Raw genomic sequence first — 72,089 nt, forward strand, 5'->3', positions numbered from 1 at the left:
AAGGTTCACGGCAAGCAATAAAGTATGCGCTAAATGAAACAGAATACGGGACATCAAACCTGATATTCGATCATGGTGGGTTGGGATAGAACCATTTCATCTTTATCATTCACCCAATGGTTGGTTCTCACCATGTTCTCTTCATTGTTCTTGCTATCATGTGGCGCCTTGCTATGCATAAGCCGGGTGTAAAATCTTGTTGCTTTTATTGCCTTGAGACGAACGTTTAAGTTAAATAGTACCCTTTTCTGAAAACTTAAGTCCACTATCTATCGAAAAGTTAATCGTTGTAAAGGTAGAGGTAGAGAGATGTTATTTGGTCACTCAACCCAAATACAAAATAAACTGGATCTCTTAAGTATTAAATCCATTTGGTTTGAGCACCTCAATTCCACTCAAAGTTTGAGTGTGGTAACGGTATCCTGCACTTAAAAAATAGTTAGCCAGCATATCTTTTATGGTAAAAAAATATCTACACAAAAAAGGAGGTTTTGAATAGAAACAAGGAAGGGTTGACATACTCTTGGAAAAACGAAGGCCCGGGGACTAAAAGAAAAATAGATAAATTCATAAACTTGGAGGAATCAAGAAAACTGGAAATTTGAAAAAAAAAAGGGGGGGGGGGGTAAGATAACTTCTTAACACTGTAAACTATCCATAACACATACGTATGGGCGCACCGCTCACGAGGAAGAGAGAGACAGAAAGGTGGAGCAGGACTGTAGGACATTATGTTGTCATTAACAACAACAGGAATTTGTACATGATTTCCCATAATAAACAGTGATCGATTGATCGCGGTGAGGAACCTTTTGCTGCGACACCCAAACTACTAGTCGTATACCGTCCAATCGTACCATCACATACGTGATTATGAGACGGAATCTGGGAGGCATGATGCGGTGGTTCCTAGATTAGACCTTACGATAACCAAACGTCCCAAGCGCAAATAGACTAGAATCAATTAGATGTGATAATGGGCATCCCCGTGTGCAATAGTCATTGGGTCAGGCAGCATATACTGGAGAAATACCCCCAACACAAAAGGTAGCACGATCGAGTGACCAGTGTCCAGTGTCATGTTGTGTGCTGACATATATTGCACATGTGCGCGCCACAGGTACATCGCCGTACTATACTAATCAGCTGAAGAACAATCATCTCCCTATTCAGTCAGGAGTGAGCAACAAGCTGTACTCTGTAGGAGAAACGGAAAGATGATGATAATTTCGGGTATGAGTTCCCAATGTTGTAGGTATGGTATCGGCATATTTTAGTACAATGGATAGCACCCATACACTCCATGTCACGTGTATGGCATATATATGATCATGTACGTGTGGGTATACCTAAAACCTGCCCATTTTGATTGGACATGTGCCCCTCGAGTTTTTGATTCACTGGCCCTCCCCATTACACTCCCACAACATGGAGTCGGTGACAGCGCCACATACTTCCATCTTTCCCTTTAGATTCAGTCTTTTCTCAATTTCTTCATCCGCAGCACATCAACGTTGTTATAAGCGCGACAAGCAAAACGAAGAACGAACAAAGCAAATCACACACGATATACAAGATTTTAACGTGAAAAAACACTCTCCAACAAAAAGGGAGAAAAACCACTGATGCCAGCTAGCAAAACTTCACTATATAGAAAGTGTTTATAGACGTCGTCTGCTAGAAGATTTTGCACATCTACCCGCAGTAGGTGTGACGATTAGTCAATTGAAGAACTATTAATCATCTCCCGCGTGTGATGCTGCCTTTCTAGCTGCCACAAGTACTCCCTACTCTGCCTTGTTCAGTCAGGAGTCGGAAACAAGTTGTACTCGTGGGAGAAACACAAATAAGGATGGCAATTTCAGTATGAGTACACGGGGTACCGTAGGTATGGTATTGCCATATTTTTGTATCCATGGATAGTAATGAATATGGCATGTGTACCGTCATGTTCATCGGGTATATCCAAACCCTACCTATTTTAACCTAACATATGGTACCTCAAGTTTTTTATCAACTAGCCCATCTCACTTTCCCACCGCAACATGTAGTGTTTAGCGTTGGGGTTTAGGGTGACCAGCCTCCATCTTTTCCCTCAGCATCAAGTATTTTCTCACTTCCTTCAGACGCAGCAGGTCAGTGCAAGTAGGTGTGTGCCAGGCAGCGGAGAGTAGAACGTAACTGTGATGTGACGGCGCTCGGTAGGCTTTGAACTATTGATCTACCAATAGGTACACACGTGTAAGAGTGCCACCAGGTATCGATGCAAATAAAGTTTTAGGGAATTGCTAGTTCCGGGAACTAACCTAGACTTCTGCAAGGTTAAATTTGCAGCGTGATTCGTGCACTTAATTGCAAATTGAGTTGCAACAAAAAAAAAATCAGTTGCAAGTAATGTTGCAACTACTTCAAACCGTTAGATCAGCTTCAGCTTCATGATCCGTGGTAGTGGTGAGTTGCAACATGGGTTGCTAATGAGATTCCGTGACGTTATTCTGCTGAAAACAAATTAGTTTTTAATATTAGTAACACTTTTATGCCATCCTTAGACGGAAAACGAGAGGGACTCCACAGCCCATGAAATTCAGTACTCTGCTCGCCTGCTCCCGGATAGTGGTGCGACCCTGTCGTCTGCCTCGTCACCTCCATGGCCATTATCATACACCTAAAATCAAAGCTTCCGCCGCGGCGAAAGCGTACGCCTGCATTTGTTTGCATCGTCGTCGTCGTCGTGATCGCTGCCGGGTTGGCGTAAAGGCGCCCGGGCGGCGAGGCCGTGCCTCCATCTGGTTCGCCCCGCGTTCTTTCAGGTGGCCACGCCTTTGTTTGCTTCTGCTCATCAGCCTGAAACTGCTACTAATAGCAACATACGTAGGATATTTTTGGATTAACTAGTACGTAGGGTATGGGGAAAAGAGCCAGCCTTTTATCCTTACGATGCATGAATAAGTAGTTTTATTTCCGCGACGAGGAAAAGCTGGGGATTGATGATCTAGCTAGGGCGAATTGGCGAATAACTTGATCTTGGTGTGGTTCCCCTTTGGGATACTCCTAGGTTAAACATTTGGTGTAGGGTACTGACTACTTAGACAAATAGGTCCACCTGGTGCAATGAGCGTTGATGCCGTTTAGGCTTTGCCAAGGGATGCGACTTAGAGCATAGGCAGTCGTATGGCGTCCGGGAGCAGCGCCGGATCAGGCATATGGGGACACCGGCACTAATTGCCATTTACGGGGCGCCTTGATTCTGCCTCATCTTACTAATTAAGAAAGAGTTTTACAAAACCGAAACATTACAAGAGGAGCCAATGCTCAAAGAAAGCGCTCAAGCAAAAGGTAAAAAATACTTCAGCGCCTACTCTCGCAGTATTATTGAACCCAAGTGCTTTGCTCCCGCGACGCTCCATAAGGATGCCTCAACTTTAATCTTTGACATCACCACCGTCGGCATTATAGAGATGTTGCGGGACACCCTAGCTTCTATTTTCTTCCATATCTCCCACGAGGTGAGCACAATGAGTGATGCCAAAGATTTCCTTCTTGTACTGTTTGTGTAGATTACCGATTTCCACCACTCCTTGACCGAATCATAGTTTACCCAACAAGCCGTGTCGCACCTCCATATAAGGTCTAGCCTTCTAGGTATGGTGAATTGGCAATATTAACTAACTTGATCTTGGTGTGGTTACCTCGATTTGAGATACTCCAGGTTAAGCATTGGGTGTAGGGTTCTGAGGCTCATAGCCTCATACCCAGTAGGTCCACCTGGTGCAATGAGCTTTCTTGGCACATATAGTAGCTTAATTCCCACTTTGGTTTTGCTAGCTGAGGCTACTACGACCCTGTCAGAGCATCCGGCTTAATTCCCACTTTGGTTGCTACCTGAGGCTACTACGACCCTGTCAGAGCATCCGAGCATATTCCTTACTGCAACAAACCCTCAGCTCGTCAGATCTCGTATCCACCGAATAAGGGAATCAAAAACACCTGGACCATTGGAAGGTGGCTCAAATTCAAAAAATATATGAAGCATTGGTAAGTGTTGGCTCATGGGAGTATATGTTTCCTTTATTTTGAAATACACTTTAGACATACACTAGTGGAAAAAGGGCCTTCCATCCAGCCCCATTAGTCCCCAAATATTTCGAACCGTGACTAATGGGATCTTTAGTCGCGGTTCGGGAGGCGAACCGCGACCAAAGGCCTGGGCCAGGGCGCTCGGTGGCCAGCTGGTGCACGTGAGGGGCTTTAGTCGCGGTTGGCCAGGCCAACCGCGACTAAAGGCCTTCGGGCACCTTTAGTCGCGGTTTGCCAGGCCAACCGCGACTAAAGCCCATCCCCTATATATACCCATCCAGCAGCCACACTTAGCCATTTGGTGTCACTTCTCTTCACAAACTTCACAAGGGGGTGTTAGGTTTGCTTTTGGTTCCTCTTATGCACACAAGGTGTTTGATGAAATGCCCCAAGAGCATGAAACAAACATGATATGAAGTGTCGGAGCCACACTTGAGCTTCCTCATTTATTTTTTCCTCCTCGATCGCGGTTAGCAACTTGAACCTTTCATGTGTCATTGATAAAATATGCATGTGTGTAGTTCATTGTTTAATTTCTATTGTTTGTAGCTAGTTAGTTTAACAAATGCATGATGGTTAATTATATATTTTATATTATAATAATGCAGATGAATCGGCAATGGATGTACGGTAACCGACTCTCCAACGAGTTCACTACGGGTTTGAAAGATTTCCTCGTAGTGGCTAATGCGAACAAGCAGGGGGGGTTTTGTTATCTGTCCATGTGTTGCCTGTAAGAATCAGAAGGGTTACTCTTCCTCAAGAGATGTTCACATGCACCTGCCGGGCAGGGTTTCATGCCAAGCTATAATTGTTGGACCAAGCATGGAGAAAGAGGGGTTATAATGGAAGAAGATGAAGAAGGGGATGATTTCATCGATGATAACTATCTTGATCATTTCGGTGATACTTTCATGGAGGATGCTGAAGGTGGGGAAGGTGAAGGGGAAGGTGAAGAAGAGGCACGTGATGAGCCCGTTGATGATCTTGGTCGGACCATTGCTGATGCACTGAGAAGCTGCGAAACTGAAAAGGAGAGGGAGAATTTGGATCGCATGTTAGAGGATCACAAAAAGTCGATGTACCCCGGATGCGATAATGGTCTGAAAAAGCTGGGCTGCACACTGGATTTGTTGAAATGGAAGGCACAGGAAGGTGTAGCTGACTCAGGATTTGAAAACTTGCTGAAAATGTTGAAGAATATGTTTCCAAAGAATAACGAGTTGCCCGCCAGTATGTACGAAGCAAAGAAGGTTGTCTACCCTCTAGGTTTAGAGGTTCGGAAGATACATGCATGCATCAACGACTGCATCCTCTACCGCGGTGAATACGAGAATTTGAATGAATGCCCGGTATGCACTGCATTGCGTTATAAGATCAGAGGCGATGACCCTGGTGACGATGTTGAGGGCCAGAAACCCAGAAAAAGAGGGTTCCCGCCAAGGTGATGTGGTATGCTCCTATAATACCACGGTTGAAACGTCTGTTCAGGAACAAAGAGCATGCCAAGTTGTTGCGATGGCACAAAGAGGACCGTAAGTCGGACGGGCAGTTGAGACACCCCGCAGATGGAACGCAATGGAGACAGATCGACAGAGAGTTCAAAGATTTTGCAGCTGACGCAAGGAACATAAGATTTGGTCTAAGTATAGATGGTATGAATCCTTTTGGCGAGCAGAGCTCCAGCCATAGCACCTGGCCCGTGACTCTATGCATCTACAACCTTCCTCCTTGGTTGTGCATGAAGCGGAAGTTCATTATGATGCCAGTGCTCATCCAAGGTCCGAAGCAACCCGACAACGACATCGATGTGTACCTAAGGCCATTAGTTGATGAACTTTTACAGTTGTGGGGCAGACCTGGTGTACGTGTGTGGGATGAGCACAAAGAAGAGGAATTTGACCTACGAGCGTTGCTTTTCGTAACCATCAACGATTGGCCTGCTCTTAGTAACCTTTCCGGACTGTCAAATAAGGGATACAATGCATGCACGCACTGCTTACATGAGACTGAAAGTGTATATTTGCTAAATTGTAAGAAGAACGTGTACCTTGGGCATCGTCGATTTCTTCCGAAAATTCATCCAGTAAGAAAGAAAGGCAAGCATTACAACGGCAAGGCAGATCACCGGCCGAAGCCTGCGGAACGTACTGGCGCTGAGGTATTTGATATGGTCAAGGATTTGAAAGTCATCTTTGGAAAGGGTCCTGGCGGACAATCAGTTCCACAGGGAGCTGACGGGCACGCACCCATGTGGAAGAAGAAATCTATATTCTGGGAGCTAGAATATTGGAAAGTCCTAGATGTCCGCTCTGCAATCGACGTGATGCATGTTACGAAGAATATTTGCGTGAACCTCCTAAGCTTCTTGGGCGTGTATGGGAAGACAAATGATACAAAGGAAGCACGGCAGGATCAGCAACGTTTGAAAGACCCTAATGACCGGCATCCGGAATTGTTTCAAGGTCGTGCCAGCTACGCTCTGACCAAAGAAGAGAAGGTCATCTTTTTTGAATGCCTGAGCAGTACGAAGATCCCGTCTGGATTCTCGTCGAATATAAAGGGAATAATAAACATGGCGGACAAAAAGTTCCAAAACCCGAAGTCTCACGACTGCCACGTGATTATGACGCAATTGCTTCCGATTGCTTTGAGGGGGCTCCTACCGGAAAATGTTCGAGTAGCCATTGTGAAGCTATGTGCATTCCTCAATGCAATCTCTCAGAAGGTAATCAATCCAGAAGATCTACCACGGCTACAGAACGATGTGGTCCAATGTCTTGTCAGTTTCGAGTTGGTGTTCCCGCCATCCTAATTCAATATTATGATGCACCTCCTGGTTCACCTAGTCGAAGAGATTTCCATCCTCGGTCCTGTATTTCTACACAATATGTTCCCCTTTGAGAAGTTCATGGGAGTATTAAAGAAATATGTTCGTAACCGTGCTAGGCCAGAAGGAAGCATTGCCAAGGGCTATGGAAATGAGGAGGTAATTGAGTTTTGTGTTGACTTTGTTCCTGACCTTAAGCCGATTGGTCTTCCTCGATCGCGGCACGAGGGGAGACTAAGTGGAAAAGGCACGATCGGAAGGAAATCAACGATATGTATGGACGGCCATTCTATGACTGAAGCACACCACACAGTTCTGACCAATTCCAGCTTGGTGGCTTCGTACTTTGAGAAACACAAGAATATTTTACGCGAGGACAACCCGGGGAAGCCTGAATCCTGAATTACGAAGGCCCACATGGAGACTTTCGGCAGTTGGTTGAGAAAACATTTAATGAATGACGATGATGTTGTAGATCAGCTGTACATGTTGGCCAAGACACCATCTTCGACTATAACGACTTTCCAAGGGTACGAGATAAATGGGAATACATTTTACACGATCGCCCAAGATAAAAAGAGCACCAACCAAAACAGTGGTGTCCGCTTTGATGCAGCAACCGAGAATGGGCAAAAGGTCACATATTATGGTTACATAGAGGAGATGTGGGAACTTGACTATGGACCCTCCTTTAAGGTCCCTTTGTTCCGGTGCAAATGGTTCAAGCTAACAGGAGGTGAGGTAAAGGTGGACCAGCAATACGGAATGACAATGGTGGATTTCAACAATCTTGGTTACCTTGACGAACCATTCGTCCTAGCGAAAGATGTCGCTCAGGTTTTCTATGTGAAGGACATGAGTAGCAAACCGAGGAAACGGAAAGATAAGAAAACGATCAGTACATCATGCGATGATCCAAAGCGCCACATTGTTCTTTCAGGGAAAAGAAACATCGTGGGAGTGGAGGGCAAGACAGACATGTCAGAAGATTATAATATGTTTGGTGAAATTCCGCCCTTCAAAGTGAACACCGACCCAAGCATTAAGTTAAATGATGAGGATGCTCCATGGATACGGCCCAATCGTAAGCAAGCAGGGACACAAGGGAAGAAATGATGTGTAATAATTTATTGTACCAAACTTTGTTGAATGGATCATGTGAATTATATTATCTGTGATGTGTTTGGTGTCCATTTTCGAATGATTCGATTGATTCGAGATACCACTGATGATACATGAAATTTGGAGTGACTAAGTCATACTCCTGCCTAGGCGTATAATGGGAAAAGGACTAGAGGAGCCGTAATTGCATGGGATTTGGTGGATCTAGCATTGCTGAAATTGATTGGCCATGCCATAAATACCACTGATGATACATGAAATTTGGAGTGACTTAGTCATACTCCTGCCTAGGCGTATAATATGCATACTCGTAGTCTTCATAGTCGCCGCCGTTCTACTGGTAGTCGTCGCCTTCTAAGTTGCCGCCGTTGTCGTCGCTGTTGTCGTCGTCGCTGTCGTCGGGCGGCGCTCGTGGCTCGAACTGAGGGAAGCGCAGGCGGGGGATATCGCCGGCCGTGATGTAGTCCATGACGTTCTGTAGAGTCCGGCCGTACCACCATAGCCGACGGCCGGCCTCGTGGAAGTTCCCAGGAGGCAGACCGTCCTCCTCATACCTGGCGAGCGCCCTGTCACGCCGATTGATGAAGAAGGCGTCCCAAGTATGCTGGTTATCGGGATGCCAGCGGGGATTCATCCGCTGCTCCGGCGTGAGATCGAGGTAGTAGTGGTTCGTGATGGCCGCCCGGCGCGCAGTACCCTGAGGGACGGGAGGGACCGGCACGCCTCCGGCGCTTAGGCTCCAGCCGGCGGGGACGCGGTAGCCCGGTGGGCAAGGGTAGTTCGAGGCGCAAAGCTCCTCCACCTGCTGGTAGGTTAGAGTGGGTGCGGTGGAAGCCATGAGAGAGTGATGAGAGATTGTAGAGATGTGATAATGCTGGCCAAGCCGGGCTACATATATATAGTGAGAAATGGCGGGAAAAATGGGAGCGGGAAGACAGGAGGCGGGAAGAAAGTGGCGGGAAGAAAGACGCGGGAAGATAGGGAAGAAATGGCGGGAAGAAGAATAATCCAGAGCTGGTCATCTAACCTTTAGTCCCGGCTGGTGGGTGCAACCGTGACTAAAGCTGTCGGCAGGATAAGGACGCGTGGGTGGACGCACTGCTCGATGAGATAAAGCATGTAGCGCACGACGCCCTGTCGGAGGAACAAGACAAAGCAGAAGCGGCGCCGTGCCTATAAAAGGAGCATCGATACGCCTTGGCAAGCAGACCAACAAGCCAACCTAGCAGGTAGGGAGAGTTTCATCCCCATGGATGGAGTAAAGGGTTGGAAAATCTCCCGTGGCGCAACTTCTCGAAGATGTCGTCGGTGCACACGCCCTACGACATCTTCGGAAGTTGCTCCTCGGGAAAATTTTCCTGCAGGCCCGTGAAAGACTCCATCTCCTCTAACAGTGTTGGGTAAAGGGTTGGAAAATCTCCCGTGGCGCAACTTCTCGAAGATGTCGTTGGTTTACACGCCCTACGGCATCTTCGGAAGTTGCGCCTCGGAATTTTTTCCTGCAAGCCCATGAAAGACAGAGGCGGGAAGACAGAGGCGTGAAGAAATGGCGGGAAGACATAGGCGGGAAATAACTGGCGGGAAGACGGGCCGGGGAGAACTTGTGGGAAGACAGAGGTGACCGGGAAGAAATGGTGGGAAGCGGGGGGCAGGAAGACAGATGAGGGAAGCCCATGAATTAGTTCTATTTTTCTGAATTTTTTGATATATTTTTTGTATTTTTAACATTTTGAATTGAATTAGTTCTATTTTTCTGAATTTTTTGATATACTATTTGTATTTTTAACATTTTGAATTGAATTATTTTTACTTTTCTTAATTTTTTGATATATTATTTGTATTTTTAACATTTTGAATTGAATTAGTTTTATTTTTCTGAATTTTTTGATATCTTATTTGTATTTTTAAGATTTTGAATTGAATTAGTTTTATTTTTCTGAATTTTTTGATATATTATTTGTATTTTTAAGATTTTGAATTGAATTAGTTTTATGTTTCTTAATTAGTTTTTCTGAAAAAACACCTTTAGTCGCGGTTGGTGTCCCCAACCGCGACTAAAGGTGGTTTCCGCGGGAAACCGCAAAACTGGCGAAAAATGGGCTTTAGTCGCGGTTGGGGACACCAACCGCGACTAAAGGGTGACCTTTAGTCGCGGTCGGTGTCTCCAACCCTTTAGTCGCGGTTGGTGTCCCCAACCGCGACTAAAGCCCGTTCCCCTATTTATACGCGCGGGCGCGACTCCGCGCCCCATTCGTCTTCTCCGCCCGATCGGGTGCTCTGCCGTCGGCCGCCGAGGTTGTCGCCGCCCCGTCGTCGTCCGCCGCCGTCGCCCGTCGTCATCCGCCGCCGTCGCCCGTCGCCGCCGCTTGCCGTCGTCGTCCGTCTCCCGCCGCCCCGTCGTCGTCGCGATCCCGTACGTCGTCGATGAACGCGCGCGCCCCCGCGCCGCCCTCTCTCGTCCGCCGCTGTCACTGGCCGCGCGCCCTCGCCCGCCGCCCGCGTGCGCCGCTCTCACCGGCCACGCTCGATCTCACAGAGACAGAGAGAGATGAGAGGGAGAGAAGGGGGCCGACGACGGCGCCCCTTTTTTTGTTTTTATTAATTAACTCACAATTAATTTGTTAATTAAAATTGTAAACTAAAATTTGACTTAAAAAAGATTGTGTAAAAAAAACTAAAATTTGACTTAAAAAAACTAAAAATTGACTTAAAAATTTTGTCTCAAAAAAGAACTACAATTTGACTTAAAAAAGAACTAAAATTTGACTTAAAAGTTTGTCTCAAAAAAGAACTAAAATTTCACTTAAAAGTTTGTCTAAAAAATGAACTAAAATTTCACTTAAAAAAGAACTCAAATTTGACTTAAAAATTTTGTCTTAAATTTTTTGACTTCACTAAAATTTGACTTAACCACTGCGAGGCGAGGTCGATCGTCCGCATATACACATCTAATACGCGTCCCCCCTCTCGCGTCCCTCGTCGCCCTCTCTCTTTATATGTAGAAGAGATGTGATAATGCTGGCATATACACAATTAATTAGTTTTTACTACATGTTTTTAGGAGTGACACATATGGCGGACGATAGAGCCGACCCGATTAGGGATAACTATAATCCGGAAGCCGAGGCACATCTTTTCGGCATCATAAACGGCGACATTCTTTATGTGCCGCCCCAAGAAGATGAAGAAGAGGATATCTCTTCTTATCTGAACCTTGGCGGTGATGATGAAGGTCGTCAGCGAGGTGATGACGAAGGAACGGGCACTGTTGATGGAGGTCAACCGTCGACTAACACCTCCGGCGATGTTGATAAGCAATTAGCAATCACCACCTCCGGCGAGGTATATATATATACATTGAGCCTCAGCTGGTGATACAAATTTACCGATTTCAATAAAATGTGTATTAACTCGACTCTCTTTCTTATTTTAGCCCTCGGCCAGCGGATCGTCGAAAAAATCGGTGAAGACAAAGCGTGGCAAAACCAAGACGCTGAAACAAGGAGTAATATATACCATTGATGTTATCAGTCCAAAAGGCAAGCCGCTGGAGCCCGAAGAGGCGTACACCAAGTTCATCAACCAATGCGGAGTCGTTGTTAGAGACAGCGTCCCGATCACCATCCAGGAATGGCATGAGCCAGTGAAGGCACGTGTTGGTTTCAGTTTCGTCAGCAAGAGAAAGAAAAAGGAATGCTGGAGAACGCTTATGGAGCATTTCGTTCTACCTCCGGAATACCGCAAAAAAGATGAATTCGGTAACGACGATCCGGAGGGACGTAAGAGGAGGAGGCTGGTCAAAGAGTTCGCTCTTCAGAAGATGGCCACAGCATTCCTGACATAAAAGAAAAATTTAGCGGCTCAATATGTCGAGAAGGGGAAGACTCCGGATTTCACCGGACAGTATGAGAAGCTGAAAGATGATTAGCCCGAATTTGTGAGGCAAAAGAAATCAGAGGATTTCAAGGCCATATCGGATAAAAATAAGGCAAATGCGGCTAAGAAGCAGTACAATCATATTATGGGGCCAGGAGGATACCGCCTTTCGGAGCCTAAGTGGCAGAAGATGGAGGATGACCTGAGGGAGCGAGGAATCCCTCTAGGTACCGAGGGATGGGACCCTAGGGCCAAAAGCTGGTGGTACGGGCATGGGGGAACGCTAGACCCGGTGACAGGGGAGTGTACCCACCGAGACACAAAGTTTAAACCCACCCAAGCCCTTATTGACGCAATGAGGGATGCTCAAGCGGGGAAGATCAAGTTCAACAGAGAGAATGACCAGCTGACAAAAGCCCTCGGGAATCCTGAACACGGAGGACATGTACGAGGCATGGGCAACATTCCGTGGGAAGAAGGGTTTTCCCAGGAAAATGACCCCTACAGTTACAGAAGCCGTAAGAGAAAGGCGGATCGGGAAAAAGATGTTGTGGCGCGGTTGGCATCGGAATTCAATGAGATGAAGAAAACCGTGGATGGTCTAGTACAAGAAAGAGAGGCAGCTCGGACGCATGAAGATCATCCACCGGATGTCGGAAGCCAGCAGCGGAGAAGCAGTGTGGCTTCCACGGAGCCCCCACCGGCTGGTGCTAATGCACATGCACCGACGATCGAAATTACTGCACCGGAGCCTCTGGCGATCGAAATTACTGCACCGGAGCCTCCTCGCTACCCCGTGGACGATGTAAAGGAGATGAAAGAATGTCATCTGTATTATCCAATGGGGAACATGTCCATGAAGGTAGCCATCGGCAGTGCTTTACCATGTGAACCTGGAGCACTCCACCACAACAAGCCCATTCAAGATGGCTATGCTCGTGTCACGGTGGAGGACATAGTACAAGGGTTTGAGGACCTGGAGATTGACATTGCTACACCTGAAGGGGAGAGAAGACTTGGAGATGTCAAGTGCCAGTTCATTCTATGGCAAAAGAAGTTTATCAAGTTTCCAGGCGAGGCGCCAAGGCCAACAAGTCCACCCCCCCTACGGTGGTGGTGGCGGTGGCGGTGGTGGTGGTGCTTCACCTGCACCTCCTTCACGTCAGCCGATGCCGCCCCCCAATTCACCTCCGGCGGGTAAGCATCCGCCGCCCCCCAGTCCGCCTCGGGCGGGTAAGCAGACGCCGCCCCCCAATCCACCTCCGGGGAAGAAGCAGAAGCAGTCCTGGACTATTAACCCGGACCCTTATGTACCTAAGACCACAAAGGTACCGGAGCCATCACTGAAGTCTCTCCCCACGAGGCCTTGGGAACGTAGTGCCGAGGAAGTCGACGCGGCCGCGACTGCTGATTATGAGAAATGGAAGGCGGACTGCAAGAAGAAAAGAGAGCCCGAGCCCAAGCTAGTATTTTCTAATGAGCAAAAGAAGTGGGCTAAGTCATTTTTGAGCACACCGTCCCAAGCCGCGAAGAATCTGCCTGACGACTATGCACGTGAACTTCGTAGGCAGGCACTCATGTTGAAGGAGAAGAAAGAGCTGGCGGAGAAGCAGGAGAAGAAAGCCTTGGAGGAGGCCGAGAAAGAATTAGAAAGTAAAAAAAGCGGGAAACGAGTTGCCCAGCTCGGGGAACAAAGTAAACAATCGATCGCCCCGCTCATAGTGAAAGCCGCCGGTCCGGATGCCCCCGATATCATAGCAGCTGCGGCAGCACAGGGATTGACTGTAACGAGTGCCAGAGAACAAGCGGCCAACTTAGGTATATGTGCGGAATGGGCCCCTCGTCGAGCCTGCGCAGGAAGAGGATCTACCTCAACAAATGAAAAATCTGCTAAATTGGTACAAGGGTTACATAAAAAATAAAAACGCCAAAGAATATATTTATGCGGAAGTTAGACATGAGCATCACTTCAAACATTACTATGTAACAATTCATCTAAGTGAATTGTTCCAGCTTTTCAATCTGCGCGAGCTCGACAAATCTATCATCAGTTGCTACGTTCTGTAAGTGATTTATTTCTACCCCATCTCGTTCATTGCCTGGACTATATATATATATATATATATATATATATATATATATATATATATATATATATATATATATATATATATATATATATATATATATATCAACGCGGATTTTATAACCGGGTGGCTAGCTGTGCACACATGTTCAGCCATTAGATATAGGGAGCATGATTGAGACTTGGTGCCTTTGGATACTTCACATTGTTTTGGGCAGTTAACGTCGCATGCATCTCCGTCAAAAACGCATGCACTTTGCATGGATGAAAAACAACACGTATAGTTTGATGTAGTTGAGTGCCACGAGTTTTAGTGCGTGACGTTGGTAGGCAAGATAAAACATGTGACAAGAGCATCCACTTCTTAAACTGGCTGACAAGGGACTACACGCCTTATTCTGGCTGATTTATGTGTTGCGTCGTGATGCCTCTTTGTGCTGATTATGGTATTGTTAAGCCTGTAAAACTTCTGAGGTTGGCCACGCATCTCTTTCGTGCATGCATGTTCCCTGCCGAATCATGACCATCACGTTCATGCATAAAGGTAAAGGGGGTGGTGCTAACTGTTATCAACTGCTACTATGTATCAAAATTGTGCTGACAAGTGTTGAGATGTCAGGCTCTTCCTCTTTCTGACCTAGTACCACCACTATTGAAGTTTTAACATTTCTCACTGTCCGACCCATCGAAAACTGATGGTTAATAAAACGGAATCGCTGATTAGTACTAACACCAAGCAAGGGCTTGTCGTAATCCCAATGGAACAAACAATAATCAGTGAATAGATCACCAAATAACAGAGAAGTAGCACCAGCTATACCTACATGTTTCTGTGCTATATTGTGTTGTCAAGTCTTAGATAGTCTGGTGTGCTCAAGAACTGTCGGTATATGTTTGGTTTGGGTACTTGGGTTGCTGATAGGCTCTTGTCACTTGGTGGGCTGGGCGAGCACCCTCCATTTGTGTCTTCTCTCCATCACGCCACTGAAGCCAAGCAATAATCTAGTTGCTAACTTTGCAGTATTCCACTTTTCACCAATGTATGAACCAATAAAATGCTACTACGCTACTAATAGACCAATCAATAATATATCAGTGGGTAATAATAATCTTGTATCATGTGGAATGTCTACAATTCCATTATTACCATTCTCTCTGTAAAACCCGAAAAAATAACCAAAAAAATTACAGTGTATATATATATACGATGACTGAAATCTCTGTACGGATTCATCCTGTTGGATCGATCCATCAATCCATCCATTTTACACCACCACCAAACCAATTCCACAATCTAGCCACTGCAAGCGCGCAGTACTCTAACAATTACCGCGGTGATCGAGCATCAGTAGTGCTGGGCGAAGCATCCATGCCCGTCGCAGTGCACCAGCGGTCGGTGCAGGAACGCCATGCACTGGTCCGTCGGCCGCCGGTCGGGCTTGCCGGCGATGCAGTTCTGCCGGTCGTCGTTGCGCCGGAGCGTCGCGCACCGCTCTGGCTCGCCACTGAAGTAGTTGAACGAGTAGGTGAAGTTGGAGAGCCGCGGCAGCGCGCAGATGCCCTCCGGAATGTGCCCGGACAGCTCGTTGTGCGCCACGTCAAGCTGCTCGAGGGAGCGCAGCCCGACCATGGACTCTGGCAGCTAGCCCTGCAGCTGGGTGAAGCTGACGTCCAGCATGGTGAACTCGCGCAGCGCCCTGATCTCCGGCGGAATGCAGGACCTGATGCCGGAGTAGAGCAGGACGAGCTCGTTCAGCGTGCCGCCCATGCGCCCGATGCTCGAGGGGATGCAGCCGCGGAGGCGGATGTTGGCGAGGACGATGACGGAGGCGGTGGAGTTGCCGAAGTTGTCCGGGAGCTCAATGTCGAAGTGGTTGTTGTTGATGAAGAGCACGTCGATCTTCTTGTCGAAGATGGCCGGGGGCACGGGGCCGCACAGGTTGTTGAACCTGATGTCCACGAACTTGACGTTGGGGAGGCAGAGGATGTGCTGCGGGAAGCCGCCGGAGAGGCGGTTTTTGCTGACATCCAGCTAGTAGAGGAGGCTCAGCTTGGGGAGGGAGTCCGGCAGGCCACCCGTGAAGCGGTTGGAGTTGAGGTGGAGGACGGCGATGTCGGTGAGGAGGCCGAGCTCGAACGGGAGCGTGCCGGCGAGGTCGCCGTGGTTGAGGTCCACGCCGGCCATGGTGCGCGCGCAGAGATCGTCGAGGGATGGCGCGCAGAACACGCCGAAGTAGGCGCACACGTCAGGGTCGCACCAGCCCTCCGTCAGGTTCTTGGGGTCGTCGGTGATGGCCTTCTTCAGCGCCTGCAGGGCCACGTACGCGCGCTGCAGCCGCGGGTTGTTGTCCGCCGTCTGCGTCGGCGGGTGGCCCGAGCAGAGCAGCACGGCGGAGAGGAGGAACACGGCGGCAAGGAGCAGCGGCGACAAGCAACTCCGAGTTTCCGTATTTGGGCTGATTGTTTGCCAACTCTAGCTTGTGCGTGCTGTGTTTGGAAAAGCAAACAAATGCATTTGAGGTACTGCGATGGTTCCATGTTGTATCGTGTAAGGGCGTTGCTCCAAAATTAAACCTACTCCAACACACACATGCATCGACCCTCCAAATGGGATGGGCTTGCAACTTTAATATTTCGTGTGTGTCGTAGCAACGCAACATAACTTAACAAATCATGTGCTAGACTAGTCCTTGAGCCCAGGGCGATCACCTGCTTCCCACAGTATGGTTGTCTGATTCAGTTTTCAAAATATAGTGGCGGGACATGCCGTAACAACATACAACACAGGATGTCTGAAAAAATTGCATGTGTAACTGCTTGTATCATCCAAGATAAAAAATCAATTGTTGTATCAAACAATCATCTATATGCCTCTAAACACAGCGCATGGATTTCCCAGGTTTTATTGCCTACCTAGCTTAGCATGTGGAGTCACTTGCTTGTTGGACCGTCCCTCCACAACTCCTATGGTATCACATGTGGTGAGCTGCTTGGTTTCTCATGCAACAATGTGTGTGTTCTTTTGTTTCGGTTAAAGGCATGCATGTGTTGGTTAAGACGTTGCATGAGACATGCTCTTGGTGTGACGGAAAATCCTGCCGGCGTTGGAATCTTCAGCCCACATGCATGCTCTCTATATCAACAATGGTGTAGATCAACGGTTTGGGGGGTGTGCACAGCTATGCACCAAGTCATGTGGCTATTTCCCATATATATATATATATATATATATATATATATATATATATATATATATATATATATATATATATATATATATATATATATATATTGTCCTAACTATCTTGTTGTGTACGCTATTATGCAGAATGAAGCTTAGGGAATGCAGAATAAGGAACATCCATGATGTTGGGTTCATTGACCCACAAATCGTTAATGAATATGTGTTAAAAAATCACCCCGCCGACGTGGAGGAAGACCTGTGGTGGTTTTTTCAAAGCAGGAACTCAAAAGTGATATTCTATTTCCTTACCATTTTGGGTGAGTGTTTCTGTCTTGAGCACATTCTCTTTTGTTTACTCCATGCATGGTATGTGGCTAATCGATGAGTTATGCATGACTGTGCATGTATCGTGTCCGCAGGTTCCACTGGATTCTGCTAGTAATTCAATTTCACACCTCCACAGTTCTCGTCCACGACTCTCTCGAACGGATGCAAAGCTTTGGGCCGACATGAGAAAAATGATGCAGAAGTAATTATTTTCATTCATTTGCGCTCTATATCGATCGGCCTATTTCGTTCATTTCCTAATATCAAGTAACTAATAACTCTCTTGTTCATTTAATTTTCTTTGCCTCGTAGGGTTTGGAGACGGTTCGTAGATGAAAAGGTCGGTGAATTCAAAAAAGAGCTACAATTTAAAAGGTCAGTGACTGGGACTGGGGATATTCAGCCACCGGGGGCCAATCTATGTGGATACTATGTTTGTGAGAATATTAGGAGATACACCTCTGAGCGGGTTCCGTGTGATAATAATGTCAAGAGGAATAACCTCCGGAAGATGCTTAGTCCAGAAGCTCGCTTCCGACCACTTCAAGAGGAACTAGCTGGATGGTTCGTGAGGGAAGTCATCGATCCTAAAGGAGAACACTATGTAGAGGACGTAGAACTTCATATGCACTAAATTATGTATGGAAACTTGTTCAAAATTGTATATGGTCATCCGATATTGAATATATATTGTATATTCCTCTTGAATTCTTTTTGGTTCTAATTTCAAATTTGTTTAAAATTGTACATTCATATGCATGTATGTAGTACCGTAGAATATGTGAAACTCCTTCAAAATTAAAATAAAACACAAAAGAAATAAAACAATACAAATTAAAAAGAAACCAGATTTAGTGGGGGGGGGGGGCTAAAACCCTAAACCCTGCGGAGGCCTTTAGTCGCGGTTGGCCAGCAGAACCGCGACTAAAGGTCCTCCGCCCTGGCGCTCGCCTGCCGCCCACGTGGACAGGCCTTTAGTCGCGGTTCGTAAGCAACCGCGACTAACGGGGGGGGGGGGGGGGGGCTTTAGTCGCGCATGTTTAATACCGGTTGTGCAACCGGTATTAATGGCCGTTGCAAACCGCGACTAATGGCCCTTTTTCCACCAGTGATATTTCAAAATGTTAAAAAATTGAAACTAAAAATTCTCACGTACATCTATGTGCCAACAAAGTCGTTTCATGAAACTTTAACTTGTCTTGTGGCGTGTGTAAAAAAAAATTGGTATTAAAAATAAGGTGTTTAGCACGACAAATTTTCTCTTTTTTATGTAGACCACAAAAAATATCGAGTTTTTGCGAAATTTGACGAACACACGTATATTATGGAGATGTACATGTAGAATATTTTATTAATTTTTTTTGATATTTCAAAATATATTTTTGTGGCGGAGAGAGCATATGAGAGCATATGTACCCGGAAGCCGAATTAATAAGGATTATTGCATCTACAACTGTCTAAGTCGCAAACATTAAGTTCTACTAACTCTGACCCAGAAAGAACCGGCGACCTTGCTGCGGCCAGGGATGTCTTCGCCTCTCCGTCCGGCGAGGTGACGATGTCGGCGATGGTGGCGGCCGATCTTCGTCTCAGAAGAGCCCAAGGGCTTGATTGCTTTTTTGCTGTTTCTTCCAGGGTTCTTTCTGTAATTTGGGGACAGCTGTCCCAGTTTCTGGTTGGTTCTTGTTATAGCTTGTTTCCTTACTAAATATAATCAGATATCTGGTTTCAAAAAAAAAAACTCTGACCCACTCCTGAGCACAATACTTCTTTTTCAGATGGTGAACACAATACCTCGCAGCTCGCACGCCTTGGGGTGGAGATTTTTGGCTCCAAAGATCTCCCTATTTTTTGAAATTATACTGTTCTTAAAAAAAAATTAAGCTGCACAAAAATGACAAAAGTATGGGGATTTAAGTATACATATTTCAAAATGTCCAAATTTTATCAGATTTAGTTATTTTTTATGTATCCTACAATATAAAGAATTTCGCATTCCCTTTTTGCCTGCATGCAGGTTACAACATTGACTACATACCTCCAATAATTTTTTGAAACTTACAAATTTCAAGAGCCAAAGACAATTTCCGGCACACCTTTGGCTTTTAAAGCAGGTTATGTGAAATGGAAGCTTAGCCCCAGAGAAATCAATTTTCAAGTCCGCTTCACTGCCCAGCCCTATTCCTTCACACAAGCGCTCTCTGGACTCTCGTCCCTTTGGTTTTGGTTTTCTATAAGTTGTCAAGGTGCGCCACTGGGTTCAGTGTACGGTGGCTGGGACATGTCCACCGGCCCCAAATCAGACACATAGCTAAAGCTTTCACAAATAACGCATACAGGTCATTTAGGATTTCTCTCTGTTTCTCCACAGTGGTTAGGAGCACAAACCAACGAACCTCAGGGAAACCAAAACTCAAAAACACTATGAACATAAAACAAGAAAAAATAGGGACACGCCAGAGTACAATGAACCATCTTGCAAATCTTATATTACAACGGATGGAGGGGTACAAATGGGGCCTTGAGAATTACAGGAGGATAAGTCACGTCTATTCCAATTCTAGATCTACAGCAGAAGAGCAGGGCAGCCCTGGAAAGTTAACAAGTCAACCCAAGGGGGCCTGCTGATCCATTAGAGCCAGCTACACCGCAACTCTGGACACGAAGTTACAGGGTGAGCTAGGCTCGATAAAAGAACTTGCCATAATCTAGAGCTGGTAGACATCTTATGGCCTCCATGACGGAAACTTTGCTTGAATGCTGTTTTTGCCATGTCATTGCCTGACATGATTTTCCACTATCTTCCTTCCAAGGATCCCCAGTGCTTTTGCAGATCTGTGTCCAAAAGGAAAGTTTGTGAGTTGAGCAACTTACCAAAGAGACACCAGACCCTCCATTCCTCCGTTCTCCAACTTCATGCTGTTGACACATCAGCCTAACCCTGCAGAAAGTAGCAAACAAATACCGAAAAGCAGAGTATAAAGAAAACGGAACAACAGCAATACTCAATGTACAAGAATTGGGTTCAAGACCATGCCTCAGTGCCGACTTCTAGGATCCAGCCGAGTTCACACCTGCATGAGCTTTAGAAAGCACTTCAATCAAAATGTTCAGCTTTACAGAACAAACATAAAATAAATAAGTTCAGTTCATATCTAGAAACTAATCACTAGACATCAGAAGAAAGGAGAGAATGCACCAGAAGCAGAGACCTCTAGCTCTTCATGGAGGCCGCTCTGAGAAACTCCATTCCCACCGAAGTGCACTTTTTCAGCAAGGACATTTCCCATGTCCGTTTCTGTGATGTGCAGTAAATCTGCGTTATTGCCTCCCAAGCTTTCACTTCCAACGAGCTCCAATACAACCTTCTCAGCAACACGCTTTAAAGTTGTACTGACTACAACAGCTGGAGCGGTGTTGTCATTGACATGTGAAATACAATTTGCTTGCTTGCTGGTCACGTCACCGGAACATGCAGCTTCCACTTTCACACATTTGGATCCTGATGGGATCGAATCCAAGCTTTTCTCAGATGCCTGTGATGAACTTGAACACTTTGCTTGTTCTACATTGCCACTGCTAGGGGAATCCTGACTCCCACCGCTTGCATTAGAAGTATCTTTGGTTTGGTTGTTGCTTGTGGGATCGTCACTAACATTCCCCGACAGAGGTGATGAAGTTTTGGGGTGAACCGGGCTCCCAGACAGAGGTGATGAAGTTTTGGGGTGAACTGGGCTGACTGAAGCCCTCTTAACAGATCTGCAAGGTTCAGTATCATCCACTCCAGCAGAAGCATGCTTCCTCTTTAGCTGACCATCTGGAGATCCAGTCAATGTGCCATTCTCAGTTGCATTTTTATCAGACTGTTGATGATGATTCACATGTCTCTGAGGACGAGGTCTCCTATATCCTTCTGGGAATACATAAGCTGGAATTTCCTTCCTCCGAACATGAGAAACAGCCAACTCCATCCCAGGCTTCCAGAACATATACATGTTGATTTCATGCCTAAACTCATCAACTGTCCCACGTATATCAAACGCTTGACCTTCTTGTATTTTCACACCTTCTTTCCTTGATAAACCCATGAAGAAAGCGCAATGAGCACACTGTCTAGAAGGATCTGCATACTCTGATGGGTAAGGATGGCATTGCAACTTCCCATATGTATCCCGTTCAATCTGCAGTGTCAATAAATTAATACATACTAAACTGTCAAGCGTTACAGATAAACAATTATCACATTCAGTTAAAAATTAAATCAAAAGGGTTTGTTTGATGCTTGAAACAGGCTAAACTGTCAAACCCACTAGCTCCTACGCCAATCATTAATTTCTACTCCTCTGATCCTACAGAACATAAACATATTACCTTTAAAGTCAGTTGCCTTAACCGAGACTCCACCCATCCCTTCCAAAGTCTAAGATCCTCATCATCCTCGGCGATGATGTCAACTTGTAGATAATTTTTATATGCCTCAAAGAAATTGAAAGGTTCAAAAAGGGCAGACCAATTAGCCTTATTCAGCTCAATTTCCTGCATTGAAGATTGGATAACAGTCAAAACAATAAACACCTAACAGGAACTTTAATGATGGTAAAGAAGACTACCTGGCATATTTTATTGCCAAACTGAAATTGCTCTATCATAACCCTCAGTGTGCTGGTTGATACATTGTAGCTGGAGTTCATGCATGGATATGCTGGGGTGATAATAGGCATATGATGAGTTCTATCACGAGGATTCTTTCGCGGATCCCAGACAGGAAAACCAAGCTCCTCCTCTTCAATAGCACACAGCATCACTGGAGTTGGCCAGTGCCACTGGGTGAAGACTCTGAAGAATCTCGAGACCAGCATACTTGGTACAGCATTAGGATAGAGCTGGCAGACACGTGCAACCAGTAATGCCCAATTGACACCTCCAAGAAAACCAGTAACCTAGCCAGATAGATACTCAAATTAATCCTAACAGTTTAAAGAGAAGTAACAGTTGCAATAATAACAATAAAAAAATGCACTTACATTTGAGTAAACACCTCTTCTTTTTGCCCAATGCTTCAAACACCTTAGTGTTGTTCGGAAGTTCTACAAGATACCATACATATTGTTAATACCGCCATCCTAGATAGACGAAATAAGAAATGGTCAACTATTAAACAAGAACAGAGATTATAATTCCTTGAGTCAACCTCAATATTCGGAACAAGCCTGAGAATTTGGTCAGCCACTCTGCAGCCAGTAAGACTGCGAACAGTAGCTTCATCAATCTCATAAAGCACTGATTCCTGAGAGATATCCAAATCCTGCAGCCATATGTTAAGACTAAAATGTATCTCTTGAAATAATTTCAGATAACATAAGCAAGAGGGCAGGAAGTGAACTTCCAAGTAAACCTTATCCTTTCATATTTTAAAGAACAAGACAGCAAAAGAAATTAAACGGCTGAAAAAATTAACAGCAGAAGACATGCTGCATTGATGGCTGTGAATTGTTCCTTTATAACCCCCAGACTGTTAATGAAGAACTGTGAGTTAAACACATGAATCTCAAGTAGCAAAGTGGTCATTTTCAAAAAAAAAACTCGGGGATATGCATAGAAGTATGCAATAAACAGTTCATACTAACGACATCACTGGAGCTAAGAAAATAAGGAATACAGAGAAATGCAAATGGTGACGAAGTAGGCTTTATTACCATGAGGTTAGCAAACAGGAGACTTTGATCATCACAATAGAAGATTCAAGTTTTGGTGATGACAGAAAGTTCAACTGAAAGTTTTAAATCCAAAATATTGGTAATATTGCAACCTTAAACTCCAAGCAAGAAAATATGATTTTACTGCAAAAAATAGGCCTTTACATGACTAACCTGATACATATATTAGAAACACTAAAAAATAAGCACACAGGAGTGATAAGCATTGACCTAGATCACACTATGGATAGCAGAATAAACCTACTTTATATCCATAGTACACTAGCAGACAAATGCCAAAATAGAGTACTGTATTAACATCATTGATTTATTGATTTATATTATACAAACGTCAAAAAGGTAATCGATATGCATACTGAAAACACAGATATCAGAAGGAAGTAAAAAATGGTTCGCATAACTCCTTACTAAAAATATGAGAAATGATTTGAATACCGCATGTAGGATTCTTGGAATGTTGCATACAAACAAAAGCATGGTGCACATTCAGAAACAAAGAAATGGATGGACATAACTTGCAGGGTATAAACTTACAGATGGTACAACTAAGAGAGAAACGCTGGCATAAAGAAGGTCAATTGATATCCCATGGAATTTAAATTTCATAACAGGGACATGTGCATCAGGTACAGGTTGGAGGTGAGTCACTTCCTCTGTTTGCGACAATATGTCATGCAGTACAATAAAGAAGTCCTCCTGCAGAAACGGTACTATGTTAGGAACAGCACCTAGCAAAAAAGCTACTGAAAGCAGCAAGAAAATATTACCTCACGATTCACATAAGAAGGCCCAACACATAACGTGTCGATATCAGCCCCAGGTCCATGGACCTATCAAAACAGAAGTGCCAAATCATGCACAGGTTACAATATAATTTTATGAGATAGACAGACGTTAACATGCCTAAAACATACATAAATTGAGCTGGGAAGAAATGACACTTCTGAGCAGATGAGTTGAGCCAAATGCTTTACAAGTGGTCATACACTTGCAATGATTCGTTACTGGACTGTTAGCTTAAATAGTATTACATTTGAGTTATAACTACGGTTGAGAAAGAGATGGTCTTTGTAATATAAAGCTTAGGATAGTTCATCACATTGGCTACAGTGAGCTTGCTTTAGACAGGGTGAGCATTATATATCTTAGACAAGCTCAAAGGATCGCAATGACCACACAAGAGAAGATGCTGTAGGTTCTCATGCCATATCCTATAATTTATGTATGGAACTATTATTATTCTGTAATTATAGTCAATAAAACATGAAGGCCTGAGAGAAGGCCTAATCGGTAAGGTGACACGCTCGTCATGGCTCTGTCCTTCTCTACAGATATCCCACATTGCCAAGTGCAAAAAAAACAAGCAGATCAATAAGATTTCCGGATTCATGCTTATTGTTCGATTTGCTGTCTAATTCCACAGTGTGCTGTTATCAGAGCTGATGCAGCCCCTGTGTGCAGTTAAGAATTAGTTCAGTTTGTACCTAAAAAGATCAATTTTACCAGTTTTTCTACTAGTTCCCATAGTGGCATTTCCCAGACACGTAAAAAAACGTTTTTTTTCTTGCATCGTGGATTTGAAACTTTAAAAAGGTAATAACATGCTAGAGGGAAATAGTGAGAGCTGATGGTCTCACCCCAAGACGGTATGACCCGAAGGTGAAAAGCACTGCATTAGCCTCTTCCACCATTTGATCGGTGTACCCCCTCTGACTAGTTAACTGCTTGACCCAGTCTTTGACAATCTGCAAACTCAAACAAGGGTTCTGTTTAGCAACCAGATAACATGTACCAGCCGTAAATGATGGTTACACGCGGTTGTCAGTTCGAACAGCACGCGAAGGGGGTAGTTACCTTGTCAAGCTCCCACAGCACCTCCTCTCGTCTAGCGGACTCCTCCACGGTTTCATACAGCCCAGCATCAACCAAGAACTGCAGTAGTGGTCATAAACAAAAACAACACTCTGAGTGAGTCACAAACAAAAACAACACTTTGAGTGATTCACAAAATCATCTCAGGCTATACAATGTGAACCAATCAGTGATCGATGAGATAGTAAATGGTTTCTAACCTTGTTTAACTCCGCTGTCCTGAGGACATCAGCGTCGACCGGCCCAGCCAGCGAAATCGGCTTATTAGAGGTCGTCATTCGTCTCTCACGGAAAAGGCAAAGCCTCCTAGATAGTTGAACCGCAAAATCCTAACTCCCGGAAGGGCCGGCTTCAGGGCAAAATCTCAAGGAAAGGAAACCCTAATAACTCAAACAGATCGGCGCCTCGGCAAAATTGCAGCCCACCCGCCCCCAAAATCTTATCTTTCGCGCGGAACCGAACGGGGCAGAGCAGGATTTCTCTCGTACGAATCCCACAGCACGGTGCCTCGACCTCTCTATATGTTGGCTTCCAAGATGAGCACGAATCCTAGTCCGACCCGACCAGGGGAACCTACTGGTACACGGATCGGAACAGCGAGGACGCGGAAACCTTCATCTATCTATCTACCAGCCCGCCTGACCCCGAGCCCCCCGACCGTGGGACAATCGCACCACGGGATCGCGCCGGCGGGATGGATCAGATCGGGAACCGCGCGGCCCGGGTGGATCGGCGGGAGCCGGCTCAGGATCGGGCTGGGATCCGGCGATCCGCCGCCCGCGGGGGGTGGGGGAGGAGGCGGGACGGCGGTCCGCCGGCGCCGGCGGGGGGTGGTGGAGGGGAGAGGAGGGGGGCGGCGACGGGGGAGGACGTAGGGTAGGGTAGTGTAGAGAGAGAGAGAAGGTGTGTGTCGATTTCGCGGAGTGAGTCGGGATTTGGGGTGGGATTTTTTTTGCGGGGGTTTATATGGATATTTTGCGAGGCATTATTAGTGGTAGTGGGGGTGTTTAATTTGGTGGAGTAATTAATTGGTGCGGTAATCACGCGGCGGGAGGTACGCGTTCCGTTGAATCTGTGGGCGCGTGGCGAGCAAAAGCGGAGGGGCGGCGGTGCGGTGCGGCCGACGACGCGTCCAGATCTTTTTCCTTCCTTCGCGTCACAACGGTCAAAGTGCTTTTCCTTGGGAAATGTTGAAAACGATTTTTTCAGAAAAAAAAACAGAACAAATAAGTACGTACAATCATCCATATGAAAGCACGGACGCTCTATTTTTATTAGCATTCTCTGGTAAACTGAGTCCACAACCGTCGCCTCCCGCTGAAAAAATACTTTTTATAAAGGGTGTGCCTATGTCTCAGTTGACTGAGATTTTCTTAAGTCTCAGTCAACTTAGAAAAGTGCAACTGTAGTTCAAAAAAATGTGCAACTCAAATCAGTGTGCAATTGCACCTTTTTGATAGAAAAGTGCAACTCAAGAGAATTTTTGTAGGTGACTGAGACTTAAGTAATTCTCATTTGACTGAGACTTAGCAAAACCGTTTTATAAATCACTGAAGTGTCAAACATGTGGTATGTACTCTGTGAGCTGTGCGACTACCCTCTCAAGAGCTCCTTTGGTTCATAGGATAGGAAAAATCATATGAATATAAAAAGTATAGGATTGAAATGGCATGGCTACTTGAATCGAATCCTACGGGATGATTCATATGGCTCCTTTGATTGTACCTAAGAAAAAAAATCATGAGATATGACCTCATGTTTTTTTAATAGGATGTTGGTTGGTTGGTTGGTTGCTCGGACCCGCCGCTGGTCCTTCCGTCCGTCCGTCCGTCGCCTAGCGCAGGTTCCTCCTTGTCGCTACCACCGGCCAAGCGGCGGCGCAGAGGTCGCTGTCCCGCTCCACGGATCAACAACACCGGTCAGGTCAGGTCAGTCACTCAGCCATCCTCTCCTCTCCTGTTTCGTTGTTGTTCTTGGAGGGGTTGTCGTCTCCTACCACCTACAGCTGGGATTTCTGTTTGGGAATTTCGCCGGGGATTTCTGTTCGCAGGTCTGTAGGCGGTGCTTTTCGCCGGGGAGGGGATATACCGCCTGATTTTGTTCCTGTCGTCCGAGTAAACTAATGTCCAAGAATATACTTCCTGCGGCGTAAAAGGTCTGATTCGATTGGGATTTCGATCTCTACTAGGGAGAGATTAGGCCTCCTCCTCCTCAAATCTCAGTCTCCACCTTCTTCTTGCAGCGCTCTCTCCTCCTCCTGTTATCACCAGATTTTAACCAAGTCAGGAGGTGGGCCGTGATTGAGATGGGCTTGGAGAATATGCACGGAAAATATTCATAAATCGGCATTGTACAAGAGTTTGGGCTAGATTGCCCGTGTATCTGTAAATTATAGTAGGTTACGTGTCGGTTAGAATTAAGAGATAGAGTTTAGCTCGTACACAGTTGGGTTTATTCCCAAGTTAGAAAGTCTACGGACTATAAATATGTATCTAGGGTTATTGAGAAGGAGGACGATCACGTTCGCAACAAACCAATCTAGACGCATCGCCACCCCTTGTTTCGAGGGTTTCTTCCGGGTAAGCGCTATGCTGCCTAGATCGCATCTTGCGATCTATGCTGTATCTTGTTTATTCGTTGTTTATGTGTTGCTCGTACTGAAGCCTTGTTGATGGCGAGCAACACCGTTATCATAGATATGTTAGGGCTAGCATTGGTACTTTCTTGACGTATTTGCTTAGTCATGCTACCCCTTGATATCTAGCTGCCCTTGCACCCATCTTAGGTGTAAGGGCAGCACCTTGCTTAGTCTTTATTTAGTAGATTCGATCTGTTACGGTTGTTCCTTGTTCTTCAAGTATTAGTTTAATATCCATATGGTTAGGCCTTGCAAACGGGTTGAATGATCCAGTAGTGCGTAAGGTACGGTTTGCTGATCCTAGAAGGGACGTTCCGGGAATCAACTCCATGTTGGTTTTTAGGCTTTTCTAGGGCTGGTTTTCTGTTATCTTTCGTGTCTGCCAGGCTCAACTACGTGTAGGACGTTCCGGTTATGTGGTGAAAACTGATACGTCTCCGACGTATCGATAATTTCTTATGTTCCATGCCACATTATTGATGATATCTACATGTTTTATGCATACTTTATGTCATATTTATGCATTTTCTGGAACTAACCTATTAACAAGATGCCGAAGAGCCAGTTGTTGTTTTCTGCTGTTTTTGGTTTCAGAAATCATAGTAAGGAAATATTCTCGGAATTGGACGAAATCAACGCCCAGGGGCCTATTTTCACACGAAGCTTCCAGAAGACCGGAGAGTCAACGAAGTGGGGCCACGAGGTGGCCAGATGGTAGGGCGGCGCGGCCCAGGTCTTGGCCGCGCCACCCTGTCTCCTGGGCCCCTCGTGTGGCCCCCTGACCTGCCCTTCCGCCTACAAATAGCCTTCGTCGCGAAACCCCCAGTACCGAGAGCCACGATACGGAAAACCTTCCAGAGACGCCGCCTGCGGTGACCCAGCGTACCACTGCATGGTGTAGTACACAAGTCGTTGACATAACACAAGTGAAACACCGTTCCACTCATATTACATCTCTCAGAGTGGTACAACAGAAACATATGCGAGTCCAAGGTATGTCTATAGAAGTATACACGAACGGTTTACATAAGATCCACACAGCCTCCTACTTTACAGTGAGGTAAAACTTCAAATAAAGCTCCAGAAGAACAACTCGTAGTCTATCTTATTGCTAACTCAAGTTTAAGAGCTACTTGGCTTGCTATAGAATTCTAGCTACTTAGGTGCTAGGATTAGGGAAAGGTTCCCTTCTATTACTAGTCTAGGTTTCCATTATAACTGATGCAGAAGTTGACTCCATTGACTTCTTTGATTGGATTCTTCATCTCGTTGCAGTTGACTCCTTTGTCTTCGAGTTCCACGGTAGTTTCTCCTTCGGTGCATTGCTCTAAGAAGGGGGTTCAAACGAGATAGAATGAGTACGAGCGTACTCAGCAAGTTCATATTAGGAAATATGTGTATCATGCACTAGCTACAGCCATAGACCAGAAAGTCATAGGCCAATGCAAGTTTTTGTAATCATTTCTTCAAAAGGTTTATTTTATTCTGAAAACTATGCCCGTCAGTCTTCACAGGTTGACCAGAACTTCGTGGAGTTCCTTTCCTGCCGCGTTCGCAGTTCCCTTCCCGGAACAGGGAGTGACAGTCATAATTCAGTATCCTCTGTAGAGGTGCGTTACTTTTCCCATAAGAGAACTTATCCTTGATGCCTTGCCGAGACGCGTTTCTCGTCCACACTTCCTTGGTGTGGGGCCAGGTGTAAGATCCAAGCCCACACCGCCTTCTCCGCGACTGCAAACCCACCCTTTTGTCCACCCGCACACCTCCAGACTTCCCCGATAATACGGCTTTACTCATGGTGTACTTTGGACAATCCTTCATAGATCGTAGAGCCATCATCACTAATGGATGGGGATTTAAAAGGCTATCCCAACCTACGGCATTGCCTCCAACACCCCGCCGGCTCTACCAATCCGTTGGCGTGCGTAAGGGAAAAGATACTACCGGCTTCCTGCAGCCATTATAGATCTCATGGTCAACGTGGTTTGTACGGCGCTAGAATCACTGGACGGCATTGGTAATTAATCCTAGGGTGATATAACCCATGCAATGGAACCTCCACCATATCAACACATACCATGGTTCCATTGCCCACCACATAGTCATATTCATAATTGTAAAATAATACTTTGCTTTTCAATGCATGAGTGATAAGTATAGTACTTTGCATATAATTTAATAAAAATAATCAAATGACATGAGCAAGCGATGAACTTGCCTTTCTTGACTGCAAGATTATGCAGGCAAAAGCTTCGATACGTGAGAACTCTAAATGCTGAAATACCATCATCGTCCGGTAAGGACAATGTTTAAAGAACTGGCAAAGATGCTATAATGCATAGTATGAGATGCAATCGTCCCACGCGTAACCTAACCTCGATGATTTAGGTTTGATAAGTTGTAAATATTTCTTTTGATAAGTTGTAAATATTTCTTTAGGGTGTGTTGCACTTTTAGGATGGTTCTCAAACAAGGTTCTTATTAAGGTTGGTGATAGTAAGATCATAAGCAAGTAATATGATGCAACATAACAAGCATACACACAAAGGATAGTAGTGGAATAAAATGTAAAGAACAGTTGTCAATTTTAAGTTTTACAGGACATGGTTGATGATTACTTATATTATACTTCAAAAGAATAACTTTTGAAGAACATGTTGATTAAGATTTAATAAGTATTTCAAATAAGAACTTTGGGTTTCTATGGTTTGGTTGACAGTTGTACTTCAAAAGAATAACTTTTGAAGAACAGGTTAATAAGAATAAGGACTACTTTAAATAGGAGCTATGGCTTCTAGGGTTTACTAATGGTTTCATTTAGTTTTCTAATACAAACTAGTTGGGTTCTTTAAGTGGAATGGGTTCATATGTAGCAAGTATTGGTAGGGTTATTACCATGGTTTCCCATATACATTATATCAAAGGATGGTTATTAAGAGGGTTCCATAGGTTTGCTATTAGGTTTACTATGGCTTCATATTTACTTTACTAAATAATCTCTAATGGTTTCTAAGCTAAGTGGCTTATCATTTCCTAAGTAGGGTTTAGTGGAATAGGAGCATGGGTTGTGAATTACTACACAAGATTGGTACTAGGGTTCATCATTATAGTTCTACTAGGGTTTAATGGTTGAGGTTGATCCTCATGGTATGGTATATAGGATTGATGATCAATGGTGCTAACATGTGGTAACAAGCTAGGGTTTATACTTAGGTGATACTAGTGAATCATATAGGTTTATTTTAAGAATAGGAACATGAAATGATAATCTCATGTGACTTGGTTTATACTAGTAGATCATAAGCAGGCATTCATTGGTTTCTTATTAAGGTTCTATAGGTATAGATAAATCTCACATGATCACATGTGACATATAACTAGGGTTTTAGAGTTACTGCTAAAGTGGAATGATCACATGAAATAATAAGTTCAAGGTCCTCATTAATATTAGAACTAGGGTTTCTACATTGATACAATACTTGAACTAATAATTGACAATTGAAATGTGGTCACTAATTACTTTGAATCAAAATTAGTAATGGTTTAACATTTTATTAATTTCCACAAGAATTAATAATTAGGGTAACTCCTATTTTAGTTTAATTAAGAATCAGGGTTTAATATTTGTTATTAGGGTTTAAAATAATTAACTTGTTAACTAAAGATGTTTAAGTAAATAAGTTTTGATTTACCAAAATAATATTGGCTTATAATATTTTCTTGAGTTATTACTATTTAAAGAAAATAGAAAATAGTAATTTGCAATTAGGGTTTATGAATTACCACTAATAATTAAGTTAATGCAAATATGGTAAATAAAATTAATCCTAACATTTTAGTTAGTTACTGAATAGTTAAAATTTAATTTTTTACACTTAACAATTTATTGAATTCAAATTGTATTTTAAATAATTGAAATGGCATAATTAATAAGGTTAAAAATAAGTGAATTTTTATTTTGTCACACATTTTTGTTTTATATTTTATTTGAATAGAGTTTATTTTTGTGAGCATTTTGATATATTATTCATATTTTTCTGAGTTAAAATGAATTTTATCTATTTCTGCAAAGTTTCAGTACTTTACTGGATTTTTAAATAAAGTGAAAATACTAAACGTACCGGTTCATACCCTAGCTACTGCGACTGACGAGTGGGGTCAAAGCCATGTCAGCTGCCACGTTGGCGCTTGATCGGTCAAAATCAAAACGTGGCAACGGAGCTCATCTCCGGCGAGGCAGTGGTCGTCGGCGACGACGATTCCGGCCGCTAGAGAACGGCCTGATGGGTTCACCCGACGCGGCTTGCTACGCGAAACAACACCGAAGTGGTGCCCTCAGAAAATGATGACCGGAGCCACTCCGGCGACCACCGACTGCGGCGGCGCTCACCGGCCAAGATCCTAAAATACGCTACGGTGGATGCTTGGGCTCGAAAATAGGCTCCAGATGTGCGCATATTCACCTTGATGCGGATGGCTTGGTCGATGGAGGCAGGGATGGTCGGAGACGAGCTCAGTCTCGCCATTCCCGGCGATGGTCGGCGGCAGAGAGTTGCTCGATTCGCGGCCTCCCGTGCTTCCCCCGATGCATGGCTTGATCAGCAGGAAGAAGGCTTCGAGGCGCACCTCCTCGACCCAACCGTGGGCTCCGGGAAGGCTTGAATCGACGGCTAACCAGAGTTTCTTCGGGTGGCGGTTTGGTGATGTTGCAGAAGAACTCGAGAGCGAGAGGGGATGAATGAGGTTGAGGATTAGCGTAGCGGAACAAGGTCTCCACGGCGCTTCTCTCAGCGAATTTATAGAGCGAGGTGAGCTTGGAGACCACGGCAACACGCCGGCGACGGCCAGGATACAATGGACACGGTAATTAGGGTTTCGGACGCGCATCTCGGCGTATTTGGATGGGCTCGGACGCGGTTGAGCTCCAGAGTAGCTTTGGTTTGAAGTTGGCGTCCGGCGGCGTCCTTATCTGCAGCGAGGAGGTGGCAGAGACTCGTCGGCGTCGTGTCGACTGCAGGGAAGAGGAAGAAGACGACGCCCCTCTCCTTTTGTCTCGTGACAGCGACGAAGAGGTAAGTGGCCAGGTGGGCTAGTGCTGGGCTGCGGTGCAGGGCCAAAGCTGGGCTGTCAATGGGCTGCGGTGGCTGTTGGCTTGGCCTGACAGGTAAATCTCTCTCCTTTTCTTATTTCTGGTTTCTTTTTATTTTATGTCTCTTTGTTTGAATTCAAACTCAAATTTTGTTTTGATTGCAGGTTTCTAACTATTAGAATCTCAATATGATTTGATGATGATAACCACTACATCATTTTGTTTGTTCAAAACAAATATTTAATGGTTGAGTAAACTGGTATCTTGTGAGGGTCATTCAAATTTAATATAAACATGAATTTATGTGTCTCTTTTATTTCCTTTTTTACTTAGGTACCAATTTAATTTAAGTGATGTGAAATTTAGAACAGGTAAATGGTGAATATGTTATATTTTTCTAGTGCTTAACCATAGTGATTACTCACATATAATTTAGTGATGGTTATGGTTTAAAGTAAGTGGTAATGAGAATGGATTGAGTTTATGATTTTATGTGGATGATGATTCTTAGAGTTTAAGAAGAGTTGTGAGATGAACTCTATAATTATCAATCAAGCTTTGACTTAAATTATTTAGGATGGATCCTATATTCCCCATAGTTAATTCAACTACTTATATGATGATTCTATTTTATAAATTTCTACTCCATTTGGTCAATTAAGCAAGGTACTTGGAATACCAAATAGAATTGGATATTAGTTTCACTATACTCACCAAATGGCAATTAGTCCTAAGTATAGATGGCTTGGTTTATATTTGTGATCCATGATATACAAGTTAGGAAACAATATTTTATGTGGGGTGGATACTACATGAAAGGTTTAGGGTTTTGCATAAGCTTCACTAAATTGAAGTATAAATAGGCATGAGGCATGGCAGGGTTCTACTTATGATTCAAAAGGGATATTTGAATTGGTATTCAAATGTGATCTTAAGGTTTTAGTTGTGATCACACAAGTGATACACAACTAAGAATTGGAATATGGGCATAAACTAAGTTATGTTTAATTGACTAGGGTTATTTCTCCTAACTTAGGTAGAAATCTTGTATCAAAGCAATACTAGGGTTGTCTCTAATGTTTGGATAAACAAGGTTTAGGTTTAATGTCCTTACTCCTCCATACAAGGCATGAGGATTGATTTGGGGTTAACTACTAATGATATACCTAGTATTTTATGTGATAGATGATATCTATTAATTATATGGGTTTAACTTATCATCTATATCTACAAGTTATAATCATGCATTAGACAAGATCCACTTATTCCTCACTCATCTCTCTTCTTTAATACTTCTCTCAACACACTCACTTAGATTCTTAAGGTTTATGATCATCACCCAATTTGTAATGATCAAAGTTTTGGTCTCATAACAATTCATTAGTGAATTATGGTTCTCTCTCCAAGATCAAGTATAAGTCCATATACTTGAGTATATCTTTGTAGATTAAGCTCTCTGAGATAGGTAGGGTTTCCTCTAGGGTTAGGATCATTACCAAGTTGTAATAATCACAACAATTGCCTCTATATAATTACTAGAGGAATAAATTCTTACTTACCATCAAGTGTGAGCTAGGTCAAGTAGGGTTTAGCACTTGACTTATATTTCATGTATCATTGATTAGTATCAACAAGTACCTCACTTAGATAAGGTTTAAATAGTATTGTAGGTTCTAGCTAATGGATAGAATAAGCACATGAATGATTCTCTCCTTTCTCTAGGTTTAATGATATGAGTTGAGAAACAAGGTTGGAATGGTCAAAGTTAATGAAGAATGAATATGCATGTTCTTGAGTTGGTTCAAGTATTGTAATTGAAAAGATATACCATGTGACTCATGGTAGGAACATTTATTTAGTAGAAGACATGGATAAGATAAGTATAGAATAGTGTCTTAATTAATTGTGTTCTTTGATTTAGGATTGCATAATTATTCCTGTGTTGTTGTAAGGAATGTCATGTTGAGATCCTTTATAAGATCTTGTAGTTGATCCTTACTTAAGGTGTTGTTTGTTGTAAATCTACTTCTATTTGATCTAGCCCATAGATCAAATCATCTCTACCCAAAATAAGGTTTTAACAAAGAGCACAGTGAAGTTTATAGCGCTTGACTTGATGATTGATACGTCCAAAACGTATCTACTTTCCCGAACACTTTTGCTATTGTTTTGCCTCTAATTTGTGTATTTTGGATACAACTAACACGGACTAACGCTGTTTTCAGCAGAACTGCTCTGGTGTCTCGTTTTTGTGCAGAAATCCAACTTTCGGGAAAAACCTCGGAATTTATGCAGAAGGCCCTATTTTCCCAGGAAACTAACGGAGCCAGAAGGGCAATTGAAGTGGAGGCCCGAGGGCCCCACACCATAGGGCGGCGCGGCCCAGGGGGGGCCCGCGCGGCCCTGTGGTGTGGCCCCCTCGGCCGGCCTCCGACGCCCTCCTTCGGACTACTTATTCGCCTCGACCTAAAAACACCAGGAGAGAAGTCGAAGTCGCCAGAAACCCTCCGTAACGCCGCCACATCGCGAAACTCCGTCGCGGGAGCCGGGTCTCCGTTCGCACTCCGCCGGACGGGAATTGGAGGAGATCATCACCGCCATCACCGCCAACGCCTCTACATCAACCAGCCATGTTTCCCCCATCCATGTGTGAGTAATTCCCCCGCTGTAGGCCGAAGGGGATGGTAGGGATTGGATGAGATTGGTCATGTAATAGCATAAGATTGTTAGGGCATAGTGCCTAGTGTCCGTTATTGGTACTTTGATGATATTGTTGCAACTTGTTATGCTTAATGCTTGTCACTAGGGCCCGAGTGCCATGATCTCAGATCTGAACATGTTATTGTTTCATGAAGATAATCATTGTTTATGGTCTTACCTATAAGTTGTATACACATGTCGCTGTCCGAACCGATGGCCCCAAGTGACAGAATCGGGACAACCGGAGGGAATGGTAGTGATGTGAGGATCACATGTGTTCACGGAATGTTAATGCTTTGCTCCTGTACTTTATTAAAAGGAGTACCTTAATATCCAGTAGTTTCCCTTGAGGCCCTGGCTGCCACCGGCTGGTAGGACAAAAGATGTTGTGCAAGTTTCTCATTGCGAGCACGCACGACTATATATGGAACACATGCCTATTGATTGCTTTGTACTTGGACACCATTTTATTATTATCTCGCAAATGCCCGTTATGATTGTTACATGAGTTTCTCTCATCCATGCAACGCCCGTCATCCGTCCCCGTGCCTACGTATTTTAATCTTGCTGTTTACTATAATCACTACCGTCTCTCGTTACTCATTGTTATTTCACTATCACATCGCTATAAAACTGCATTACCGATAAACTCTTGCGAGCAAGTCTCTGTTTCCAGTGCAATCGAATTGACAACTCCGTTGTTAAGGCTTCCAAGTGTTCTTTGTCTCCCCTTGTGTCGAATCAAGAAAGTGGGTTTTACTGCCCTCGAAGACAGTAGCCAACCCCTAGACTCGGGGGACATAAAGACTATTTTCTCGCGCTGTCGCCGGGGAGAATAGCATTATATGGAAGTTCACTTGGATTAATATTGTTCGCTGCAAATTCTCCATCATGGGTAAACCTCGCGATACTAAGATCGCCATATTACCATCCACTACAAGAAAAGGTACAATTCGAATACCTCCGTCGCACTTGATTCACCATCTCGTGATTGATAAACTTAGTCACCGCCACATGCTTCGCATGTGGGTACATCTGCTGAATCTGAACACTCTCATAATATTGATAATGCTTCACTGTGCTTGATGATAGTGGTTCATTGGGATCTTTTCTAGATGCTACAATTGCTAGGTCTAGACAAATTGAAAATACTGAAACTCCTAATGCTACTACACCTGTTAGTTCACCCGAACTTGGTTATTTTAGTGATGATCCCGAGGAAGATTATGTGGAGCTTAATGATGATTTTATTGAAAAATGCAATGCTACTACTGATGCAAGAAAAATTAAAAAGTTGCTTGCGTAACATGCCGTTAGATATAAACCGTCTCCGATCCTAAGTTTGCCACATCTCCTATAAACATTAGGGATAAAGATTATGATTTTTCTCTTGATCTATCTCATATAGCTATTGTTGAGAAAACACCCTTTTGTGGTACTGAAAAAGAAAGTGCTGTTGAACACATGACTGAGTTATCTACTCTTAGTAGCTTGTTTTCTCGATGATGTTAAGATGCGTACTTACTTTGTTGCTAAAATATTTCCATTCTCATTAAAGGATGACGCTAAAACTTGGTATAATAATTTGCCACCAAATTCTATTAAAAGTCCGAAAGAATTGCTTGATGTTTTCTTCCGCAAATACTTTCTTGCTAGTGCTCAACATATTGCTTTGCAGAGAATTTATAATTTTAATCAGAAGATGAAGAGAAATTGCCCGAGGCTTGGTCGAGATTCTGCTCTCTTATTAGAGCTCGGCACGAGCATGATCTGGAAAAGCATGATTTACTTGATATATTTTATAGTGGACTAACCATTGAGTCTAGGGCATACCTGGATAGTTGTGCTGGTTGTGTTTTCAGGAAAAGAACTCCGGATGACGCTGAAGAATTATTGGCTAAAATAAGCCTAATCATGATGAATGGACTACGCCTGAACCAACTCCAACTCCAATATTGAAGAAGAGGGGTTTAATTGAATTGAATGATGAAGATATGAGGGAAGCCAAGAAGTCTCTCAAGGAGAAAGGTATTAAATCAAGATGTGAAGAATCTACCTCCTATTGAAGATATATGTGAGATAATTCCCCTTCGTCTATGATTGAGGTAAACTCCCTTCAACGCTTTACTAGGGAAGATATTCCGTATTCAAAGCCTCCGCACAATGCTTAGATGAGTTTGATAATTATATTGTTAAGCAAGAAAATTTTAATATGAGAGTAGAGAATCATTTAATGGAAAATTCTCAAGCTATTAGTGAATTGCATGATATTGTGGAGAGAACCTCCAATGATGTTAAGATGCTTGTTAAACATTTTCAAATGATTCAAACTCAAATTGATCAACTCACTAAAGTGCAAAATGACTTGTTAGGGAATAATTCTAAAGAGAAACATGCTTATGAAGTAACAACTAGAGGTGGTGTTTCTACCAAGGATCCTCTATATCCTGAAGGGCATCCCAAAAGAATTGAACAAGATTCTCAACGCATTGAACCTAGTGCTCATTCTAGGAAGAAAAAGAAGAAGAAGCGTAAAAATGTTGTAGAATCCTCGAACCTGTTAATGATCCTAATAGTATTTCTATTTCTGATGCTGAAACCGAAAGTGGTAATGAACATGATAATGATAATGATAATGTTAAGAATGATACTCCTGATAAAGAAGAGGTTGAAGAAGAACTGAAAAGCATTCTAAAAATAAAAAGTACACTAAAGAAGACTTTATTGCTGAGAAACATGGTAATGAAAGAGAACCTTGGGTGCAAAAGCAAATGCCTTTTCCTGCTAAGAAACTAAAATCAAAGGAAGAAGAACACTATAATAAATTTTGCGATTGGATGAAACCTTTATTCTTGCAAATCCCTTTGACTGATGCGATTAAATTGCCTCCTTATTCAAAGTATATGAAAGATATTGTTACTAACAAAAGGAAAATCCCCAATGAGGAAATTTCCACTATGCTTGCTAATTACTCTTTCAATGGCAAAATTCCAAAGAAGTTGGGCGACCTGTATACCTACTATTCCTTGTTCTATCAAGAATAATTATGTTAAACTGCTCTATGTGACTTGGGAGCCGGTGTTAGTGTTATGCCTTTTTCTCTTTACAAGAGACTTTACTTAGATAAGTTGATACCTACTGATATATCTTTGCAAATGGCTGATAAATCTACTGCTATTCCTGTTGGTATATGTGAGAATGTTCCTGTTCAAGTTACTACTAACTGCTTGATATTAACTGATTTTGTTGTGTTGGAAATGCCTGAAGATGATAATATGTCTATTATTCTTGGGAGACCTTTTCTTAACACCGCAGGGGCTGTTATTGATTGCAATAAAGGAAAGGTTACTTTCAATGTTGATGATAGGGAGCATACCGTTTATTTTCCCAAGAGGATCGAGAAAGCGTGTGGAGTTAATACTATTTCTAATGTGAGAACTATCAAAGTGGGAACTATTGATTGTCCTATATATGAGCCTAAGGAAGAATATCAAACTCTCGTGATTGGATCCATATCAATACAATTCAAGGTAACATGATTGATTTGAGGTTTATTTCTTCTTATGCTATGTAAAATTTATTTGGTGACAAGACTTGATCAACCTTGTTAACGGATACTTTTTATATGCATAGAGAGGTAAACAACATATCTTTCTTCCTCCACTTGTTTTACTTACTGTAGCAACCTCTCCTTATCTTTATTTTATTGCAATGTTGTGCCAAGTAAAGCCTCTAATCGAAGGTTGATACTAGATTTGGATTTCTGCGCAGAAACAGATTTCTATCTGTCACGAATCTGGGCTGTTTTCTCTGTAGGTAACTCAGAAAATTATGCCAATTTACGTGCGTGTTCCTCAGATATGTACGCAACTTTCATTAGTTTTGAGTTTTCTGATCTGAGCAACGGAAGTATTTATTTAAAATTCGTCTTTACTGGCTGTTCTGTTTTGGCAGATTCTGTCTCTATTTTTTGCATTGTCTCTTGTGGACTTTAAGCGAGCTTTTCTAGACATAGAGAGCTGTAGCTAATGTTTTATTGAGTTTTTTCAATGTGCCACTACAGGACCAAGGTGGATTCAATTTTTTTGAATACTAACCCCTCTAATGAAGTTTATGAGAAGTTTGTTGTGAAGGAAGTTTTCAAGGGTCAAGAGAGGAGGATGATATATGATCAAGAAGAGTCAAAAGCCTAAGCTTGGGGGGAGGTATACCGGCATCACTCATTCTTTGCATATTATGGTTGCTGGATACTTGTACATACTTGTTTTGTTCGTTTGAGTGGTTTTCTAATGAGAGGAGGATGATATTTGGGGAAATGCTGCCTGAAAACAGATTCTGGAACGTTACTGTAAAAATCGTCAAAAATAGCCAGAGCGTCATTTTGAGCTGCAAATTTTTGTGCAGGTTCCCCAGGTTGTTATCTAACTTCCATTAGTTGAACACTTTTCGATCTGAGCAACGTAAGATTTTTGTAAAAATCGATTTCTGTACTGCTGTCAGGTTTTGGCAGATTTCTGCTATCTCGCTTTTATGTGTTTCTTTCAGTTTGTTATTTCTTGTTTTGCTTTGTTTCCTTCCCAAAACACAAAAAGACCAAAAATATTTCTGTTGTTTCTCTTCACCATTTGTTTGCTTTGGTTTCTTGCATTTGTTTCACTTTATTTGCTATTGCTAGTTTGCTATAAGAAAACCCAAAAAGATTTTGCTTTGTTTGTTTGTTTCTTTTTGTTCTTGTTTCTAAATTCGAAAACACCAAAAATATTTGCTGTTCTTCTCTGGTTTGTAAAGTTCTTTATGAGTTCAATGGTCTTCGGTGGCTGGAGCGTGGTTTTCATTTCATATTATCCAAGCTGCACAAGTGAAAAGGCAATAATGACGATCTACGACAACCTGATTGTGGTGAGAGGCTGGTATGAACTCTATTTGTTTTCATTTTTGTACATATACTCATCCATGTGAGCATGCTTAGTTGGTTCATGTGAGGTATATGTTATTTGAGAAAGTCTAGTAGTTTATGATCTCTCATGTTTAGCTCCAATTTATTAATATGAGTAGCATGTCATGTATGTTTGTTTGCATTGTTTTATTCATAAGTAAGTATGGCATTGTGGTATCCTCCTCTGAATAATTCATTTATATCGACTTGGCACATGCTCACGCATGCATATGACTGAACAAAAAGTCAATTAAGCCTCGATGATTTATATTGCTTCAGAGTTCTTGTATCACTTTTATGCCTCCGTTAATTTATTTTGCCGCAAGCATGATTATGACAAGCATCGCTCTCTTGATTTGTCGCTCCCTAGTCTATTGCTAGCCTTCACTTGTACTGAGCGGGAACGCTGCTCGTGCTTCCAAACACCTGAAAACCAAGTTGTTCCAAAAGTGTCCACCATAAATACCTATGCATGGCATTTCAAACCATTCCAAGTAAATTCTCGTGCGCTACCTTTAAAACCTTCAAAATGCTTCTCAATTTGTGTTTATGTTTCATAGCTCATGAGGAAGTATGTGGTGTTTAGCTTTCAACCTTGTCATTTACTTTTGACGGACTCTCATATGGACTAATGGCACATCCACTTATCCAATAATTTTGAAAAAAAGAGCTGGCAATGGGATTCCCAGTCCCGAATTAATTAACTTAAATAGACACTCCTCCATGGTTTGTGATTGTTGGACGGCACCCGAAGGATTCGGTTAGCCATGGCTTGTGTAAGCAAAGGTTGGGGGGAGTGTCATCATCATAATAAAACTAAAATAAAAAGGCACTCCTTCATGGTATGAGATTGTTGGCAGTGCACCCGAGGATCTTGCTAGCCATGGTTTGTGCAAGAAAGGTTGGAAGGAGTGCCAAATAAATATGCAATAATTCATGGGAGCCGCTCTTGAAAGTCCGGTTGGCAAGGTAGTTAGTGTACCCATTACCATTCGTTGACAACAACAAACACCTCTCAAAATAATTTTGCTCCTGTCTTTATAAAAATAAAAAGCTCTAGCGCATGTTAATCCCCTCGTTCCCTCTGCGAAGGGTCAATCTTTTACTTTTATGTTGTGTCTCCATTATTTCTTTGAGCACTATCTTGAGAGCACAACTGTCATTCTTAGTACAATATGCTTGTCTCAAAATATGATTGATTGTGGTATAACTTTGATGCATTTATCTTTTGACAATCACTACTTCTAGTCTTTCTATGAACTCCAGAGGTGCCCGGGCATTTATGTTTTGCCAATCAAATATAGGCAAGCGAGATACCACTTTATCATACTCTCTTATGAACATTGCAATCCTGCTTATATACATGATTCATGATGCTTATTATTAATTGTTGGTACCTCTCCATGATTGACATAGCTGTTAGATGATCTTATTTGCATGTATCTCATTATGAACTGCTTAAGTATTAGCTATTGCATGAGAATATATACATCATATGAGCAAATGTGTTCGTGAAAGTTCTTTTATCGCTCAGTTGTTAACTGAATTGCTTGAGGACAAGCAATAAGCTAAGCTTGGGGGGAGTTGATACGTCCAAAACGTATCTACTTTCCCGAACACTTTTGCTATTGTTTTGCCTCTAATTTGTGTATTTTGGATACAACTAACACGGACTAACGCTGTTTCAGCAGAATCGCTCTGGTGTCTCGTTTTTGTGCAGAAATCCAACTTTCGGGAAAAACCTCGGAATTTATGCGAAGGCCCTATTTTCCCAGGAAACTAACTGAGCCGTAAGGGCAATTGAAGTGGAGGCCCGAGGGCCCCACACCATAGGGCGGCGCGCCTGTGGGGCCCGCGCGGCCCCGTGGTGTGGCCCCCTCGGCCGGCCTCCGACGCCCTCCTTCGGACTACTTATTCGCCTCGACCTAAAAACACCAGGAGAGAAGTCGAAGTCGCCGAAACCCTCCGTAACGCCGCCACATCGCGAAACTCCGTCGCGGGAGCCGTAAGTCTCCGTTTCCGGCACTCACGGACGGGGAATTGGAGGAGATCATCACCGCCATCACCGCCAACGCCTCTACATCAACCAGCCATGTTTCCCCCATCCATGTGTGAGTAATTCCCCGCTTGTAGGCCGAAGGGGATGGTAGGGATTGGATGAGATTGGTCATGTAATAGCATAAGATTGTTAGGGCATAGTGCCTAGTGTCCGTTATTGGTACTTTGATGATATTGTTGCAACTTGTTATGCTTAATGCTTGTCACTAGGGCCCGAGTGCCATGATCTCAGATCTGAACATGTTATTGTTTCATGAAGATAATCATTGTTTATGGTCTTACCTATAAGTTGTATACACATGTCGCTGTCCGGAACCGATGGCCCCGAAGTGACAGAAATCGGGACAACCGGAGGGAATGGTAGTGATGTGAGGATCACATGTGTTCACGGAATGTTAATGCTTTGCTCCGGTACTTTATTAAAAGGAGTACCTTAATATCCAGTAGTTTCCCTTGAGGCCCGGCTGCCACCGGCTGGTAGGACAAAAGATGTTGTGCAAGTTTCTCATTGCGAGCACGCACGACTATATATGGAACACATGCCTATTGATTGCTTTGTACTTGGACACCGTTTTATTATTATCTGCAAATGCCCTGCTATGATTGTTACATGAGTTTCTCTCATCCATGCAACGCCCGTCATCCGTCCCCGTGCCTACAGTATTTTAATCTTGCTGTTTACTATAATCACTACTTTGTCTCTCGTTACTCTGCTTGTTATTTCACTATCAAGCTATCGTTATAAAACTGTTACTATCGATAAACTCTTGCGAGCAAGTCTGTTTCCAGGTGCAACTGAATTGACAACTCCGTTGTTAAGGCTTCCAAGTGTTCTTTGTCTCCCCTTGTGTCGAATCAATAAATTGGGTTTTACTTCCCTCGAAGACTGTTGCGATCCCCTATACTTGTGGGTCATCAATGATCTACTTCAATTCCAGCAAGTCAAGTGAAACTTCAGTTACTGTGGTAAGTTTTATGTGAAGCGCGAAAATTCCCCGGATTTTCTATGCATGAATGCAATGCACACTTTGGTGTTCTCTCATTTTATTGTCTCTAAACCTGGGATATTACAGCCTCTCCCCCTTAAACTGAACTTCGTCCCAAAGTTCGAACGCTCTCATGTTTCGGAATGTTGAAATTTCTTGAACAGATCACCATCCTTCAACTCCATGGTGACCACACTAGATATAGTTGAATATATCCCTTATCCAGATCCTTCCTGGAGTCTTTTGATGTCTGGCACTGATACTTTCTTCAATTCTATGATTTCTTCCAACACTCTAAGCTTATAGGCTTACTCTTCAAAGATTCTTGGATTAGGACATCTTATTGTGTTAATGGACTTTACTAATGGTTGTGGTGACATCTTCTTATTTGGGTACTCAAAGCTTGGTTCTACCAGCTGCGGTAATCCAGCTGCGATGTAATATGGCACTATGGTGTACCAGCTGCGATGTAATATGGCACTATGGTGTACCAGCTGCGATGTTCAAACCTCGATTCTAAAGGATTCATTTAAAGCAGGGTATTGTTTTCCCTTACTACCATAACGAAAGTAATGGTACTTCGTAAGGTGTTTACAATAGGCATGGTCCTGGTTGTTTAGTCATACGAATGGATTAGACTCATTTAGTCCATCCCATCATGGCTTCTAGTTTATACTAGTTATTTTCCTTTTGGTTTCTTTAGGTTCCATGAAAGGAATCTTTCTAATAATCATTAGTTTTGGTATGATCAAACCCTTCGGTTTTAAGCCTTCTTAAGCTTTGCATGTCCTCCGATAACTTCTTCATCCAACTTCATTATCTAATACTTACTTAAGTTCTCTTGGTTTTGAGTAATAACAATTACCCACTCAAGTTAAGGTCTAACCCTTACTTCCTCGAGATATGAACTTCGGCTTCTGGTCTGACAACCTCCTGAGAGTACTTTTATATGGATACTTCCCAACAACCTTATAAAAATAAGATCGGACTTCCTCTCAGTTCAGACCTTTTTCTCCATCTATCATACTACCAATAATATCTTAATACTTCTCCTTCAGCCTTCCTCTCCCCCTTGGAGTTTACTAACGATCTTTCAACTTCCTTTCTTCTAATCATTAAACTCCAAGGTTAGGTAGTTGGTCTAAGTCTGGTTTATAGTTTGTACCTTTCTAAAGTCTCACGAAGAATTCTTTCTGGTGTATCCACACAGTTGTGGGTATCCATTATGAATCCTCCGACTAAATATTTACCAACCACGAGATACCAGCTGTGAAATACTAGCTGCGGAATCCCCCTTTCTTTTAGGGTAAAGAAATGTTCAGGCTGTGGGCTATCTGGTACCAGCTGCAGACTACCTAGTACCAGATGTGGCTTATTGCATACCAGCCGTGGCTATGTTATGGTTTTAGGCAGTATCTACCTACCAGTTGTGGCTAATTACATAGTTTTAGTTAAGATATACCTCACTTTACATTCTTTCTCTTCATGATTATCCGATATCAGCTGCGGTCTTATTATACCAGCTGCGACTTCACTTGTCTATTTTCCTTCTTCTAGGGTTTGTTTTGCAAGAAAACCACTTGTTGACACTATGAAAATAGTATTGTAAGTGACTTCACTTGCATTACCTTCTTCCATAATGAATACGGCTCCACTTCTACTACTCCATATTCATTATTTTTCTCACTTTCATGGTACTTCCATGTTGAAGTACCCTTGATTAAGGATAAAAGTGAGTTTTGATTAGTCCTTCCTTCGGAGTATTGTGGTTACTTTCCACAACTTGACTTCCTTCTTCAAGTGAACCTTCATCTTATCTTCAAAATCTTCAGGATTCGTCACTTCCTTACACGAATACCTTTACCCTCTAGACCTATAACATCAAGTAAGAGCTTGATATGGCAACATGCATTTGCATATCAAAGTCAAACTTCATGTATGGATCTAGTCAATCAATGAAGATTCAAGAAAATCCAAGAAGATTCAGCTTTGTGTTCATAATACACATCCTGATATGCCTGAATAAAATAGTTGGATAAGACATCCCTAAACATCAGGTTCAGATGTGTAGTATATAACACCACATAAGATAGGTTTAGGTTGTGATACTTAGCACAAATACGTGAATTTCTACTAGTGGTCTCAACATTTATCTTAATTGCACATTTGCAATGAGACAAACTTGAAACAAAATGGCCTGGGATAGTTGGAGTCAACCTAGTTTTCTTTGGAAGTACTAACAAAATAGTATACCATATATATGTGCTATTGAGGACTACTTCCTATAATACAATTAGTTCTAACATGTCTACTCTAAACACATGATTGTTTAGAATATACCACCTGTAACTCTAGGATTTCTCTATGTGATATGCTCTAAATAAGACTTCTTTAAATTAAGAACTATGGTTCTAACATTCTTAACACAGTTTCTAGGATTTTAAGGCCTAAGCTTTCGAACTATTCCCTAAATCCTTACTCCTTAACATTCTTTTGTTATCGTACTTATGATGTTCTACTCCATCATACCATGATTCCCAAGTGAATCATATATGAGTTCCTAGTTTATTATTGCAAGTAGACTCATGTAACTCCTATCACTCTTCCTTACCTCCTATGATTGACTCATCATAGACATATACTACCTTATATAACTTATCTCCCTTACTTAACATCAGCCATTTGACATTTTGAATGACTCTAACTTAACCATAACTTGCGTTGGTATACTTCTTCCAATAGGATATCTTCCTTATGGTTGTATCCTCTCTTTGGACTACCATGTATTGTATACCAGCTGTGGTCTACTACCACCCCTTATCTTAAGCTTCAATGGTGTTCTAATTATTTGGAATGAAGCAAGATAACTAATTAACCTTATTTAAGAAATATAGATACGAAAGATTGACTCAAGTGTGTCAGGATTATTCTCAAGTGAATACCCATCTCAAGTCAAAAGAATAGTTGGTTTGGCTAAGACATCTTCCTATAGACACTACCAAACCTATAGGTCTCCTTTAAAGGGTTTTAATCCTAGGGTCAAAGCATTTGCTCTGATACCAGCTGCGGTGACCCAGCGTACCACTGCATGGTGTAGTACACAAGTCGTTGACATGACACAAGTGAAACACCGTTCCACTCATATTACATCTCTCAGAGTGGTACAACAGAAACATATGCGAGTCCAAGGTATGTCTATAGAAGTATACACGAACGGTTTACATAAGATCCACACAGCCTCCTACTTTACAGTGAGGTAAAACTTCAAATAAAGCTCCAGAAGAACAACTCGTAGTCTATCTTATTGCTAACTCAAGTTTAAGAGCTACTTGGCTTGCTATAGAATTCTAGCTACTTAGGTGCTAGGATTAGGGAAAGGTTCCCTTCTATTACTAGTCTAGGTTTCCATTATAACTGATGCAGAAGTTGACTCCATTGACTTCTTTGATTGGATTCTTCATCTCGTTGCAGTTGACTCCTTTGTCTTCGAGTTCCACGGTAGTTTCTCCTTCGGTGCATTGCTCTAAGAAGGGGGTTCAAACGAGATAGAATGAGTACGAGCGTACTCAGCAAGTTCATATTAGGAAATATGTGTATCATGCACTAGCTACAGCCATAGACCAGAAAGTCATAGGCCAATGCAAGTTTTTGTAATCATTTCTTCAAAAGGTTTATTTTATTCTGAAAACTATGCCCGTCAGTCTTCACAGGTTGACCAGAACTTCGTGGAGTTCCTTTCCTGCCGCGTTCATAGCTTCCCTTCCGAACAGGAGTGACAAATACACACAAGATCCTCTGCAGAGGTGCGTTACTTTTCCCATAAGAGAACTTATCCTTGATGCCTTGCCGAGACGCGTTTCTCGTCCACACTTCCTTGGTGTGGGGCCAGGTGTAAGATCCAAGCCCACACCGCCTTCTCCGCGACTGCAAACCCACCCTTTTGTCCACCCGCACACCTCCAGTAGACTTCCCCCGATAATACGGCTTTACTCATGGTGTACTTTGGACAATCCTTCATAGATCGTAGAGCCATCATCACTAATGGATGGGGATTTAAAAGGCTATCCCAACCTACGGCAGTGCCTCCAACACCCCGCCGGCTCTACCAATCCGTTGGCGTGCAGAAGGGAAAAGATACGGCTGGCTTCCCCAGAGCCATTATAGATCTCATGGTCAACGCGGTTTGTACGGCGCTAGAATCACTGGACGGCATTGGTAATTAATCCTAGGGTGATATAACCCATGCAATGGAACCTCCACCATATCAACACATACCATGGTTCCATTGCCCACCACATAGTCATATTCATAATTGTAAAATAATACTTTGCTTTTCAATGCATGAGTGATAAGTATAGTACTTTGCATATAATTTGATAAAAATAATCAAATGACATGAGCAAGCGATGAACTTGCCTTTCTTGACTGCAAGATTATGCAGGCAAAAGCTTCGATACGTGAGAACTCCAAATGCTGAAATACCATCATCGTCCGGTAAGGACAATGTTTAAAGAACTGGCAAAGATGCTATAATGCATAGTATGAGATGCAATCGTCCCACGCGTAACCTAACCTCGATGATTTAGGTTTGATAAGTTGTAAATATTTCTTTAGGGTGTGTTGCACTTTTAGGATGGTTCTCAAACAAGGTTCTTATTAAGGTTGGTGATAGTAAGATCATAAGCAAGTAATATGATGCAACATAACAAGCATACACACAAAGGATAGTAGTGGAATAAAATGTAAAGAACAGTTGTCAATTTTAAGTTTTACAGGACATGGTTGATGATTACTTATATTATACTTCAAAAGAATAACTTTTGAAGAACATGTTGATTAAGATTTAATAAGTATTTCAAATAAGAACTTTGGGTTTCTATGGTTTGGTTGACAGTTGTACTTCAAAAGAATAACTTTTGAAGAACAGGTTAATAAGAATAAGGACTACTTTAAATAGGAGCTATGGCTTCTAGGGTTTACTAATGGTTTCATTTAGTTTTCTAATACAAACTAGTTGGGTTCTTTAAGTGGAATGGGTTCATATGTAGCAAGTATTGGTAGGGTTATTACCATGGTTTCCCATATACATTATATCAAAGGATGGTTATTAAGAGGGTTCCATAGGTTTGCTATTAGGTTTACTATGGCTTCATATTTACTTTACTAAATAATCTCTAATGGTTTCTAAGCTAAGTGGCTTATCATTTCCTAAGTAGGGTTTAGTGGAATAGGAGCATGGGTTGTGAATTACTACACAAGATTGGTACTAGGGTTCATCATTATAGTTCTACTAGGGTTTAATGGTTGAGGTTGATCCTCATGGTATGGTATATAGGATTGATGATCAATGGTGCTAACATGTGGTAACAAGCTAGGGTTTATACTTAGGTGATACTAGTGAATCATATAGGTTTATTTTAAGAATAGGAACATGAAATGATAATCTCATGTGACTTGGTTTATACTAGTAGATCATAAGCAGGCATTCATTGGTTTCTTATTAAGGTTCTATAGGTATAGATAAATCTCACATGATCACATGTGACATATAACTAGGGTTTTAGAGTTACTGCTAAAGTGGAATGATCACATGAAATAATAAGTTCAAGGTCCTCATTAATATTAGAACTAGGGTTTCTACATTGATACAATACTTGAACTAATAATTGACAATTGAAATGTGGTCACTAATTACTTTGAATCAAAATTAGTAATGGTTTAACATTTTATTAATTTCCACAAGAATTAATAATTAGGGTAACTCCTATTTTAGTTTAATTAAGAATCAGGGTTTAATATTTGTTATTAGGGTTTAAAATAATTAACTTGTTAACTAAAGATGTTTAAGTAAATAAGTTTTGATTTACCAAAATAATATTGGCTTATAATATTTTCTTGAGTTATTACTATTTAAAGAAAATAGAAAATAGTAATTTGCAATTAGGGTTTATGAATTACCACTAATAATTAAGTTAATGCAAATATGGTAAATAAAATTAATCCTAACATTTTAGTTAGTTACTGAATAGTTAAAATTTAATTTTTTACACTTAACAATTTATTGAATTCAAATTGTATTTTAAATAATTGAAATGGCATAATTAATAAGGTTAAAAATAAGTGAATTTTTATTTTGTCACACATTTTTGTTTTATATTTTATTTGAATAGAGTTTATTTTTGTGAGCATTTTGATATATTATTCATATTTTTCTGAGTTAAAATGAATTTTATCTATTTCTGCAAAGTTTCAGTACTTTACTGGATTTTTAAATAAAGTGAAAATACTAAACGTACCGGTTCATACCCTAGCTACTGCGACTGACGAGTGGGGTCAAAGCCATGTCAGCTGCCACGTTGGCAGTTGACTGGTCAAAATCAAAACGTGGCAACGGAGCTCATCTCCGGCGAGGCAGTGGTCGTCGGCGACGACGATTCCGGCCGCTAGAGAACGGCCTGATGGGTTCACCCGACGCGGCTTGCTACGCGAAACAACACCGAAGTGGTGCCCTCAGAAAATGATGACCGGAGCCACTCCGGCGACCACCGACTGCGGCGGCGCTCACCGGCCAAGATCCTAAAATACGCTACGGTGGATGCTTGGGCTCGAAAATAGGCTCCAGATGTGCGCATATTCACCTTGATGCGGATGGCTTGGTCGATGGAGGCAGGGATGGTCGGAGACGAGCTCAGTCTCGCCATTCCCGGCGATGGTCGGCGGCAGAGAGTTGCTCGATTCGCGGCCTCCCGTGCTTCCCCCGATGCATGGCTTGATCAGCAGGAAGAAGGCTTTGAGGCGCACCTCCTCGACCCAACCGTGGGCTCCGGGAAGGCTTGAATCGACGGCTAACCAGAGTTTCTTCGGGCGGCGGTTTGGTGATGTTGCAGAAGAACTCGAGAGCGAGAGGGGATGAATGAGGTTGAGGATTAGCGTAGCGGAACAAGGTCTCCACGGCGCTTCTCTCAGCGAATTTATAGAGCGAGGTGAGCTTGGAGACCACGGCAACACGCCGGCGACGGCCAGGATACAATGGACACGGTAATTAGGGTTTCGGACGCGCATCTCGGCGTATTTGGATGGGCTCGGACGCGGTTGAGCTCCAGAGTAGCTTTGGTTTGAAGTTGGCGTTCGGCGGCGTCCTTATCTGCAGCGAGGAGGTGGCAGAGACTCGTCGGCGTCGTGTCGACTGCAGGGAAGAGGAAGAAGACGACGCCCCTCTCCTTTTGTCTCGTGACGAAGAGGTAAGTGGCCAGGTGGGCTAGTGCTGGGCTGCGGTGCAGGGCCAAAGCTGGGCTGTCAATGGGCTGCGGTGGCTGTTGGCTTGGCCTGACAGGTAAATCTCTCTCCTTTTCTTATTTCTGGTTTCTTTTTATTTTATGTCTCTTTGTTTGAATTCAAACTCAAATTTTGTTTTGATTGCAGGTTTCTAACTATTAGAATCTCAATATGATTTGATGATGATAACCACTACATCATTTTGTTTGTTCAAAACAAATATTTAATGGTTGAGTAAACTGGTATCTTGTGAGGGTCATTCAAATTTAATATAAACATGAATTTATGTGTCTCTTTTATTTCCTTTTTTACTTAGGTACCAATTTAATTTAAGTGATGTGAAATTTAGAACAGGTAAATGGTGAATATGTTATATTTTTCTAGTGCTTAACCATAGTGATTACTCACATATAATTTAGTGATGGTTATGGTTTAAAGTAAGTGGTAATGAGAATGGATTGAGTTTATGATTTTATGTGGATGATGATTCTTAGAGTTTAAGAAGAGTTGTGAGATGAACTCTATAATTATCAATCAAGCTTTGACTTAAATTATTTAGGATGGATCCTATATTCCCCATAGTTAATTCAACTACTTATATGATGATTCTATTTTATAAATTTCTACTCCATTTGGTCAATTAAGCAAGGTACTTGGAATACCAAATAGAATTGGATATTAGTTTCACTATACTCACCAAATGGCAATTAGTCCTAAGTATAGATGGCTTGGTTTATATTTGTGATCCATGATATACAAGTTAGGAAACAATATTTTATGTGGGGTGGATACTACATGAAAGGTTTAGGGTTTTGCATAAGCTTCACTAAATTGAAGTATAAATAGGCATGAGGCATGGCAGGGTTCTACTTATGATTCAAAAGGGATATTTGAATTGGTATTCAAATGTGATCTTAAGGTTTTAGTTGTGATCACACAAGTGATACACAACTAAGAATTGGAATATGGGCATAAACTAAGTTATGTTTAATTGACTAGGGTTATTTCTCCTAACTTAGGTAGAAATCTTGTATCAAAGCAATACTAGGGTTGTCTCTAATGTTTGGATAAACAAGGTTTAGGTTTAATGTCCTTACTCCTCCATACAAGGCATGAGGATTGATTTGGGGTTAACTACTAATGATATACCTAGTATTTTATGTGATAGATGATATCTATTAATTATATGGGTTTAACTTATCATCTATATCTACAAGTTATAATCATGCATTAGACAAGATCCACTTATTCCTCACTCATCTCTCTTCTTTAATACTTCTCTCAACACACTCACTTAGATTCTTAAGGTTTATGATCATCACCCAATTTGTAATGATCAAAGTTTTGGTCTCATAACAATTCATTAGTGAATTATGGTTCTCTCTCCAAGATCAAGTATAAGTCCATATACTTGAGTATATCTTTGTAGATTAAGCTCTCTGAGATAGGTAGGGTTTCCTCTAGGGTTAGGATCATTACCAAGTTGTAATAATCACAACAATTGCCTCTATATAATTACTAGAGGAATAAATTCTTACTTACCATCAAGTGTGAGCTAGGTCAAGTAGGGTTTAGCACTTGACTTATATTTCATGTATCATTGATTAGTATCAACAAGTACCTCACTTAGATAAGGTTTAAATAGTATTGTAGGTTCTAGCTAATGGATAGAATAAGCACATGAATGATTCTCTCCTTTCTCTAGGTTTAATGATATGAGTTGAGAAACAAGGTTGGAATGGTCAAAGTTAATGAAGAATGAATATGCATGTTCTTGAGTTGGTTCAAGTATTGTAATTGAAAAGATATACCATGTGACTCATGGTAGGAACATTTATTTAGTAGAAGACATGGATAAGATAAGTATAGAATAGTGTCTTAATTAATTGTGTTCTTTGATTTAGGATTGCATAATTATTCCTGTGTTGTTGTAAGGAATGTCATGTTGAGATCCTTTATAAGATCTTGTAGTTGATCCTTACTTAAGGTGTTGTTTGTTGTAAATCTACTTCTATTTGATCTAACCCATAGATCAAATCATCTCTACCCAAAATAAGGTTTTAACAAAGAGCACAGTGAAGTTTATAGCGCTTGACTTGATGATCTACTTCAATTCCAGCAAGTCAAGTGAAACTTCAGTTACTGTGGTAAGTTTTATGTGAAGCGCGAAAATTCCCCGGATTTTCTATGCATGAATGCAATGCACACTTTGGTGTTCTCTCATTTTATTGTCTCTAAACCTGGGATATTACACCGCCGCCGCCAATCCCATCTCGGGGGATTCAGGAGATCGCCTCCGGCACCCTGCCGGAGAGAGGATTCATCTCCCGGAGGACTCTACACCGCCATGGTCGCCTCCGGAGTGATGAGTGAGTAGTTCACCCCTGGACTATGGGTCCATAGCAGTAGCTAGATGGTTGTCTTCTCCTTATGTGCTTCATTGTCGGATCTTGTGAGCTGCCTAACATGATCAAGATCATCTATCTGTAATGCTATATGTTGTGTTTGTTGGGATCCGATGGATAGAGAATACTATGTTATGTTGATTATCAATTTATATCTATGTGTTGTTTATGATCTTGCATGCTCTCTGTTATTAGTAGAGGCTCTGGCCAAGTTTTTGCTAGTAACTCCAAGAGGGAGTATTTATGCTCGATAGTGGGTTCATGTCTCCGTGAATCTGGGGGAGTGACAGAAACCTCTAAGGTTATGGATGTACTATTGCCACTAGGGATAAAATATTGATGCTATGTCCGAGGATGTAGTTATTGATTACATTACGCACCATACTTAATGCAATTGTCTGTTGTTAGCAACTTAATACTGGAAGGGGTTCGGATGATAACCTGAAGGTGGACTTTTTAGGCATAGATGCATGCTGGATAGCGGTCTATGTACTTTGTCGTAATGCCCAATTAAATCTCACAATACTCATCATATCATGTATGTGCATGGTCATGCCCTCTCTATTTGTCAATTGCCCAACTGTAATTTGTTCACCCAACATGCTATTTATCTTATGGGAGAGACACCACTAGTGAACTGTGGACCCCGGTCCATTCTTTACATCTGAAATACAATCTACTGCAATTGTTCTACTGTTCTCTGCAAACAATCATCATCCACACTATACATCTAATCCTTTGTTACAGCAAGCCGGTGAGATTGACAACCTCACTGTTTCGTTGGGGCAAAGTACTTTGGTTGTGTTGTGCAGGTTCCACGTTGGCGCCGGAATCATATCCTTGGTGTTGCGCCGCACTACATCTCGCCGCCATCAACCTTCAACGTGCTTCTTGACTCCTACTGGTTCGATTAAACCTTGGTTTCATACTGAGGGAAAACTTGCCGCTGTACGCATCACACCTTCCTCTTGGGGTTCCCAACGGTCGCGTGATGTACGCGTATCAAGACTGTTTTCTGGCGCCGTTGCCGGGGAGATCAAGACACGCTGCAAGGGGAGTCTCCACATCGCAATCTCTTTACTTTGTTTTTTTCTTGCTTTACTTTATTTACTACTTTGTTTGCTGCACTAAATCAAAACACAAAAAAATTAGTTGCTAGTTTTACTTTATTTGCTATCTTGTTTGCTATATTAAAAACACAAAAAAATTAGTTACTTGCATTTACTTTATCTAGTTTGCTTTATTTACTGTTTCTAAAATGGGTACTCCTGAAAATACTAAGTTGTGTGACTTCACAACCACAAATAATAATGAGTTCTTATGCACACCTATTGCTCCACCTGCTACTACAGCAGAATTCTTCGAAATTAAACTCGCTTTCGAATCTTGTTATGCGAGAGCAATTTTCTGGTGTTAGTTCTGATGATGCTGCTGCCCATCTCAATAATTTTGTTGAACTTTGTGAAATGCAAAAGTATAAGGATGTAGATGGTGATATTATAAAATTAAAATTGTTTCCTTTCTCATTAAGAGTAAGAGCTAAAGATTGGTTGCTATCTCTGCCTAAGAATAGTATTGATTCATGGAGTAAATGCAAGGATGCTTTTATTGGTAGATATTATCCCCCTGCTAAAATTATATCTTTGAGGAGTAGCATAATGAACTTTAAACAATTGGATAATGAGCATGTTGCACAAGCATGGGAAAGAATGAAATCTTTGGTTAAAAATTGCCCAACCCATGGACTGACTACTTGGATGATCATCCAAACCTTTTATGCAGGACTGAATTTTTCTTCGCGGAACCTATTGGATTCAGCTGCTGGAGGTACCTTTATGTCCATCACTCTTGGTGAAGCAACAAAGCTTCTTGATAATATGATGATTAATTACTCTGAATAGCACACGGAAAGAGCTCCACAAGGTAAGAAGGTAAATTCTGTCGAAGAAACCTCTTCCTTGAGTGATAAGATTGATGCTATTATGTCTATGCTTGTGAATGATAGGACAAATGTTGATCCTAATAATGTTCCGTTAGCTTCATTGGTTGCTCAAGAAGAACATGTTGATGTAAACTTCATTAAAAATAATAATTTCAACAACAATGCTTACCGGAACAATTCTAGTAACAACTATAGGCCATATCCTTATAATAATGGCTACGGCTATGGTAATTCTTATGGGAATTCTTACAGCAATAATAGGAATTCACCCCCTGGATTTGAAGCCATGCTTAAGGAATTTATTAGTACACAAACTGCTTTTAACAAATCTGTTGAAGAAAAGCATGGGAAAATTGATATACTTGCTTCTAAAGTCGATAGTCTTGCTGCTGATGTTGATCTTTTGAAATCGAAAGTTATGCCTCATGAAAATCATAATAATAAAATTGTTACTACAGCAAATTCCATCCAAGTTAGAATTAATGAGAATATAAGATTGATGGCCGAATTGCGTGCTAGGTGGGAGAAAGAAGAAAATGAAAAAGAAGATAATATAGCTAAAGTTTGGACTATTACCACCACTAGTAATGCTAATGCTACACATGTTGTTGCACCTCCTACTAATAATGGTAAAAAATTGGTGTTAGCAATGTTTCCACTTCTAATGCAAAGTGCGAAAAACTGCCTGAAACTGCTAAAACTGCTGAAACTGCCTGTGATAAAACTGCTGAAATTTTTTCCAACAATGGGGATGATGATCCCATTGCTTTTGATTATAATGGTTTAAATTTTGATGATTACCACATCTCTGAAGTTATAAAGTTCTTACAAAAACTTGCTAAGAGTCCTAATGCTAGTGCTATAAATTTGGCTTTCACAAAACATATTACAAATGCTCTCATAAAAGCTAGAGAAGAGAAATTAGAACGCGAAGCTTCTATTCCTAGGAAGCTAGAGGATGGTTGGGAGCCCATCATTAAAATGAAGGTCAATGACTTTGATTGTAATGCTTTATGTGATCTTGGTGCAAGTATTTCTGTTATGCCTAAGAAAATTTATAATATGCTTGACTTGCCACCATTGAAAAATTGTTATTTGGATATTAATCTTGCTGATCATTCTACAAAGAGACCTTTGGGGAAAGTTGATAATGTTCGCATTACCGTTAACAATAACCTTGTCCCCGTTGATTTTGTTGTCTTGGATATTGAATGCAATGCATCTTGTCCCATTATATTGGGAAGACCTTTTCTTCGAACTGTTGGTGCTATCATTGATATGAAGGAAGGTAATATTAAATATCAATTTTCTCTCAAGAAAGGTATGGAACACTTCCCTAGAAAGAGAATGAAGTTACCTTTTGATTCTATTATTAGAACAAATTATGATGTTGACACTTCGTCTCTTGATAATACTTGATATACACTTTCTGCGCCTAGCTGAAAGGCGTTAAAGAAAAGCGCTTATGAGAGACAACCCATGTTTTTACTACAGTACCTTTGTTTTTATTTTGAGTCTTGGAAGTTGTTTACTACTGTAGCAACCTCTCCTTATCTTAGTTTTGTGCATTGTTGTGCCAAGTAAAGTCGTTGATAGTAAGGTTCATACTAGATTTGGATTACTGTGCAGAAACAGATTTCTTTGTTGTCACGAATCTGGGCACAATTCTCTGTAGGTAACTCGGAAAATTATGCCAATTTACGTGAGTGATCCTCAGATATGTACGCAACTTTCATTCAATTTGAGCATTTTCATTTGAGTAAGTCTGGTGCCTCAATAAAATTCGTCTTTACGAACTGTTCTGTTTTGACAGATTCTGCCTTTTATTTCGCATTGCCTGTTTTGATATGTTCGATGGATTTTTCGATTCCATTGACTTTCAGTAGCTTTGTGCAATGTCCAGAAGTGTTAAGAATGATTATGTCACCTCTGAACATATAAATTTTGATTGTGCACTAACCCTCTAATGAGTTGTTTTGAGTTTGGTGTGGAGGAAGTTTTCAAGGATCAAGAGAGGGAGATGATACAACATGATCAAGGAGAGTGAAAGCTCTAAGCTTGGGGATGCCCCGGTGGTTCACCCCTGCATATATCAAGAAGACTCAAGCGTCTAAGCTTGGGGATGCCCAAGGCATCCCCTTCTTCATCGACAACATTATCAGGTTCCTCCCCTGAAACTATATTTTTATTCCGTCACATCTTATGTGCTTTGCTTGGAGCGTCAGTTTGTTTTTGTTTTTGTTTTGTTTGAATAAAATGGATCCTAGCATTCTTTGTGTGGGATAGAGACACGCTCCGCTGTTGCATATGGACAAATATGTCCTTAGGCTTTACTCATAGTATTCATGGCAAAAGTTTCTTCTTCGTTAAATTGTTATATGGTTGGAATTGGAAAATGATACATGTAGTAATTGCTAAAATGTCTTGGATAATGTGATACTTGGCAATTGTTGTGCTCATGTTTAAGCTCTTGCATCATGTACTTTGCACCTATTAATGAAGAAATACATAGAGCATGCTAAAATTTGGTTTGCATAATTGGTCTCTCTAAGGTCTAGATAATTTCTAGTATTGAGTTTGAACAATAAGGAAGACGGTGTAGAGTCTTATAATGTTTACAATATGTCTTTTATGTGAGTTTTGCTGCACCGCTTCATCCTTGTGTTTGTTTCAAATAGCCTTGCTAGCCTAAACCTTGTATCGAGAGGGAATACTTCTCATGCATCCGAATACTTGAGCCAACCACTATGCCATTTGTGTCCACCATACCTACCTACTACATGGTATTTCTACGCCATTCCAAAGTAAATTGCTTGAGTGCTACCTTTAAACAATTCAAAAAATTATTACCTCTGATTTGTGTCAATGTTTTATAGCTCATGAGGAAGTATGTGGTGTTTATCTTTCAATCTTGTTGGGCAACTTTCACCAATGGACTAGTGGCTTCATCCGCTTATCCAATAATTTTGCAAAAAGAGATGGCAATGGGATTCCCAGTCCCAAATTAATTAATAAAAATAGACACTCCTCCATGGTATGTGATTGTTGGACGGCACCCGAAGGATTCGGTTAGCCATGGCTTGAGAAAGCAAAGGTGGGGAGGAGTGTCATCATAATAAAACTAAAATAAAAAGGCACTCCTTCATGGTATGAGATTGTTGGCAGGCACCCGAAGGATTCGGTTAGCCATGGTTTGTGAAAGAAAGGTTGGAAGGAGTGCCACACAAAAATAAAAATAAAATGGGAGTCACTCTTTGAAGGTTTGTCTGGCAAGGGGGTTAGAGTGCCCACTACCATTCGTTGACAACAACAAACACCTCTCAAAATTTTACTTTTATGATCTATATATGTTTTCAAAATAAAAGCTCTAGCACAAATATAGCAATCGATGCTTTCCTCTTTGAAGGACCTTTCTTTTACTTTTATGTTGAGTCAGTTCACCTATCTCTCTCCATCTCAAGAAGCAAACACTTGTGTGAAATGTGCATTGATTCCTACATACTTGCATATTGCACTTGTTATATTACTTTACATTGACAATATCCATGAGATATACATGTTATAAGTTGAAAGCAACCACTGAAACTTCATCTTCCTTTATGTTGCTTCAATACCTCTACTTTGAATTATTGCTTTATGAGTTAACTCTTATGCAAGACTTATTGATGCTTGTCTTGAAGTACTATTCATGAAAAGTCTTTGCTATATGATTCATTTGTTTACTCGTGTCATTTACATTGTTTTGATCGCTGCATTCATTACATATGCTTACAATAGTATGATCAAGGTTATGATGGCATGTCACTCCAGAAATTATCTTTGTTATCGTTTACCGCTGGACGAGCAGAAACTAAGCTTGGGGATGCTGATACGTCTCCGACGTATCGATAATTTCTTATGTTCCATGCCACATTATTGATGATATCTACATGTTTTATGCATACTTTATGTCATATTTATGCATTTTCTGGAACTAACCTATTAACTAGATGCCGAAGAGCCGCTGTCAAGTTTTCTGCTGTTTTTGGTTTCAGAAATCCTAGTAAGGAAATATTCTCGGAATTGGACGAAATCAACGCCCAGGGGCCTATTTTCACACAAAGCTTCCAGAAGACCGGAGAGTCAACGAAGTGGGGCCACGAGGTGGCCAGATGGTAGGGCGGCGCGGCCCAGGTCTTGGCCGCGCCACCCTGTCTCCTGGGCCCCTCGTGTGGCCCCCTGACCTGCCCTTCCGCCTACAAATAGCCTTCGTCGCGAAACCCCCAGTACCGAGAGCCACGATACGGAAAACCTTCCAGAGACGCCGCCGCCGCCAATCCCATCTCGGGGGATTCAGGAGATCGCCTCCGGCACCCTGCCGGAGAGGGGATTCATCTCTCGGAGGATTCTACACCGCCATGGTCGCCTCCGGAGTGATGAGTGAGTAGTTCACCCCTGGACTATGGGTCCATAGCAGTAGCTAGATGGTTGTCTTCTCCTTATGTGCTTCATTGTCGGATCTTGTGAGCTGCCTAACATGATCAAGATCATCTATCTGTAATGATATATGTTGTGTTTGTTGGGATCCGATGGATAGAGAATACTATGTTATGTTGATTATCAATTTATATCTATGTGTTGTTTATGATCTTGCATGCTCTCCGTTATTAGTAGAGGCTCTGGCCAAGTTTTTGCTAGTAACTCCAAGAGGGAGTATTTATGCTCGATAGTGGGTTCATGTCTCCGTGAACTGGGAGTGACAGAAACCTCTAAGGTTATGGATGTACTGTGCTGCCACTAGGGATATAATATTGATGATATGTCCGAGGATGTAGTTATTGATTACATTACGCACCATACTTAATGCAATTGTCTGTTGTTAGCAACTTAATACTGGAAGGGGTTCGGATGATAACCTGAAGGTGGACTTTTTAGGCATAGATGCATGCTGGATAGCGGTCTATGTACTTTGTCGTAATGCCCAATTAAATCTCACAATACTCATCATATCATGTATGTGCATGGTCATGCCCTCTCTATTTGTCAATTGCCCAACTGTAATTTGTTCACCCAACATGCTATTTATCTTATGGGAGAGACACCACTAGTGAACCGTGGACCCCGGTCCATTCTTTACATCTGAAATACAATCTACTGCAATTGTTCTACTGTTCTCTGCAAACAATCATCATCCACACTATACATCTAATCCTTTGTTACAGCAAGCCGGTGAGATTGACAACCTCACTGTTTCGTTGGGGCAAAGTACTTTGGTTGTGTTGTGCAGGTTCCACGTTGGCGCCGGAATCATATCCCTGGTGTTGCGCCACACTACATCTCGCCGCCATCAACCTTCAACGTGCTTCTTGACTCCTACTGGTTCGATTAAACCTTGGTTTCATACTGAGGGAAAACTTGCCGCTGTACGCATCACACCTTCCTCTTGGGGTTCCCAACGGTCGCGTGCTGTACGCGTATCAAAAACCCTAAATCGTCGTAGATCGTTTTAGCTTAGTTTTGATCAAGCAGGACCACCATGTTATCGTAGATCCAATACGAATCATGGGTGGATCGGCTCCCTGAGCCGATTCACAGGATAACCTGAGAGCCGATCAAGGCTCGTATTTAATGTTTACGTGTCTGCCATGTAGGAAACTAGTCGAAGCAATCCATCACCTTCCTGACCAGGTATAGGTCAGGTGGCACGCCCTTGCACCAGCTTGGACGCGTGCCGGAGCATTGCGGGCCGTCGCCCGAGGGACCAGGACCCAGCAGCAGTCCTGGGAGCCTCCCGGCTCTCCGTGTTGCCCGTCGCTGCTCGCCGGTGGGTTTTGGCAGGCAACACATTCTGGCACGCCCGGTGGGACGTTCTACAGCAACTACGTCAACATCTGCAACTGAGATGGCGGACGCACCGGTTACGTACGAGGATCTGACTGAGGAGCACAAGAAGAAATACGATGAGCTTAAAGCTCTCTTCGAAGCCGACCTCATCGGCTCTTTCGAGAGGACCCGTACACATGGCATTAGGTGGAAAGGGTTCTCAGCCGAAGGCCCCCTCGATGAGGTGGATCTGTCTACCGCTTCAGAGGAACGCACCAGAGCTCTGCGTCAGGAAGTTAACTACATGGTAGCTCATTCGCTACACCGTCATTCTGAGAGCCTGGTGAACGCTTTCGAGCGCGTTGCGGTTCGCGTGGTTCAGGAGATCATGAAGCGTCAGTACTCTCCGTCAGGAACTACCCTAGGGACTCACCAAGGAGAAATACCGTTCCAGACCAGACCGCAGCTGCCGTTCTCGCTAGCAGCTCCAGAACCGCCGGGTTCACTGGCGTACGTCGTCTACAAGATTGGAGGCGATCCTGCTGATTACCAGTTCCTGCTGGAACCGCCTAAGGAAATCCCGCATGGATACACGTGCACCTACGTGCCAGACTGCAATAACTTGGCGCGCACGAACCAGATTACAGCAGGAGGAATTTCTGGAGCAGCAGGAGGAATTACTGGAGTGGAGGCCGATAAACACGCGTGGCTAGCTAAATATGCCACTGCAACGAGTCATCAAAGCTCGGCCCCTGCAGCTCCTACAGTGGACCAAATCAGTGCAATCTTAAGAGATCAGTTCGGCATGGTGCCAAAAAGGAGGGCAATCGGCTATTCCAAGCCGTACCCCAACGAATATGATTTGATACCACTGCCGCCCAAATATCGGCTCCCTGAGTTCTCAAAGTTTAGTGGGTCAGACGGCTCTAGTTCAATTGAGCATGTGAGTCGATATTTGGCACAATTGGGCATGATCTCCGCATCAGACCAGTTGCGTGTGAGGTTTTTCGCACAATCCCTCACAGGACCAGCTTTTGGGTGGTACACCTCGTTGCCACCAGATTCAATCCGGACGTGGAAACAGATGGAAGAGCAGTTCCACATGCAATATCACTCAGAAGCTTCCGAGGCTGGCATTGCCGATCTGGCATAAGTACGACAGAAGCGTGGAGAGACGGTATTGGAATACATTCAGCACTTCAGGACTGTCAGGAACCGATGTTATTCGGCTCGTTTGAATGAGAAAGAAGCAGTCGATCTGGCAGTGTTAGGCCTCGCAGCGCCGATCAAGGATCTGGCTTGCCAAGCGGAATACACTTCACTGGCGCATATGGTTCAGAAATTGTCTTTGTATGAACAGCGCCACCCTGAATTGTATCAAGATAAGTTCAAACGCCCTATAAGCCTGGTTGACACAGGAGAAACTGAAGACTCTGTGGAAGACCAGGAAGTAGATGTGGCTGAATGGGCTCGGGGGGCAAACCCCGTGTCCTGCAAATGGGTTAAACCACAAGGTCCTGCAAAAGGGTTTGACTTCGACGTGAGCAAAGCTGAGCAGATTTTCGATCTTTTGCTTAAGGAGAAGCAGCTGAAGTTACCCGAAGGCCATAAAATCCCTACGGCGCAAGAGATGAATGGAAGGCCATACTGCAAGTGGCATCATTCGTTCACCCATACCACCAGCGACTGCAAAGTGTTGCGTCAGCAGATCCAAATGGCGATAGAACAAGGCCGTCTGATTTTCAGCCAGTATGCCATGAAAGTGGACACGCAACCGTTTCCTGCCATTAACGTGGTGGAGTACAATCACCCCGTGAGACGCCAGCCAGATTTCTCGTTTAGTATTAACATGGCAGGGCCTGTATACCACCCTGGCAAGGATAAAGAAGAGAGCAGTCGTTCTCGTGGCAAGGACAAGGAGGAGGCCGGCCCACGTGACCGGCCCCGATATGATGACAAACGGTATGTCACCGAGGAACAAGTAAGAAGCGTGCGGTATCAACGACCACTCTCCGAGCACCTTCTTAACAAATATGAGCGTCAGTATGACCGACGCCGGCGGTATGACACAGCCGACGAAAGAGATCGTCGGTCTAGCGTAAGCGACAGAAAGTATCGTCGGTATCATAGAGACGACGAAGGATATGAGTGCCGCGCTAAGGGAAGGTCAAGGGAGCAAGAAGACATGGACAGGCACTGGGGTTGTCCTTTCTTTAAGCATTGCTGGGATGCAGGAATGAGCCGATTGCCTACGATCGACACTGCCCGGAGTGTAGCCAGAAGAAGAAGGACACAAGTGACGTGTCAGTGTTCAAACGTCTAGGGACTCTCCCATCTCGAAACAAGCAAGCTGAGTCATCTCGGGTGGAAGATCTCGAGGAGTTGGAAGATGAATCAGAAGAAGAAGAAGATAGATACCACCGGCCAAGGTGGTGCCCTGATGGACTCAGTCACTCCCAAAAGCGTAGGGTGCAGCGGCTACGTAGCTTGGAGGAAGCCGAAAGGCAATACCTGCACACGTTAAGGAAAGCGCGGCCCGATCTGGCCGTGAAAATTCAGCAAACTTTGGACGCAGAAGGTCGCCCACAGAAGAAAGAATGGCGCCCCAAGCAAATGAAAGCCGATGAGAAGACATTGGCTGGCACAAATATGGTGTTCATCCTTCTGGCAGAATTTTGCGCTCCAAGAACAGAAGAGGCATCGGTAGCACAGTTCGACTGTGGTCCACGGCCAATTATCTTTGAAAAGCCACAGGAGAAGGGCTACAAACATCTGAAGGCCCTATACCTAAAAGGTTACATCAATGGGCAGCATGTCGGCAAGATGATGGTTGACACCGGAGCGGCAGTCAATATAATGCCGTACTCCATGCTGCGACGTTTGGGACGCTCTACAGAAGATCTGATCAAAACCAACGTCACACTAAGCGACTTCAACGGCCAAGCATCAGAGATGCAAGGCGTTCTGAACATGGATCTAACCGTAGGCCGAAAAACCATCCCTACATCGTTCTTCATCATCGACAGCAAAAGCACCTACGCCGTCCTGCTGGGGAGGGATTGGATTCACGCCAACTGCTGCATTCCATCCACAATGCACCAATGCCTGATACAGTGGGATGGAGATGAAGTGGAGGTCGTTCATGCAGATGACTCTATCGAGATCTCAATAGCTGGCATGAACATTTGGGACGCGGAAGACCAAGGGCCGCTCTCTGGAATCAGTTTGGACGGCTGTGAGCGCATCGAATTTACAAAAAACAGGGTGAGGCTGGTCTTATCCACCGGCCTGACAGAGTAGCAAGAGCAAAGTCAATGGACGTACGTGGCAAGGCCGATCCCTGCGATCGGCCCCCAAAAATAAAAAGCAATGATCCTACCTCAAACACGTCACGTAGTCCTAGTAGGGAGGCTCCCTCCCGTAGTAGAGCACGAACAAGTTGTAAACCTTCTTTGAGCAGTCAAAATGGGGGCCGATTCCAGCAATCGGCCCATATTATCCTCGCCATACGTTTTGCCTGTGTTCAACATCGATCTAGCTGGCGACGGAAAGCTAGGGTATGGGTTTACATCGGCTGATGAGCTAGAAGAGATTGACATTGGTCCTGGGGATAAGCCACGACCAACTTTTATCAGCAAAAAGTTAGATCCGCATCTGAGGAGCCTGATGATAGCTCTGTTGAAAGAATACCCAGATTGCTTTGCATGGGATTACACAGAGATGCCTGGGTTAGACAGGAGCATCGGCTCCCTCTCAATAAAGGATTTCGGCCGTTTCAGCAGCAAGCACGACAAATGAAGGCCGACATTTTAGAAGGAGCCGATGTTCAGGTACAGTTCCTGGAACCAGATGACTGGAGAGCCAATATCTTCAATTACTTGAAAGATCCGGCTCGGGGGGCACCTAAACGGATAAGATACAAGGCCATGAAGTATGTCCTTATAGGAGATGACATGTTCTACAGGACTTTGGAGGGATTACTTCTCAAATGCCTGGGACCAGCCGAGTCGAATCGGCTCTTACACGAGGTACACGAAGGCGCCTGTGAAACTCACCAGTCGGCTCATAAGATGAAATGGCTGATCAGGCGATCAGGGTTTTACTAGCCCACCATACTTGAGGATTGCTTCAGGTACTGTAAAGGATGTCAAACATGTCAGATGTTTGGGAAAATTCAGATGGTACCTGCATCAGCAATGAACCCCATCATCAAGCCTTGGCCGTTTAGAGGTTGGGGTATGGATATGATCGGCAAAATCCATCCTGCATCGAGCAAAGGCCACGAGTGGATTTTGGCCATTACAGATTACTTCACTAAATGGGTGGAGGCCGTCCCTATGAAGTCAGTGAAATCAGAAGATGTTATCAATTTTGTGAAAGAACATGTCATTCATAGATTCGGGATTCCCCAGACTATCACGACCGATGGAGGTTCGGTCTTCATTTCTAAAGAGTTCAGAAAGTTCTGCGACGACATGGGAATTAAGTTGATCCGATCGTCTCCATACTATGCTCAAGCAAATGGGCAAGCTGAAGCGTCCAACCAGAGCCTTATCAAGCTGATTAAGAGGAAAGTTGACGAGCACCCTAGACGTTGGCATGAGGTATTGTCAGAAGCTTTGTGGGCTTATCGCATGTCATGTCATGGAGCTATAAATACCTCGCCATACCAGCTGGTCTATGGACAAGAAGATGTATTGCCTTGGGAAATTACGGCTGGATCGAGACGTGTTACGTTTCAGAATGATCTAACAACTGAAGAATATGCAGCCCTGATGAGTGATAGTATTGAGGATCTAACGGAACTCAGACTTTGGTCGTTGGAGAAGATTAAAGAGAACAAAGCCAAGGTAGCTCGCGCATACAACAAGAAGGTGAGACCAAATGAGTTTTAGTTTGGTGATCTAGTATGGGAAGTTGTATTGCCATTAGGAACTAAGGATAAAGTGTATGGTAAATGGTCTCCTAATTGGCACGGACCGTACAGAGTTGACCAAGTTTTGAAGGGTAATGCATACATGCTCGAGCAGCTGGACGGTGTTAAATTCCCAGTAGCTGTCAATGGTCAACATCTCAAGAAATATTTCCCAAGCATGTGGGATGACGGACAGTGAAATATGGGGGCCGATGCATAAAATCGGCCAGTAAAAAAAAATTGTACATACAAATCACAGCCGATGCACAGACATCGACTTTAGGAAAATATGCAAAGCAACGGGACACAAGTACAGCCGATGCACAGACATCGACTTCAGACTAAAAAGCCGATGCACAGCCATCGACTCTAGAGGTACAAGCTCAATTGAGCAGTTATCAGATTACTTTCAGGCCAGAGACCGTGGCATTGGCGTGGGATGATTCTGCCATTGGATTCGCTGAGGAGTTGAATCTGCGTGATTGAGATCTAAGATTCGCGTGGCCGTGAGTTGGATCTGTTCGAGCGGCGATGTGGGGATCTGAGTTTACTCTTTCAGACGGAGGTTGCAGGTTACCGTTTGGATAGGCAACTGGTTTGGCCTTACTCGCGTTTTATAGTAAAGGCCGATGCGCTGCCATCGGCTCTTTTGAGTGTTGACTTACTTTGACTATCGGCAAAATCAATTGAAAACATTTTCTTCATTGATAAAGGGGATTTTTACAGTGAAGAGCCGATTGCTCGAGAAAGGAAGAACAAAAGAGAGGTCTATTGACCAGTCTACTACTACTACTAGTCCTATACTAGTAGATGCTACTCTATGGGCCGTCGCTGCCCTCGTCGTCGCCGTCGTAGCTGCCGTCGGCGCTGCTGCCGGCGATGTCCTCGTCGCTGCTGCCATAGCCCTCGGCAGGGCTTCTTCCTCCTCATCATCATCATCGTCGTCGTCCTCCGACCCGGCGCGGAAGCGTTTCGCCGGCGGCTCGTCGGAGGAGGCGTCGTCCTCCTCTTCCTCCTCCTCATCGTAGGAGGTGAAGCTGGCCCAGGAGAAGAGGTCGTCCTCGCTCTCCGCCTCCAATTCCCCGTCGACGAGGAACCGGAGGTCCTCCTCCCCGTCGGTCAGGGAGAGGTCATCGTCTGACCCGACGGCGGTCGGGGGTAGGTCGTCGTTCACCCTGACGGTGAAGTCCCACTCCCTTTTGTCCCAATGCTCGGGGGCCTCCTTCTCGTACTGCGCCATTTGGTCGTACTCTGGTATCGGCTCGCTGGAGGAGGATGACTGGAAGGAGAGACCCGATGAGGCAGAGGAGGAGGAGGAAGACATGGCTGCAGAGGAGGGTTTTTTTTGCCGATGGCTAGTACGGAGCAAGAGGATGAAGAGGCGAACTGCTCGGCGCGGTTAAATAAAGGGGATATAGTGGAGATCTAATGCTACAGCGATTTCTGAGGAAGTGGTGCCAAAAATTGTCAAATCGTGCAGAGAAGTTGAGAAGGCAAGGCATCATGATGAAAGGATACTGTGACGGTTCTGCTCTGCCACGACGTGACCCTACGAAGAAAAAAAAATAGAGTGGTTTTGGAATTATCATTGCCAAAACCAGGGGCATATGTTATCACCAGATTTTAACCAAGTCAGGAGGTGGGCCATGATTGAGATGGGCTTGGAGAATATGCATGGAAAATATTCATAAATCGGCCTTGTACAAGAGTTTGGGCTAGATTGCCCGTGTATCTGTAAATTATAGTAGGTTACGTGTCGGTTAGAATTAAGAGATAGAGTTTAGCTCATACACGGTTGGGTTTATTCCCAAGTTAGAAAGTCTACGGACTATAAATATGTATCTAGGGTTATTGAGAAGGAGGACGATCACGTTCGCAACAAACCAATCTAGGCGCATCGCCACCCCTTGTTTCGAGGGTTTCTTCCGGGTAAGCGCTATGCTGCCTAGATCGCATCTTGCGATCTAGGCAGTATCTTGTTTATTCGTTGTTTATGTGTTGCTCGTACTGAAGCCTTGTTGATGGCGAGCAACACCGTTATCATAGATATGTTAGGGCTAGCATTGGTACTTTTTTGACGTATTTGCTTAGTCATGCTACCCCTTGATATCTAGCTGCCCTTGCACCCATCTTAGGTGTAAGGGCAGCACCTTGCTTAGTCTTTATTTAGTAGATTCGATCTGTTACGGTTATTCCTTGTTCTTCAAGTATTAGTTTGATATCCATATGGTTAGGCCTTGCAAACGGGTTGAATGATCCAGTAGTGCGTAAAGTACGGTTTGCTGATCCTAGAAGGGACGTTCCGGGAATCAACTCCATGTTGGTTTTTAGGCCTTTTCTAGGGCTGGTTTTCTGTTATCTTTCGTGTCTGCCAGGCTCAACTACGTGTAGGACGTTCCGGTTATGTGGTGAAACCCCTAAATCGTCGTAGATCGTTTTAGCTTAGTTTTGATCAAGCAGGACCACCATGTTATCGTAGATCCAATACGAATCATGGGTGGATCGGCTCCCTGAGCCGATTCACAGGATAACCTGAGAGCCGATCGAGGCTCGTATTTAATGTTTACGTGTCTGCCATGCAGGAAACTAGTCGAAGCAATCCATCACCTTCCTGACCAGGTATAGGTCAGGTGGCACGCCCTTGCACCAGCTTGGACGCGTGCCGGAGCATTGCGGACCGTCGCCCGAGGGACCAGGACCCACCAGCAGTCCTGGGAGCCTCCCGGCTCTCCGTGTTGCCCGTCGCTGCTCGCCGGTGGGTTTTGGCAGGCAACACCTCCTCCTCTTCTTCTTCAAACAGAGAGAGAGAGGATTCTTTTACCACTAACGGAGCCACTAAATTTTGCACTACGGGCTCCTTTTTTTAGATAAGAGAGCTTTATATTACTTGGTTGACACTCACACGAGCGTCCTGAGTTAAAATATCCCACAAAAGGTCAAGGAAAGCACAAGTCCAAATACAACTGCCTGCTGATCTAGCTAACTTTGCTAAAACGTCTGCAGCCGTATTGCTCTCTCTTCTAACATGGTTGATGCGGTAGTTAAACGCATCCTTCAGGGATTGCTTCGTTTCGTCGATGGTGACCCAGCTCTCCGATCTGTCGGGACCAACCGCTTGAAGAGCTGACACAACTGTCGTGCAATCCATCTCAAGGATGACCTGCGTGTAGCCCATGTCGGACATCATCTTGACTGCCAACAATGCTGCTTGTGCCTCTGCATCCTCTGCGTTCTTACAACACCTGATGGGGGAGCATGTTGCGATGATCACCGATCCTTTGTCATCACGAGCAACAGCCCCCGCCCCTCCCCGCTGGTTCCTCCTGATGAACGAAGCATCCGAGTTGATTTTTATCCAACCTGGTGGTGGACTTCCTGGAGCTGGGGCTGGGTTTTGGATCAATGGTTCGAAACATTGGTGCCTTGCCCTTACCATCGAGAGGTTCAATCATAGATTCTGTAGTCTGCTCACATGCATAGGACATGAGGAAAGCAACCGATCGGGCAATTGTTTCCTTACCATCTGCGTGTATTATGTCATTTCTCAGGTGCCAAGACCTCCAAAGCAGTAGCAGAATCCTGGATTTCATCAGCTCGTCAGTATGTCCGATGAGGATCTGTAGCTAGTCCTTTCCGGTATAGTTTTTATAAATCACCAAAGTGGCGAACATGTGGTATGTACTCTGTGAGCTATGGGGTGCGACTACCCTCTAAAGAGCTCCTTTGGTTCATAGTATAGGAAAAATCATATGAATAGAAAAGGTATAGGATTGAAACGGTATGGCTACTTGAATCGAATCCTATGGGAGGATTCATATGGTTCCTTTGGTTGTACCTAAGGAAATTTTTTATGAGATATGACTGCATGTTTTTTTCAATAGGATTTACACTACGGGCTCCTTTGATTCATAGGAATTGTATAAGAATACTGTAGGATTTACATTCTGCAGAAAAATTTCCTATCCAAGTTGTTTGATTGTAGCAAATCATATAGGAAAAAAGCGTTAGGTCATACCTCATGAAAAAAATTCCTTTTCTACAATCAAACAAACTTCATCTTCCCTACGAATTAAGTAGGCATGACATTCAAATCATATGTTTTTCATATTCCTATGTTTTTTCTATTCTATTAATCAAAGGAGACCTACAAGATTTCTATAAGTATACCTATAAGATTAAAATGCTATGAAATTTCTATGAATTAAAGGAGCCATAACTATCCAACGACATGTTGGTTCTCCAACCACATCTTGTTTCTTAGTCCAAAACAAATTTTAAATTTGTAGGCGAAAACTAAATATAACCTAACTCGTAATCCTAAAATTAACACAATCCTGGTTAGTTTTGAACCTTGAACCTGTTATTAGCGCTAAAACTTTTTTCTCGAGGAAACATAATTCCTTAATATGTGCTTCTTGATACGGGCATGGAGGCCTATGTGGAGCCCAGATTCAGGACTCCACCAACTTAATTATCCTAGTGTATGTAATGGTCATATGTGGCCCAATTAGGGTTTTTATTTTGAGTCAGTTGTGGTTTGGCCTGTCCAAACCAAGTTAGAGAGGCCCACAAGGGCTGGCCGACCACCACCCCCTCATATAAGGTGGAGGGACGGCTAGGGTTAGGGCTAGCTAAGTTTAGACTAAAGATTAGGGATTTCCCCATTGCGTGTGTTCACGTGTATCATCCCTCCGGGGGTACGGCGCTGCTGTTTATCTATATTATCCGCTGCGAAGGTTCTTGTGTTCTACAAAGATTATCTAGCTCAAGGTTTGAGGTGTATCATTCATCGGTCTGTTGCTTGCTGGATTCGTTCCCTCTTCTTCAGGCTGTGTTCATCGCGTTCTTGGGAGGATTTACTACCCGTGTTCTCGCTGTGAAAGATCGGGCATCAACCTAGAAGGATCCAGTGGGTTTCTCCCTTACCACTTCTGCCTCTAGCCTCTCCCAAACCATTCTCTCTCTAATTTTTGGAGGTGACTAAATTCAAGGGCATGGCTAAAGACCGTGAAACGTGTGACTTTACAAATAGGAACAAGTCATATTATGGGAAGGGTGGTCGTGCGCGTTAGAGGACAGTAAGGAGGAGTAGGATGGCGAGGACGAACAACAAGAAGATGACAAGAAGGAGCGTCTGCCTGGACATAGACACCGAGCAAGCCCCGTCCTTCTAGTACCTGCGCCATGCCACCGTAACGTAGGCGGACGTGGCGTCAGGGCAACCGTGCTAGTAGATGATCCCATCGGCGCGAGACCGGTCATGGACAGTTCCGTCGCACCAGGCACATCGCAACACGCCAACATCGATGGCCCTATTCGAAGCGGTGGCAATGTCTATGGGAGTTGCATAGGGCTTGGTAGAGGTGGCTAGGTGTACAAACCTAGTATTTAGGGCCAAACGAGGGATATTTATACATGCATTTGAAAATGTGGAGAAATTTTCGCGCTCAAAGAAAACCTCAAAGTAATCAAAATCTCTTTCTACTGATGACTAGGTTTAGGTCAGCGGTGGATTGCGATAGATGTTGAAATGATCTTTGTTGATGTTATAGTTTTGGGGAGAGTAACTTGAATCCAAATTTGAATGTGAATTAAGATGATCACAAATATTTAAATCTGAATTTGAATTGGAAAGTGAAATCAACTATAAACTCAAACTAGACATCACATGTTTGAATTTGAATATGATAAAAAAATCTAATACAATACAAGTAATATTACTCAGGACACTGCAATAAGGAAAGATGTAGCTTTGTTGATTATCACACAACAATACATTGTCTTTACAAAAGAAGATTGCAAAAGAAAATAAAATTACAAATACAAGTACAAGGAAAGCAAAATAAATCCTAAACTAAATCCTACTAGTCATCATCTTCAACACGTCCTTATAATCTAGATAACCTGAAAAACAAATAAATAAAAACCAATAAAGGGAAATAATGCTAAGTACCAAGGTTAAAAATAATGATAAATAAAAGTCCAGATCTTCTCACGGCCGTGCTCATCCAAAAGGGAATGAGCCCGAGGACATTTCCATCTACCAAGCAAGTAGGCAAGCATACGCACACATGCATGCATATGTCTTGTCGAACAAAGGAACCATCACAACATGGTACATAAGCTTTTCTTGCCCAACACACGGTTACTATGCAGCCGTCGAAACAGTTATCGCCAAAACCATAGACAACTAAGAGCAATTTGATACGTCCATTTTGCATCACTATTTTATATCATAACTTACTGTTATTC

The 72,089-nt window shown here is 43.0% G+C and overlaps 1 protein-coding gene and 1 pseudogene across 3 annotated transcripts; both read right to left on the bottom strand.

Annotated features, from left to right (window-relative positions):
- Nucleotides 1-15,173: 15,173 nt before the first annotated feature.
- LOC127315331 (leucine-rich repeat extensin-like protein 4) lies at nt 15,174-16,587 on the bottom strand (annotated as a pseudogene).
- A 3,377-nt stretch (nt 16,588-19,964) lies between these two features.
- On the bottom strand, nt 19,965-25,994 carry LOC127313150 (nuclear poly(A) polymerase 4). Of its 3 annotated transcripts, none has more exons than XM_051343697.2 (12): nt 25,292-25,994; nt 25,074-25,151; nt 24,857-24,964; nt 23,987-24,049; nt 23,754-23,915; nt 22,694-22,807; nt 22,527-22,589; nt 22,113-22,442; nt 21,874-22,038; nt 20,715-21,683; nt 20,540-20,585; nt 19,965-20,443 (listed from the first exon to the last, which is right to left on the bottom strand). In XM_051343697.2, the coding sequence occupies exons 1-11, from the start codon at nt 25,367-25,369 to the stop codon at nt 20,571-20,573; spliced, it is 2,145 nt and encodes a 714-aa protein (XP_051199657.1). In that variant the 5' UTR covers nt 25,370-25,994; the 3' UTR covers nt 19,965-20,443; nt 20,540-20,570. The 3 variants fall into 3 exon arrangements, with proteins under 3 accessions (XP_051199657.1, XP_051199659.1, XP_071680679.1); XM_051343699.2 differs by having other exon boundaries at nt 20,540-20,576; nt 25,292-25,992; XM_071824578.1 differs by having other exon boundaries at nt 19,965-20,576; nt 25,292-25,993.
- Nucleotides 25,995-72,089: the final 46,095 nt, after the last annotated feature.

This window comes from Lolium perenne, chromosome 7 (genome assembly GCF_019359855.2).
Source record: "Lolium perenne isolate Kyuss_39 chromosome 7, Kyuss_2.0, whole genome shotgun sequence".
NCBI classification, from domain to species: Eukaryota; Viridiplantae; Streptophyta; class Magnoliopsida; order Poales; family Poaceae; genus Lolium; species Lolium perenne.

Coding starts and splice junctions, on each gene's coding strand:
- LOC127313150 (XM_051343697.2), bottom strand. CDS start 25,369: ATGACGACCTCTAATAAGCCGATTTCGCTGGCTGGGCCGGTCGACGCT. Junction 24,050..24,856: donor TCGGGTCATACCGTCTTGGG/GTGAGACCATCA, acceptor CTGTTTTGATAG/GTCCATGGACCTGGGGCTGA. Junction 21,684..21,873: donor TAAGGCAACTGACTTTAAAG/GTAATATGTTTA, acceptor TTGACACTGCAG/ATTGAACGGGATACATATGG.